Source organism: Lissotriton vulgaris, chromosome 9 (assembly GCF_964263255.1).
Source record: "Lissotriton vulgaris chromosome 9, aLisVul1.2, whole genome shotgun sequence".
NCBI classification, from domain to species: Eukaryota; Metazoa; Chordata; class Amphibia; order Caudata; family Salamandridae; genus Lissotriton; species Lissotriton vulgaris.
In genome coordinates, this window is record NC_141697.1 from 1,151,654,555 (window position 1) to 1,151,726,643 (window position 72,089).

General features: G+C 46.2%; 1 protein-coding gene across 1 annotated transcript; it reads left to right on the forward strand.

The window, feature by feature from the left end:
• The first annotated feature begins 19,655 nt into the window (after positions 1–19,655).
• On the forward strand, positions 19,656–38,636 carry LOC147692943 (uncharacterized). The gene is made up of 3 exons (XM_086939561.1): positions 19,656–19,869; positions 25,657–26,565; positions 38,230–38,636. Exons 1-3 carry the CDS (start codon positions 19,656–19,658, stop codon positions 38,634–38,636), a joined length of 1,530 nt encoding a protein of 509 aa, XP_086795687.1.
• Positions 38,637–72,089: the final 33,453 nt, after the last annotated feature.

Genomic DNA, 72,089 nt, shown 5'->3' on the forward strand with positions numbered 1-72,089 from the left:
CTGGCGCAGGTATAATGTGGCGAAGGGGTTTGCAAAGTGCCACACCTAACTAGATGCGTCACTTTGTAAATATGGAGCAACATGGTGCGTTTTTACACCGCTGGTGCGTCACAGTAATGGACAAAAGTGAAGCAAGGACTCATAAATGTAAATGTTGTATTACTTGTATAGCGCCCAAATCACCCCAAATGGGGTATCTCAGGCGCTTGTACGAATACCAGTTTGGAAGAAGAAGAGTGTGCACTCCAAAAGAAATCAACAAGTACTTGTTTGGATTAATATCCGTTCTTTGCAATTGTCATACAAGACCAGAGCTACTTTGGATTGCAGTGCAACATCTTTATTATTTTATGATGGAACATGGACAGCCAACACGTGTTTCGCCCCCTATTGGCGATTTGTGCCGGGGCTTCCTCAAGGCTATTTTCACATATACAGCATATATTATTTCACACCTGGTTCCAAATTGACAAGTTCCAAAAACCAGAGTTTAAATACTCGGGGAGCAGAGTTCTTTTTTGAGCTGACGGGTGTGGTATACCCCTGTTCGTAGCTCTAGGGCTGGAGATAGATCTATGGGTTGAATCCCGAACAACTTCAATGACAATTGCAAAGAACGGATATTAATCCAAATAAGTACTTGTTGATTTCTTTTGGAGTACACACTCTTCTTCTTTCAAACTTGTTTTCCTTTATGAAGCTCAAGAGGTCCAGAGCTTCGAGTGTGTCTTCAACCAGTTACAAAAGGAGCTTATATAAGCGTTGTTCAAACTTGGGAATCTATGGACCTTTCTGCTTTGTTGATCACTTATACGAATACCGCTGTGGAACCTTTCCTGGCTTTTTCCCTGTGAGGCGCCCACTCCTGGGCACCCCCAAGGTGCAGCCAGGCATCCTAGCGCTGTTGGGGCCGTTGTGGAGATTAAGCAAGCTATTGCCCAGAGTTGCAGAGTGGGACTCCATGATTAGAATAGGCACAGAGGCAAGAATGATCAGGTCCGAGGAAATTAAGCCCAAGACCCGCCAAGGCGGGAATTGAACTGGTCCCTGGCCAGACCTCTGCATCAGGGTCTGCCGCTCTAACGAATGAGCCACACTTCTCCATAAATCCATACTTCTCATAAATAAGCCCCTGTGTCCTAATTAACTTTTACAAAGATATTGCATATTGTGGATGCATTAATGGAAATCTTCACACAGTGGCACACTATTTTTGTAATGATATTTAGGACACAATATTTGTGTCAGAAGGAATTTCTGTACATAAGATTTTTACAACACGCTATTATTTAATGGATACCCACTGCACTTTTTCTAGTACTGCACCTGATGTCTGCTCATCATAGTACGCTGGTACACTCTCCTCTTGGCACTCAGACTCACCAGTCTACTCCGTAATATCCACCAGGGGATCAGTCCATACACCTACATCTGAAGCTTTAAGGCACTACATAGTGTGACAATGCAAAAACTACAGTTGATGGACAGAATGCAGAACAATGTCATACATTCACCCCAGTACAGAGATGCTAGGCCCAAATCAATCGTTTTTTTGCACTCCACACCACCCCAGTTCGGACATGGCCATATGCAAATCAGTCTGACCCTGTGCCTCATGGGAACAGTCCAGCCCGAACTGCCAAGCCATGGCTTCCCTGGACCGGAAACAAGCTTCCGAGGACCGGTTTCTGGCATTCCAGCCATCTTCAGCCCGGCTTGCTTGAATCCAGTGGTGTGAGAGCATGGGACTCACGTCTGAGCATAACCATCCCACTCGGGGTGACAAATGCAAAAACTACAGTTGAAGGACAGTGGATTCAAGATAGCCTGGCTGATGAGGATTATGAATCCGAAACCGGTCCCAGGATGCTTGTTTCCGGTCCAGGGAAGACATGGCTTGGCAGTTCGGGCTGGACTGTTCCCATGAGGCACGGGGTCAGACTGATTTGCATATGGCCATGTCTGAACTGGGGTGGCTGAGTGAGCTAAAGAATGGTAATGGATTAAACCCAGATCAGTTGACTGGGGGTGAGTGTTTGATTTGCTCAAACGCTCCGTCCATCATCCCCTTTTGTTTCGCTTTGTTCGCCATAAGTTGTCAGGGTATGCTCAGGCGTGAGTCCCTTGCTCACTTGGCCACTGGATTCAAGATAGCCTGGCTGATGAGGATTAGGATTCCGAAACCGGTCCCAGGATGCTTGTTTCCGGTTCAGGGAAGACATGCCTTGGCAGTTCGGGCTGGACTGTTCCCATGAGGCACAGGGTCAGACTGATTTGCATATGGCCATGTCTGAACTGGGGTGGCTGAGTGAGCTAAATAATGGTGATGGATTAAACCCAGATCAGTTGACTGGGGGTGAGTGTTTGATTTGCTCAAACGCTCCGTCTATCATCCCCTTTTGTTTCACTACATAGTGTGAAACATCGACCTTAACAAAACACTAAAAACTATGCTCCAGGAAAGAGAACAGACTATCAATTCAGTAACCCCTATCTCCTGGCTCAGCTTAGACACTTCGACAAAGTCCAGCAGCAACATATACTGCACCTGCTGAACCAAGCAACTACCACAGAAACAATTAGAAGTGCGCCAAACACAGAAACAATTGGAAAGCAAACCTTTGGAACAGAAGGTCCAAAATGACCCCAACTCACGGACTTTACCTTTCAGCTGAGAGAGGTTAGGTGTAAGATCAAAGGCTCACACCTCTGATGGCAATCATTCTGTAGAGAAATGTCTAGGCTCTTCACCTTCGATAAGGGTATGGGTGGCAGGTCACATGATCTAATTCCCTTGTGTAAGACCGCAGGATTCTACGGCTGTTGTTAGTTTTGCAAATAAAAAAGGAAAAAGCACAAAAAATGGTAGGCCCACTGTTTGTGTGTGAGGGAGAGAGAAAGAGGGTGTGTGTTGTGTGTGTGGTTAGAAGAAGCCTATATATTTGGTCTGTATTGTTGTGCACAGGATACATCTAAAGACAACACATTTACTTTCAGCTGTAGAATGTTGCACACTTGCAATAGGATATCATTGATGGATTTGTAAGATATGGCTCTAAGAAGTGACTCTGATTAATTGTTTGCCTGTCTATCTCAATATTTTGAAGTTTAGGACCTTGTGGACCAGATCCACAAACATTGGTGTTTTTGCAAAAGGGCCGATTTGAAAAATCCTCTCATTTGCGAACACAAAAGGCTTTTTAATATGTACAAATCTCTATTTGCGCTTCAGTAACTTATTAGCAAATCGAAAATTGGGTTTGCAATTCGGTATTAGGAAGGGGTGTGTTTAGGGCATTTCTTCCTAATACTGAATCACAGTGATATGAGTGAATTTTTTGCAACCAAAATGTGGTTGCAAAACATTCGGTTTTTGAGCCAGATGTACAGTGCATTTTACCGGTCACAAGCGGCCCATCCCCACTTTAATCAAAACTAAGGTACTCTACACCACTGCAGTAAAATTGATTTTCAAATGTATCCATCCTATTTTGCGAGTTGGTAATCTATTACCAGAAGAGGGTTGGTGAGTCGCTATTAGAAATGGGCGTGCAAAGGGTGTCCCTTCCTAATAGCAGGTCAAACTACTCACCCTTTGCACGCCCATTTCTAATAGCGACTCACCAACCCTCTTCTGGTAATAGATTACCAACTCGCAAAATAGGATGGATACATTTGAAAATCAATTTTACTGCAGTGGTGTAGAGTACCTTAGTTTTGATTAAAGTGGGGATGGGCCGCTTGTGACCGGTAAAATGCACTGTACATCTGGCTCAAAAACCGAATGTTTTGCAACCACATTTTGGTTGCAAAAAATTCACTCATATCACTGTGATTCCCTATACGGTCGCTCCCTCGCTTCCTACCTCCGCTCAGAGTGCCTTCCCTGAAGCGCTTGAGCCACTCTCCAGTCCTGCACCTCCAGAAGCGCCTGACCCTGCTACCAGCGCATGGTATCGTAGCGCGCTGCATTAATATCATTCTATCACTCATTGTAGTCAGGTTTCATAGCGCGTCACTGTAGCGCCGCACCTCATCTGTTGCTCATAGCGCGATTGCCCCAAAACACTGTTGAGCCTGCTTTTGTGCCTGTAATCTGTGTAATCGCCATTGCTGTTGTTTATTTACACTGCCTCAGTTTCGTTTTCTACCCCGACCACCATCTTGCGCTATCGCTTCCCTTGGCCCGCCTCCCAGCCGCCCCTCCCACGCTCCGCCCCCTCCACCATCCATTTATGGCCAATGCCCCCACGCGCAGCGTCCACGCGCTACGGACACGCCGAAGGTGCGCCAAAGGTAAGCCCGTCTACGCCCGTCCGCGCCTGGACCGCGCCCAGCGCCAGACCCCCTGCCCCCCGCGCTGCCCAGCCCCCCCGTATTACCTATGATGCCGCCACCCTCCTAGCCCTTAACCCCGGTCGCGCCCCCAACTGCGTCCAAGCCGCTCCTGGTCACACCCATGGACCTTTCTCTTGCTACTCCTGCAAATTCGTCGGCACTGTCAACATCTCCGCTACGCCCACAGCACAGATCCCCGACCCCAATCACCTTCAATGCATCCTTCTCAACACCCGATCAGTCCACAGGCACGCCATTGACCTTTGGAATCTACTAGACACCATTTCTCCGGACATCGCCTTCCTGACGGAAACATGGATGAATGCTTCCTCCGCACCTGACATCACCATTGCCATCCCTGAAGACTATAAGATCACTCGCAAAGACCGTACCAGCCACACAGGAGGAGGAATCGCTATCGTCCATAAGAAATCAATCCGCATCTCAACCAGCTCTGACGCCAACCTCGCCAACTCCGAACACCTCCACTTCCAGATCCACATCGACCCCAAAACCACACTCAGAGGCACCCTCCTCTACAGACCACCAGGACCCCGCGCAAAATTCAGTGAAGACATCACGGACTTCATCACTCCACACGCGCTCCCCTCCAAAGACTACATCCTTTTGGGAGACCTCAACTTTCACCTTGAAAAGAGCTACGACCGCAACACCACCACCCTCTTGGACAACCTCGCCAACCTCGGACTTAAACAACTAGTCACTTCCCCCACCCACATCGCAGGTCACACACTCGACCCCATCTTTACATCCAGCAATCATGTCTCCTTCAGCCACACTACGGATCTCCTCTGGACTGACCACAGCTGCGTTCACTTCACCTACAACAAACCAAAACCCAACATCCAGCTCCAACCTACCCAGCAAAGAAACTGGAACAAAATCACCACGGACCAAATCTCCGCATCGCTCCTTCGAAACTCCCCAGCCCTCTCTTCTAACGCTAACGAAGCCGCCGCCAACCTCACCCTATGGCTATCCAACACCGCCGACACTTTAGCTCCTCTGAAAAAACGTCAAAGTAAACCTGGCAGCAAGAAGGCCTCATGGTTCAACGATGATCTCAAGAAGTCCAAGAAACTCTGCCGTTCCCTTGAAAAGGCCTGGAAAAAAGACCCAACCACCAGCACCAAGGACGCCTTCAAAAGCGCCACCCGCACTCACCACCAACTGATCCGAAAAGCCAAGAAAACAGCATTCAAAGATCGACTTGACAACAACGCCCACAACAGCAAGGAACTTTTCAACATCGTCAAGGAATTTTCCAATCCCTCGGCCAACTCCAACGACATCACCCCCTCTCAAACCCTCTGCGAATCCCTAGCCTCTTTTTTCCACAACAAGATTGCAGACATCCACAACAGCTTTGACAACCAACCCGGAAACCATCCCACCCCACCATCTGCTGACCATCCTCCCCCCGTGAACACCCTTAACGCCTGGAACCCAATCTCCACTGAGGACACCATCCGCCTGATGAATTCCATCCACTCAGGATCACCCACAGACCCATGCCCTCACTACATCTTCAACAAAGCAGACTCCGTCATAGCACCGCACCTCCGAGACGTCATCAACTGCTCCTTCAACTCCGCTACCTTCCCAGAAGACTGGAAACACGCTGAACTCACCGCCCTTCTGAAAAAACCAACAGCGGACCCCACCGAACTCAAAAATTACCGCCCCATCTCGCTTCTTCCATTCCCGGCCAAAGTCATCGAGAAAGCCGTCAACAACCAGCTCGCCGCCTTCCTCGAAGCCAACAAATCCCTCGACCCCTCACAATCTGGCTTCCGAGCAAAACACAGCACTGAGACCGCCCTCATCGCAGCAACAGACGACATTCGAACTCTACTGGACAATGGAGACACAGTCGCCCTCATCCTCCTCGACCTCTCTGCAGCATTCGATACAGTTTGCCACAGCACCCTTCTACAACGCCTCAATAACATCGGAATTCAAGGAAAAGCACTTGAATGGATCACCTCGTTCCTCACCGGAAGAACCCAGAGAGTCCGCCTTCCTCCATTCAAGTCCGAGGCCTCTGAAGTCATCTGCGGCGTACCCCAAGGATCCTCACTCAGTCCCACCCTCTTCAACGTATACATGAGCCCCCTCGCGGCCATCGCACGCCAACACAACCTCAACATCATCTCTTACGCGGACGACACTCAACTGATCCTTTCTCTCACCAATGACCCCAGCACCGCCAAATCTAACCTACACGAAGGAATGAAAGAAGTTGCCGAATGGATGAAACAAAGCCGTCTGAAACTGAACTCAGACAAAACAGAAGTCGTCATCTTAGGTACATCCCCCTCTGCTTGGGACGACTCCTGGTGGCCGGAAGCCCTCGGAAAAGCACCCATCCCGACAGACCACGCACGGAACCTTGGCGTCATCCTGGATTCTTCACTCTCAATGAACAGACAAGTCAGCGCCGTATCCTCCTCCTGCTTCAACATTCTTCGCATGCTCAGAAAAACATTTCGCTGGATCCCCTCCGAAACAAGGAAAACAGTCACCCACGCTCTGGTCACGAGTCGACTGGACTACGGAAACACCCTCTACGCAGGTACCACCGCTAAACTCCAGAAGAAACTCCAACGAATCCAAAACGCCTCAGCCAGGCTCATATTAGACATCCCACGCAACGAACACATCTCTGGTCACCTTAAAGACCTCCACTGGCTACCCGTCAATAAGAGAATCACTTTCCGACTGCTTACCCACGCACACAAATCACTCTACGACATCGGACCAGATTGCCTCAACTCTCGACTGTCCTTCTACACCCCCCCCCGCCAGCTACGTTCTTCCGGCAAAGCCCTCGCCACTGTACCTCGCATCAACAAGACCACCATGGGAGGCAGATCCTTTTCATACCTGGCTGCTAAGACTTGGAACTCACTCCCGCTTACCTTCGCCTCACCCAGAACCACCTAGCATTCAGAAAGCAGCTTAAAACGTGGATATTTGACAAATAATCCTCCTCCCCTTCCTAAGCGCCTTGAAACCCTCTGGGTATGTAGTGCGCTATACAAATTTTTTGACTTGACTTGACTTGACTACGAATGTTTTGCACCAATGAATGCGGTCGCAAAACATTCGCAGTTAACCACCAATTTAAAATTGGAGGTAAGCCATTCGCAAATGGGAAGGGGTCCCTAGGCCATCTTTTCGCATTGTGAATAGAAGCGCCAACATTTTTTCAGAGCAGGCAGTGTCCCATGGACCACTGCACACTCTGAAAAAATTATAAGAAAACTTTTCATTTTTATTTTTGAAAGGCATCCCTTTTTCCTACAATGAAAACGGGCTGTATTTTTTAAAAAAGTGCTTTATTTGAAAAGCTGTCACAGACGTGGTGGTCTGTTTACCCCAGCAGGCCACCATCCCTGGGCATGCCGGCCATTCTCAATGGGTCGCAAAATGAGACTGGTCCCTTTCAACCCATTTGGGAATCACAAACAGTGTCTCAGATCCTGTTGCACATCAAGTTTTGTGACTCACAAATTGCGAGTCAATAAAAATTACAATTTGCAGAACCAATTTTAAAAGTTTTGAAAGCCAAACTAGTCCCCTCTCTCAACTACTGTCACCTAGTTTTCCCTGGTGTACTGAACAAGTACCTCACGAATTTCCAAATCTCTGCTTACAAGAAAAATGTAACACTTCCCTGGTAGGCCAGGAGAGCCAGGGTGAAGCTGGAGCTGGGACTTGCTTGTCCAGACATCATATGCTAGTGGGACTTAATAAAATATTACATCAGACCCTTGCGTGCCACAGCATCCTCACTAAAACAACAAATCAAAACTATCTTTGAAGAGGCAGGCTCCCCATAGCAGGCACAGCTGGCAGTGTCCACAAGCCTTCTTGAAACCGAAGTTTGCAATCTGCATAACTGGGACATCCCGGTGACAGCCTGGAAAAAAATAGTGACCTCACAGGTCAAGAAATTGTCAGTTGAAAGGGACATGTAAAGTCTATGTCATAAATCAAACCTCTCTGCATTGGAAGCCTCTGATATCTTGGGCAAAGCTCAGCCATATTTAGAGCAAGCACTGACAGCCCAGGCACAGAAGAAACCTACATGAGACTGCTAGCACTGCCTATCATGGACCTCAATCCAACCTGGGCCCGGCAGGACAACTCCGTTGCCTGTCGCCTACGCAGCTACAAGTTTCTGTAAATTTCTTTATTTGTATAGTTAATAAAAAAAAACATTACAAAAGATAAGATGCCGTAGTATTAAACAAGCATTGGAAATGCAATAGGTCTCGCATTAGAAAAGTTGGAGCTATTGGTCTTGTAAATGACAAATATTTTATTTATTTGTTAGTTTTTAAAATAGCTAAATTGATATCTTTGTCATTTACAATGCCAATAGTTATAACTTTCGCGAATGTGACACCTATAGCATTTGGAATGCAACATGTTTTGTATTTACGTGACTTAGATGGCAGCTCTGGTCGTTAGGCCACATCTCTAGAGAGCAGGAGAGTGCAGCAGGGGAGAGAAGCACAGCAAGGGGTGTCGGAGGATAGGGGGGGCAGCTGGGGTTCTTGGTGCTGGCTTCACTGGCCCGGGACCGTGGGGGTCGGTCCTAGGCTAGCTTGTGGGTTGGTGATGGGCGGAGTAGGGGCAAGGGGCCTTGTGCTGCACGCAGGCAAGGACATCGCTGGGTGGCAAGTAATTGTGAAAGTTACCGTTTAAAGGGAAGGACGAGGCGGATATTACATGTGTAGCAACATCATATTGTTGGAGGTCACTGGTTGGTGAAGAGGCACGCAAGGTATACTGGAGGGATTAGGCATATATTTGTGAGTACGGAGCTGGTGGGGGCTCCCAGCAGAGGCGACCAGTAAATGGAGCGATTAAGGCATAGAATGTTATTAAGAGCGGTCCCAGTGAAATGTACGGGTGGTTGGGCTCGGGGTGATAGCAGGGTGCAAAAGAGAAACTGTGGTAGAAGGAAAGGGCGCCAAAGGGATTGGGGGGATGGGGCACCAACGCAGGCAGCCACAAAAGACCCGGAGTAAGGGGTAAGTGGTAGGAAAAAGGGGTCGGCAGAGTAAAGGAATTGGTAAGACAAGGAGAATAGGGAGGGCGCATCAGCTGCGGGGTGCGAAGGTTAGGGGCTCTGCTGGGAGGGAGGGGGGGCTCAGGGAGGGACGAAGGGGTGGGGGGGCAGGACAGGCAGCGATACGGAAGGAATGGAGGAAGCTCAGGCATAGAGGGGTCCAGCGGGCATAGAGGGGCCCAGCGAGGCTACCAAAGAGCAGAGGCATGCCTGGCATACACAGGCCGGCAGAGAGTGACTGACGAGAGCACAAGCAGTGGGCCGGAAAGTGAAGGGTGCGGGGCGTCGGAGAACCTCGAGGAGGGAAGGCAGATAAGGGGAGGGGGGAGGAGAAATGGAACGAGCGAGAATGACAGGAAGACTAGGCCTGTGCCAAGATTATGTGAGATGTCTGAAGGGCACGTTTAAAGGAATAAGGGGGCGTGCCCCAGGGTCATTCACTGGGATGTCAAACATTCAACTGGTAGCCACACCTCAAAACGGCAAAGACTTCAAGCCTGTCCGAGTCCAGACACCAGCAGCATGGTGATTCGGAAAGACGGGTTTGTTTGAGCCGGTCGTTGCAAAAGCACATTTCACATGAGGACTTTAAAATGAGCGGCCATGAAAGAGACCCGTGACCGACGGCCCTCGGAGACCCCCCCACGGGCCCCTCTTGAACGTCGATAGACTGCACGCTCTGCTGGGGTATGGCTGCCTGGCATGCAGCCATTCACAAGCGCCTTTCACGTGTACCAATGCCGTTTGTAGCACTAAAATCCAGACATACTGGTTTGGCTACTGCCGGAACAAAGTAAAAAATAAAGGCTTACGGTATACATGAGGATTGAGTGTTTCTTTAGATACAAGTCAGCCCCGCATTCTAAGAAATACTTCTTGGAAGACAAAAATACGGTAGCATTACACCCCGAGTAAAAAGTAAAGCCCCCTGTGCATATTTTAAAGAGCTGGTAACAAGACTTTGAGACAGCTGCTGTGTCAGACCAGACTTAAAACTGGCGATGGTCGAGAAATGAAACACGAAAAATAAAAAAATGCAGAATGTTTTGTTGAATAAACAAGGACGAATGAGGATTTTTTTTTAATCGGGGGGGGGTATTTCTAGTTAGGCATAGCAACAATTAATAAAAATAAAAAAAGCAAGGAATCAATTAACTTGTGACAACAGTTTTTCAAAATAGCAGCGCAAAAAAAAAGGATGCGAGGCCACAGGTTTTCGTAGCAGGGTTATTTGTGTTGCTTTAGTTTGTCGTCAACAGGAAACCTCCACCCACTGCTCGTGCATAGCACAGAATAGGGAGAGGCCATCCCACATTCCAGCAGCAGGGTGGAGGTGGAAGGCCTGCAGGGGTTAAAAGGGCAGCGCGGGCAGGGGAGGGGGCGGAGCGGGGAGAGGGAACAGATGAAGGGAAGCCAGATAAGGGGAGGGGGGAGGAGAAATGCGACATGGCGGGCAGGGGCAGCCGCTCTCGTACCAAACAAATTTCCAATTAAAAAGTCAAAGCCCTCTTAGCTTTACGTATTTTGTTTACTTTTAAAATATATGTTACGTAGATAATTTCCTATCGATATATTTTATTTTGTTTACTGTCTATCTTTGAATTTGTAACATAAGTGGTTTGCTTTACTTTCAAAAAGGTCAATAAACGTGTGTTGCTTTAGAAAAATTGTTACCGACATACAATAAATCTAAGACCAAGATGGCCGCCACATTTTCAAACTTCCATCAGCAGAAAACCTTTTAAGTATAATATTAACGTTCCAAGATGGCTGCACATCCTGGTCTTTCCTCGGTTTCTATTCCCAACGACATCTCAGTTTCCGTTTAGTGTTGTGTCGTTGTTCATCTCTAACTGTCAGTACTTGAGTCTTTAGGCGCTGCACTGGCAACAAGTGTGTCAAAATGTGACAAGCCTTCTGTATCCGCCGGTGCCAGACTGAGAAGGACACTGAAACAAAAGTGAAGACCATTTAAATTTAGAGATGGGAGGAGCGCCTCATAACCAAGCGTTTCCCTTCTGCGCGCATCCTTTCGCTGCGACTCTTTCCGTGTGTCATGCTGTGCCTTTTAAAAGGCAATAATTACATGGGAGGGCTCAGCTACTTACTGCGCCAGTTGCAGGTTATTTTGTATCATGTGCTGGACACAGATCTTAATGTATGCGGGGCAGACTCCCCCTTTCGATGCTAATGAAATGATTACCACCCAGCATATTGTATTTTTTGTTTCAATGCGGATTTGACCATGCCGGGTTTATTAGTATTTATCAAGTGAACAAGATGAAAAAAGTTTGAAAAGGAAAAGAGCGTTCAGTGGGGCACCGGCGGGATCAGAAAACAGTCTTGGGTAATAAAAATAGAAGCAAATAGTTAAATAGGGGCCTAAGAAATAATAGGGATGTTCTAGTACATAAAATAAACAAGGCAGGCGGCTGGGGGGAGGGGGGAGGAGAAATGCGACGCGACATGGCAGGCAGGGGAGGGGGCGGAGCGGGGGTGTGGGAGGAGTGCGGGAACAGACGGCGAGGGGAGGAGAGGAGGAGGAGAGTAGGGGAGGCACGGCCTAGCGGCCGTGCAATCAAGAAGTGAGGGGGCGGGAGAGTAGGCAAGGCAGGCGGCTGGGGGCATGTGCACGCGCTTTTAAGCTCAATGCGCATGCGCATTGAGCTTAAAAGTCACGGGCACTGCAAGGAATCGCCACGATTCCTTGCAAGTTGGACAAAGAGTGGATAAGGCCCCATAGTCTCGCTTGCTCGATGCGCATGCGCATCGACAGGCGAGACCTAAAAAGGGGAAGAAAGGCTAGTCTGGAAATACATACATAATTAGAAGTTAAAATTGTTACAAGTGCGAATCCTGGCTTCACCTGCTGTGCTGCTGCCCAAAGATGGCAAGTGAACGACGTTGCCTGCTGACTTCAGTTTGCAGGTCCTATGGCCTCAGACACTGCAGAGTAGTCTGTCTCAGATCTGTATTTTTCTGCTAACACAACACAAACTCTGGCCAGACTGGGGAAAGTAACTGATGCAATCCAGGCCGCCCTGACACAAACAATCAAAATCATTAACAACAACTAGCAGGCCACAAAGCCCAAACGGCAATGCTGGAAGGGACAGCTAAGTACCATATCAACCCGGCAGCAGTATTAAAACTAAAGTCAACTCTTATTGTTTTTTTTCCTTTTACGAGTTTTATGATGATACATTGCCAAATGTCTTTTAAAGGGGTTTACATGTAAAGATTTTAAGTAATTGATCATGAATAAATAAATATAGACTTGCAAATTGGGAGTAAAAAAAATCGCAATTTGCGAGTTGCAAATCCTGATGGTGGTACATCTGGCCTTTTACTCCTACTTCAAGTAGGTAGTAACCCATTGACAAATAGGAGAGGGTCCCCAATGAACCCCTTCCTCTTTGTTAAAACATTTTTTAGATCATGCAGTGGCCCCACGGACCACTGCTTACTCTTAAAAAATGAAAAGAAAACTATTCATATTTATTTTTGAAACACATCCCAGATTCCCATTTTCCTTTACGGAACACGAGCTCCATTTTTAAAAGATTGCTTTATTTAAAAGCAATCACAGACATGGTGGTCTGCTGACCACAGCAGGCCACCATCTCTGTGATTTTTAGGTTTTGCCTCGCCAAAGATGCGCTCTGCGCATCTTTTCGGCGCAGGCGAAAACCTGTTGAGAACTGTAGGGTGCTTTGGGTCGGCCCTCGTCGTTGATTGGCTGGCTCCGTAAACGGAGCCTTGCCATTGGACGAGGGGCCTGTCCGTCAATGCCGGACCAGACACGGGGGCGTTCCCGACATTCTTTGGCTTTTGCCGACGTCACGCGACGCCGGGAACGCCCCCGAGTCTGGTCCGGCATTGCCGGCACCCGCCTTCCGTCGTCAGCGTCTTCCTTCGTGCTCCGTCTCTCCTCCCCCTTTCCCGCCCCCTCCCGCTTGTTTCCTCATGGCCGCCTTCCTGCTCCAAGGCCGTCGTCGGCGTCTCTCCGCCCCCTCCCGCTTTTCTTGTTATTGCCTTATGTCTTCCCGCCCCCCTCCGCGCCTGTCCGTGTGTGTCTGTTCCTGCTCCCCCCCCCCACCCGATTGCTCGTTGACTCTTGGGACAGTCCGTTTCAGATCTCCCGGCAGCATGGGCCTACTGGAACGTGTCCGCAAGGAATGGTTCATCCTCGGCATCGTTTTGGTGATTGGAGCCGCCAAGCTGCAGCCCGCTATCGGCGAGAAAGGGGGTGAGTGCTGCCTTCGTCCGGGCATATGGTGAGGGCTGAGGGGACCCCTGAACTCCCGCCAAGACCGTCACTAACATGCCTGTGCTACGTGCCCCCCTGTGCCAGTTATTCATGCGCCCCCCTTCCCGGTGATAAAGCTGTTGAGCTGTCAGAAAGTAGGCAGGGGAGAGGCTGCAAGAAGGAAGCGATTCAGCTCTGACACTGCGAGCTTTTCATCCCTTCTGTGCCGGCGCTGATCCCTTGCCCCACTGCCCGGTGTGTCCAGCTGTCCGTCCACCCACACCACAAGCGCCCGCGCTCTCACCTCTGCGCCCCGATGGTGTCCCTCCTGTGCTGCGGGCCGAAGATGGCGGCCTGCGGGATCGTGCTCAGTATTTGGGGGGTCATCATGCTGGTGAGTGGGGGAGGATGGGGGTACGAGCTGGGGGGGGGGGTGGCGTTGGAATGACCTTTCCTCCGTGTCTCTGGAAGGGGGCGTGTGGAGGCTGTTGGATGTGTTGTTTCGGGGATGGTTTGGGTTAGGGGCCACAGGGGTAGACCAGCGACAGAGCTGTTGAATTGCATCATTGGGGAGCACTGCAGAGGGAGCTGTACCTTGTCAACCCTGAAAAGAAGGCTTCTTGAAGCTGAGGGATGTGCTGTACAGGAGCTTGGGGTGAAAGGCATATGAGGTGAGGTCAGCGCGCAGATGCAGGGTGAAAGGCATATGAGGTGAGGTCAGCGCGCAGATGCAGGGTTCTGCGGTTTCCACCTTTAAGTGGCACAGCAAGACCTTAATATGCTGGCTGGGCAGGGCACTAGTCTGTCATTTTCAGTCCGGTGTAGCCCATGACGAATTTAGGGCTGTAAGCCATTGAAAGCAAAGCAACAACTCCAGTAGAAGAGACAATCTGGCATGGAACTGGAAAACTTGAGAGCCCTGGTGATAACGCCCTTTAAGTCCTGAGGAATGAGAGCCCTGAAGTAAGTGCTTCAAATAAGTCTGGAATTAGAAGTAAGGAAACGCGAGGGAGTGGACTGTTTCCTGTTGTATGGATGGAGCTGTGACATGACCTCCGTGGGGCGACCTGTGGGTGAGTGGAAGGCCAGTGGTGAGTTGTGGAGGAGGGGAAGACGTGTGAGAGGTCCGTGGAATCGACGGGAGGGGAGTTGTGGATTAGATACAGTGGATAGTGGAACAGAGACGAAGTTGTGGACCGCTGTATATAGAGGGACCTTTGAATGACCTCTGTGGACTGAAGACCTAACTTGGGGCAGGGTTAGAAACCTGGGTCTCGGGTGATGGCATGTGGGTGAGCATTAACAGTTGGCTCCTTCTTGTGGCTTTAATATGAGCTAGACATCTGATGTCCCTACTTCTGATAGTACGTCGGGTTCCCTCATACGAATGAATGGAGTTGGTGTCCTATGATTGTCTGTAAGGTCTGATTAGTATTGGGCATGTGATCACAGGAGGGTGTGGCTTCCAGTTACTGTTTCTGCCAAACTGCATGTGTTTACCAAGGAATGGGGGCCTCTAGGTGCTGCTCATCTAAATGCTCTTCAGTGTGGGTTCATGCCTGGTGTCCTGTGATTTTAACTTCAAATAATAGACTAAAGTTTCTTATGTAAACTTCGATTCCAAGTATTTTTTTTTCGTAATCCAGACGGTAGCCTTTTAAATAACTTACAGGCAAGCAATGAAACATCGAGCCCCTCCAGTTTTAAATGTATGATGTGGGAGGAGCTGGATGTCTGCATGCATTACTTTTGTACACGCTGAACCCCGTGGATGTGGCCAATAGTTTGGATGTCTGGTCCTGGCTGGAACTTCTGCTCTTGTACAACTTTTTCACTTCCTCTTTGACTAGTGCCTGATCTCGGATTCCTCCTCTGCACTTCCCTTCTGAGTTCTGGAAATTATGACTGCTACTGTAACAAGGTGGCGTTCTGGTGTACTTCATTCTTAGTTTTCTGTGATCTCTAGAGGTGACCCCAAGGGTAACTTCTTTATGTGCTGGGCATGTATAGATGGGATCCCAAGCAGCTTGCAGCAATTGGTACCTCTTCCTCAGATAGCCTTTGAAGCTAATATTCTGAGCTGTAGGCGAGTTCTGCCCCTTTTCTGCTAGCAGTCTTTTGAGGTAGCTTTCTAGCCTCTGGAAGTTAGTTTTCTCCCTGAGGTTGATTCATTGTCACTATGTGGGTTTCAGCGCCTTCATTGCAGGCCATCTTTAGAGATGACCTCCAGCTGTATGGGTGGAATATCCTCCTCCTACTCTGGCTGCAGTCTCTGGAGGTGAACTAAGCTACGGGTACCACGGCACCACCTTCTTCTAACAGTCTCTAATCATGACTCCTGCGGGCTAGGTGGTTGTGATTCTTCTGCAGCTGGTCTCGAGATTACCTTCTGATTTGTTTGTTTCAATTCCTATGCTGCACGCAGAGTCTGTAGGTGACCTCTAAGCTCTCTGTAGTTCATCTCTATATGCCATCTCCCTGGGTGGCCTGCTAAGCTCGTAGTTCATGTTGTCATTTACCCGCACTTTCTGAAGATGCCCCTTTGCAGTCAGTGTGTTCAGGCTTTCCTGTATCTGCAGCTCAAAGTTTTAAGTGGCATGAAAAAAAAGTTGGAGGTTGGGGGGCGGGGGGTTGTATCACCCAACCAGTATTTTGGTTTTTGCTGTGCTTTCTGTTCTTGCATCCAGCTATATAAACCAACAGCTGACATGTGGGCCCCTGTTGCCTGCTTGTGCCTCTGTGTGCCCCTGTTGCCTGCTTGTGCCTCCGTCTGCCCCTGTTGCCTGCTTGTGCCTCCGTCTGCCCCTGTTGCCTGCTTGTGCTGTGTTGGTGTGTGTGGAGGGCTCTGTGTGGCTGTGTGTGTAGGAAGCTTTGTGTGGCTGTGTGTGTGGAGGGCTCTGTGTGGCTGTGTGTGTGGGGGGCTCTGTGTGGCTCTGTGTGTGGGGGCTGTGTGTGCGGGGCTCTGTGTGGGGGTGTGTGTGGGGCGGCTCTGTGTGTGTTTGTGTGTGTCATTTGCGATAGATAAAGCTAGTGGCATTGTAAATGACAATGCCATTTATTTATGTTAAAAAAACATAAATAAAAATAATGTCAAGAGCAATGCCAATAGCTCTAACTTTAACAAAGGCAAAACCATTGCATTGTAAATGTTTGTTGCAATTTCCAATGGGTCACAAGCTGAGACCTACCTTGTTTATATTTATGAGGTAGGTCTATTTGCGACCCACTGGGAACTGCAAAGTGTGTAAACCACACATTTGTACATGAGTGTTTGCGATTACCAAATATCAAGTCTCAATGATGTGCATTTTGGTAATCGCAAATAATTACCTACATAGATCTGGCCCAATGTGCGCAGAACTTATTTCAATTACTCAGTTACTCACAAGGATTAAAGTACAACTTGGCTATATCTGCAAAGTTAGGTGAATAAATTGAAAACATTTTCGTTTTTTTAATTCTTAGGATCATTTGGTTGGGGTTCAGAACATGTTATGGGTCCCAATAGTTAGTCGAGATGCACATAGTTAAAAATCAGCAAAATCATGTGCCCAACCACATGAAAGATTTTTTCACCTGATTCTGAGATGGACAGCGGTCACCTGCTGTGAGATGCGGTTGGTGACCAAGACTTCACTCTGCTCCCATTTGCCAACCTCTCAGGCTACCATCTACAGCTCTAGTTGGCTTTTACCCTTCAGCGATCTTACTTTTGTCTTTATTAACCTCGTATTGCAACCTACTTATGTTTTGACCTTACATATGACGTCTACATTCACTTACATATTCACTTGTTTATTTGCTTGTCCTAAATATTCATGTTTCATTGTGAGTTCCTTCATAATGAGGTCTAATGCCCTTGGGCCAAATTCGCACTATAGAAAAACGCTAAATAAAACAATTAAATAGCAGGTGCTGTTGTTTACCATTGGTGTATCAGAGGCTCAGGTACTGTTGCTCTCCAATTGGATAAAAATGTACTCCCTCTGCACACACGACTCTCAATTGAGTTTAGGTAAAATTGCTAGTCCTTCATCAGGGATAGAGGAAAGCAGGGTAGCTGGTTGTTGTGAGGTGGCATGATGGTGCTCAGGAGTGAGGGCTTTTAGAGCAATCCTTCAGGGCTCCAAGAGGTGTTACCAGGTTTGGATCTAGTGTATGGATGGGATGGGTGCTGAAAGCTGAGCGGACCGCAAGTGACATGTAAGGTTTGAAGAAACAAGGCTTGTGGCTCTGTGCGTCTTGCGCATGGTACCCACACCTCCCTGGATTGGTGATTTGCACTCAATCTCACCGTGAACGTTACTGGGGCATTGTGTTGTGTGAGGAGCACAATTTGTGCAAAACAATAGGATGCAGAGGGAGAGGACAATTTTTAATACCGGCAAGCGTAATTTATAAATCGAATACATGTTGTAAGAGGTGCTACCCATAATGCACCACACATATGATTTTCGCCAAACCCTGTGGTGTAAAGATGGGCCTTTCTGCCCTGTAACTGTGAGTTTAGGTTCTCGGGTGTAGAGTAGTACACATCCCTTAATGCCTTGCAAATCTGATTTTAAATCATCCCTGGGTGGAACGAGGAATGGTTGTGTAAGCCTAACTTTGTGGGTTGGGAATCAATCACACTGCATTACTTTGGAAGCGTCACGCGGGCCTAGCAGAAATGGATGAGTGGGGGTGGCATGGGACAGGACCAGGGGGTGAATTGACCCGTGATGACATGAACGCGTAATATTCGCTTTCCTGCTGCGCTCAGAAGAGTTCGACATACTTTTTAGAGGTACTACATTGGCTTGGTGTTGCATGCTAACCCACTCTCTTCAGGGAGGGGGGTACTCGGGGTACCAAGATAAAGCAGGTGAGCAGTGCATGACTAAAAGGGGACACAAGCGGCTTCCGAGACAGCACTGTTGATTCCTCTGAAACAGAAGCAACAAGCTGGAGTGAAATGCGGAAAATCAACCTACGTTTGCTACATCTGGGACCATGTTTGATTTGTCACGCTCTATGGATTCGCTCGCGCTACCACTGACACCTGAACGTAGCTCAAACCCTCCATAGCAAAAGCATTTAGGTAAATCTTTATAGAGGTACTAAGCAAGATTTACCAAGAAAGTAAGGCCTAGGCGCAGCAGGTTGGGAAGAGTAGTTTGCTGCACGCGCGGTTGCTGGTGCAAGGGGGAAGTGTGGGGGGCGCATGAAGCCACATGAAACAAATAGCAGGTGCATGCGCGCTCCCCCACGTTTATTTATGGGATGGCTTGAACACGTCCTAACCATCTGGGACATTTTATAACATCTCTATGCCACTGAAGGCACCACTTCCCCGATTTAAAGCTTGACCATACTGCCTGCGGACCACCATCATGAAACAAGGTGTGGCGAGTAGACTGCAACGTGCACGCGGCAGATGATGAAGCTTTTTAAAGGTCTGAAAAATCAGTTTGCTTGTATAATGTGTTACACAAGATTGCCGTGCACCTACAGAGCACGCGCTCTGCATGTGCTATGTGCATGTTTGCATACAACGTTGTTTGGCCAGTCTCAATCGAGTAGAAAGTGCTGTATAGTTCAGTTTAGACTGCAGGTGAGATCCCGCAGGGCTCAGGTCTCGAGCTGGAATGTGCTGACGCAGGACCCTCGGTGTCTCTTTCAGATGCTAATGTGTTTGGAAGGCGCTGCACCCCCACAGCAGGGGGTCTTGTCCCATAACAAAGCGCTGCATTTCGGCTCCTCTCCTGGCAGGGGTCACAGGAGACAGCCAGGCTTCCTCCCGCCTTGGCACCAACACACCTGGGGAAGATGATCACATTAGCATAGCTATAGAATCTGGGGAGCAACCCCGCCCCCCATCGAGTCCCCCCTGGCCCCCTCCCATCCTCCCCCAGAAACAGGCTTTAAGAAGCTGAGAGGGCTTGGGTCTCACAATCCTACAATCCTGAGCGAAAGCAGAGCAAGATGGCGGGCCTTCTGACTCTGGCAGGTGCGACCAGCGAGGAGAGGGGGCCCCGCAGGGACCCCGGGGCCAGCGCAGAGCCCGAGGTATGGCAGATCTTTATTCCGGTGCTGTCCCTCTCGCCCACCGTGCTGGGCCTCCAGAGACACCAGGGAGCACCTCGGCCAAGGAGCGCCCCGGAGAGCCGGCCTTTGGGAGCCAGAGGATGGCACAGAGGTGAGAACTGATGACCGTGCACTAGAGGGCAGCCCCGATCACCACTGACGGCTCGGCAGGCCGAGAGGTGGCGGGGCAGGGGTAGGGAAGGCGGGGATTAAACCAGGGCAGTGGCCATGGAGATCGAAAATCAACCCCACTTTAAAAAAAATGTATTTCAGGATTTTGCCAACTTATGTCAGCAGTTCTCAATGGATATAAGGCCCACTCACATCCGTGCAATGCAGAGCCCTCTTGTACACGCGCAGAGGATCGGGTTTATTATCCACCAACCATGGTCTCTCTATTGCAAACACGGGCGCGGCTATAAAGAGTGCAGCAGGTGCAGTTGCACCGGGGCCCTGTGAGTTAGAGAGGGCCACTTTTAGTATTAAAAAAAGCAAAGAGGAGATCGGCGTCGGGCAATTACTTTAGTTGCATAATTGTCGAGTTGCAGTCTAACGCTCAGAACGCCCAACCAGGCCGTCGCCAGGCACAACGGGGCTTATTTACAAACCCCTTGCGCCGCTGTTACGTCACTTTTTCCAATGTTAAAAGTGGCGCAGCAGCGGTGCAAGTGGCTTGTATATAAGCCCCAACGTGATTAGCTCCGTGCTAGACTCTATGGGGCAGCTCTGAGCTTGCAAACTGAAATAACGGCGAAGGCTCCCGCCTTACGGCTAACACATTCGGTGCGCTGGGATCCCGAGCCCTTGTGCATGCCCGGCCCGGGGAGAACTCCCCATTACTGGAAATACCTTTGCACGTTTCAGGACATGACACCCTAAATATGTGTGCGTCAGGGCCAGCAAGTCATTAGCAGCATCCGATTGCTCAATGTTATACTTACTAAACCTTTACACGGGGTACATATAAATATATTTGCATCAAATCTGCAGCCGTTTCTGTGCCAGACCAATGCGTAATGGAGCTGTAAAGCGGTGCAGGATTGGGGGGGGGGGGGGGGGGGGCATGGCCTTCAGCGTAACTCCACCACCATATTTAGTCAAAGGCTCTTAAATATATGTAAGACCCGGAAGTATATGGGGCCCGTAAACATATTCTACGGAAGGTGCTTGGGGTAGTGCTCATCATTTTGCGTTACGCGGCCACTAACCGCATTTTTTATTTGGAAACATGAGCTCCCGTCCCAAGTTCAGGCGTAGCTCGGGGGGGGGTGGTGGGGGGGCTGTTGCTAAGAGTTATTTTTCCGCGTTCTGCTGAAATTAGAGATTTGTTTCTGTTTTCTATCCAGATGTTGTTTGCACCTTAAATTCATTTTCTTCTCCTTCCATCTTTTCTTTATTCCACCTTTCCCTCTTCGCACTCTTCTTCCCACTGTGACAGCGTTGCTCACTTTGCCTCCCCAGACCCATTTATGACGCTGTTTGATTTCACTCGATACCGATACCGTCATCTCCCGTATAGGTTTATTTAATGCTCTTTCAATACCCATAGTCTCAATTCATCACAACTCATTGTTGACGTGTCGGAGGAGCCTATTCACAAAGGCAGTTTGGAGTAAGTTTCGTAGTACTGAGTGGTACTAATACTTTTACATGCCTTTGTCGATTGTCCGCAAAACATATCAAATAGGAATATTTGGGAACATTCATATACAGTAGGTACACATGGGAAAAGACTCTGCCCATTTTTAGGTCGAGCCTACGAGACTGCAGACATCTTGGATATTCGGAAAGCTTCCCTGGGAATGCATTCCGCCCGTTGCTTACCATGGTTATTTTGGTTTGTAGCTCTTTTTAACTTCAAATTGAGGAAACATATGTGACAATCATGCTGGCTACTGGGTTAATTCTAAAGTATGGTGGAAATGAATATTTTAATACCATTCAAATAAATCAATACAATAGATGATGGCATTTCAACACATTATAGCTTGTGCACTGTATGCTTTTATCAGTAAAACTAAATGTCAGTGCAAATATAATGGTCATTTCAATTGAAGATGTGCTGTCTGTAATAGCCGTGAGTTACCACACCATGCATACTCCACATTACCCCACTCTACTTTGAACCACTTCATGCCACTGCCTTCTACTCTGCACCACTGCACTCTTCGCCACTCTGCTATGCACTCTACTCTGTACAACTCCACTCTAATCTACTCTACACTTCTACACTCTACGCCACTTCACTCTACTTTGAAACAATCCACTGTGCACCACTGCAATCTGAGCTTCACCCCTCTACTATACGCCACTCTATTCTACTCTGTACTACTCTACTCCATGGCATGCCACTACCCTCTACTCTAACCACTACATTTAATGTCAATTTACTTTACCACTTTACTCAAAATCTTTGCAACATATGCCACTGAAATTTTTGCAAATCTACTGTGCACTACTCCCGCTCTTCTCTACTCTGCAACGTTGAAGTCTACTCCACTGCAGTCTGTTCTGCATGACTCTTCTATACGTTACTCTATGCCAATGCATTGTACGTCACTACACTCTGCTAGTCTGCATCACTCTACTCTAGTCTACCCTGCATCACTCTAATCCAAGCCACTCTAATCTATTCAGCACAACTGTACTATACAATACTGCTGCTTCATCCTACTCTGAAACAATCTACTCTATTCCACTCTACATTACTGCACTCTACGCCACTCTACTATGACCCACTCTACTGTAAGCCACAGCTCTCTACTCTAGGCCACTGCAGTCTATGCCAATGTACTCTTAAGTCACTCTACCCTGCAAGACTGCACTCTCTGCTTATAAACTCTATGATTCTCTGCACCACAGCACTCTATGCCACTGCACTCTACTCTGCACTACTCATCTCTTCACCAGTGTACTCTTCTACACCACTAAACTCTATGCCACTTTAACTCCACTCTGCACCACTGCACTATGTCCCTGCATCCTATGCTACTCTACTCTATACCTGCACTCTGTCTTGCACCACTCCACCATACCATGCATAACTTCACCTACGCAATGCTACAACACTCCACGGCACTACTCCACCATGTGCCACTCTATACCATTGCACTATACATCACTGCAATCTATGCTGTGCCGCTCCAGTCTACTCTGCACCGATCTACCTGCGATACTCTACTCTGTATCATTCTACCCTGCGCCACTGCACTCTACAAGAGGGGATTGGATGTTTCAGGCCGATGCACAATGACATATAACAGTACATACGGGTGTTCCCCTGTAGAACTACTCTCTATATTGAAATGCTGTTCTGAATCAGCTCCTTGTTTCCCTGCCCTTTATATTTTCTTCCATGCATCTTGCTTTATCATTTTTGCTGCATTCACTTCCGTTTTTTCCCTAATCATTTGCTTTCGTCACTCTGGTGTCCTTCGTCCACTGAGTGTTTGTAACCCCTGTTTCACACACTCCTTTCCAACTTTCACTTCAATACAATCTCTTGCTACCTTCTTCCACTCAACTCCATACTTTACCTGTTGCCCTGTTCCTATTCCTTGTTTTTCGCTATCTACCCCGGTTACCCTCCTCCACCTGCGCCTCGTCTCCGTTCCATTTAGTCTTTCATTCCGTTTCGTTCACCTAGCTCTTGCTCTATCCCTACTACTACAAAATGAGCATGCAGGGGAATCCATCAGGGTAAAGGGTCCATACTAGTCAGTGAGCTTAAGAATAAGCTTGTTGATAACGATACCGGGGGCAACATATGTTCCAGGTTATAGTAATCGAGTGGGGTACTCCTGTGCATGCCTGCAGTAGTTACGACGCTCAGATCTGCTTGATTAGAGTTAGCAAACCAGGAGATGACCCCCCCTCCCCTAGTTCTGTCCTTGAACAGTAGGGATACAGGCCCATCAGGTGTATGCTTATTTCATTGGAGGTGAGTGTGCATGTCTTACCCCCAACAAGCATATCATTGGACATACCTGGATAGGCAGGTTATGCACACTGTAAGACACGTTTAGTGGCGCAGCCAGATATACTACAGTGCACCAACCAAGACAGGCACACACAGAGAGGCTGATGCATACTTAAAACTTCCTTTTAATCTGTGAGTGACTGTAGCTCTCCCCGATTGAGAAGGTATTTGCCTGCCTATGTCTGTGTCATCAGCGCCTGTTTGGCTGGAATCTAAGTGTGCATCAGCCTAACAGACGCTTATGGCATGGACATAGGTAGGCACCTTCTCAAGCATGGATGGAGGGATAGACTTGACACGAAGCACGTTCACAGTCAGACAATTACATATGAGAATCACCCACACTTACCAACCACATGCATACCTGCATACTTAGAATGCCCTAGTCTGATACATAAACTTTCGATTATGATAACACATAAACAAAGGTAGTCATGCAATAAAGGCCAGACTACTAAATGGTTTATCACAAACTCAGAAACAGACTGTAGATAAGTCTCAAAAGCATATTATAAAAAAAATGACCAGAATAAATCTGAGCCTCCTAATGAAATTCAGTCTAAACAATAGGAAGTACACCAACAGCTTTGTGTTTGCAGAATTCAATCCCCCTGCCTAGTCATTAGTATTTCTAATATAATCTAACTAGTACTACTCTCTACTAGTTTCAGGACACCCTAATCAAACTATGGGATGCAAACAACAGGTGTCAGCACAATGGATTGTTTTGTAAAAGTATTGCAAGTCTAAAGAGTATAGCATGAAGCACATAGTGAGAGGAATAACATAAGAGGTCTGCACAACGTGAAAACATAAGGGTCTCCCTCTCCAGCTAACAAGCAATACCTATTAGCACACAAAGTATCCAAGGTAGCCAGCTTCATCTTCTCTAGTACATTTCCATTTTCCCCTGTAGAATATTGGCTCCTCCTTCAGCTAGGTACAGTCAGGGGACTTTGAACATCCCTTCTTCACCATGATGACTTGTCTCCCACTCTTTGCTAACACGTCTCCTTCTTGCCAAAAGTTTCTCCTGTAACTTACTATCCCTACAAACAAACCAGGCCTTTCACTAACTAATGAAGCCTTGTATCTGCACTTGCAGAGGAGAGAAATATGCAAGCAAACATTTCTTATGTGAAATTTAAACATTGAATCTCAGGAACTTGATGCCTGTAATTATGCTAAGTTAGAAAAGCAGTTAAAATGCACTTGACATTTCACTATAGGTGCACATGCATTCACAATTAGTACATATATAGAACATCATGTGGAATAAAATCATGACTACCTATAACTGTTATATTCTTAAAACATTCATATAGCTATAAACGAGAGCTACACAGTTAATAAAATCTTCAACATTACTACCCACACAATGAATGAAGCTATTAAAATTTTATCATTGAACATTTCAAAAATACATTTGAAATTCCATTTGTTTAATAGAATGTTAGCCCAGAGAAAATAAAAGAAGTTCCAATCTGCACAAACCAACGTAAAAGGTGACGTGTAAATGTGGAACCAAAATTAAGCTGCTCTAAAACTCTAGGCGCTCTTGCGCGCACACACACACACACACCTCGACTGAGGTATACACCGAGCGTACCAATGAAGTAGACACTTCCTAAACTGTCACACAAAATGCATCACTATTAAATGATCTTCCCCCCTATGGAACTTTGAGAGCACATTTCTGCAAATATCAGAGTAGATATATCATCTAATGATGTGGTGGTTGCACTGGTCCCCACTTCCAGAGGGAATCTCTAAATTAGATGTGGAGAAGGGAGGAAAGAATTTCAGAATGTACGGCTGGTACTATAATATCATTAGCACATTTTTCTAAATGGAAATTCAATGTGATTCAATACTGAACAAACACAAATCTATTTCATATTATTATATGCTTTTTTTTAGATTCATCTGATGATCTGGAGATATGGTTCAAGGATTACTGCTGCTGCGGCCTTCCAGTGTGGTACTGTCCAGGGGACCACCGGTGCGACTGCCCTGAAGAGTTAGACTCGGCCGCGTCTGAATTTCAATCAGCACCACATCGGTACAGTTCTCAGCTTCGAAGAGTCCGGCACGACTCATCCCACTCTTTTGGTGGGCAGCAAGTGATGTCTGACCACATCAGAGAGGCCCTAGGTCGCTGGAGGCAGGATGTTGACCACTGCTGCGAGGAGTGCTGCTGCTGCAAGGGACTGGAGTACTGCTGCAAGTTCTACTGTGAGTGTGGTGTCCTGAGATGGTACTGTGACCTTCACCGCTATGAAGGGTTAGACCTTTTAGAGAGGGGGATGTGGAGCTGCCTCACGGACTCGCCTAGGAGTCAAAGCACTCCGCTGAGCCTCCGGACTGATGTATGCAACCAGAATGACATCTCCAGCCCAAATGACTTATTGAACAGTCCAACTGGTCTACTGTGCAGAGAGGGTGATCAAATGTGTATCCAGAGTGCCTCAATATGCAGACAGAGATCTGCAGTGAACAACAACTGTTCTCCACAGCAAGAGTTCAGGAGGTCACCATGCAACCAATGCAAGCCATCCTGCAAACCTCGTCAATCACATTACAACCAAAGTCAGTCACCAAATAACTCATTGTATAGCTACAATAAGCCACCACACAACCGTGAATCATCATGCAAAGGGTACGAGTCACCACGGAGCCAAAGGGAGTCACCAACTGGTCACAGTGAGTCGCCACACAATCACGTGATGCCTCAGTGCAACTGCAGTAAGCCACATTACAGTCCAGTTCAATCACAGTCCAACCAGTCACTGTGCCTCGACAGAGAGTCATCTTCTGGCGATAGCCCTGGTGATCCACGTTTTGGTCAAGGGGGCACCACCCAGCCTTGGAAAGCTGCACTCCTGTCATGAACATTGTGTTAAAGGACATCAAATTTAGTAATTTGGTAGAAAACTAAATTGTTAGCCTGGAAACTGAGGCGGTGGAGCATGTGTCAAAGGACATGTGGGGTTGGGTTCTGTTAAATGTCTGCTTTAGATTCAGGGAGGAGGTATATGTTTCTGTGTTGTGATTTTTGAAGGGCAGGCAAAGAACTCGCGGTGGTCATCAGTCTTAGGGCGATTGGAACCTCCAAATCAATCTACGTGAATCTGCAGCTCCCTCACACCTCAGTCACTTGTACACATCTTTGCATCTGGCTAGTAGTATGGATTTAAATAAATGTTAGAATGATTCTCTCCTCGCTGTTTAATACTTCCAGGGAAACCCACCTTTCCAATGATGGACCTGCTTAGCTACCTCCTCATTGACAACATTCAAACCATTTACAGTGCTGGGTTTACCGATTTGTAGAAACTAACTCTCCTTTCACCACTCAGTTTAAACTGCAAAAAAATTGACGAGTCTCTTCTTAGGATGTGTCTGCTGCTTATGATAACTTCAGTACCCAACCAAAAGGGTCTTATCCTATTTCCTGCCTGGTGTCTGGTACGCACCTTCAAATCACAAATACATCCACATGTATGAGAACTTCACTTTACTGTTTCACTTCTTTGTATCCAGTTTTATCTACACATGGATGTGCGGTGGCCAGATGAGTAGTTATCAATAGTGCCGGAGGTGCAGTGTCACCTGGGCCGGGGAGTGTGAGAGGCCCGCTTTAGCTTAATTAGTAGCTATTTTTAATGTGTAATTAGGGGGATTGGGAGCAACATTCCATTTTTTCATAAGAGGGCGTGCAGTTTCTGGTACACATCTGGTGGTGGTAAGTAGACACTGAAATCAATACAACGTGTGCTTGAATGGAACTCACAAGGGAATGTGCACTACATGTGGGGATGTGGTTGTGAATGTAAACTAAAGAATCTTTTCCACTTTGTTTGGTGTTTATTTTTCCTGCACTGATGCTATGACAGCTTATCACCATTAATAAAAGTATTATACTGTGCATGAGGTCCCAGGCCCACTTGGTTTTTATTTGTCAACTGAATGCATCTATGCAGTTATTTGGAAATAGACGACTCAGTTTCTTTGCTTCCTTAGACTCGAGCTCTTTGCAGCGCTGTTTGCTTTCATTTGATTCTGGCCTCGATTATCTGTTGTGTAGTAGAAAAAAACCTGTCAACTACATTTTCCAAAAAGTAAATAAAGTACTGTGGGGGTTATTTACAAGCTCTCTGTGCCACCAGAACGTCACATTGTTTGATGTTCTGGTGGCTCACAGGCCATAGCCATATCTACAAGGCCACTTAATGATATCCTGGGTGATTTTTCATGGCCTTGTAGATATGGAGCAAGGCAACCAGTGCATGTCTCTGCCTTACCTTTCTCTGCATCAAAGAGGTGTTCCATGGGTGTTGCTGTGGGTGTTCCCACGTAACACCCATGGACTTAGATGCTGCCCCAGATTTACAATATCTCATAAACCTGGGGCAGTGGCAAAACCATGCATCTCTCTAGAACAGGTGTCACGGGGAGAACTGTTTACATTTCTCCTTGTTTTTTCCTCTCCATGTGTGGCATTTGGTAACCCTTCCTTCACAAAAACAACCGGATTTCAACACAGGCACCCTTGCACTACGGTGCAAGAGTGCCTGTGTTGGTGCATGATCGACATGTTTGCGCCTGCGCTGTGAAAGAGGACAAGAATGTTCCATATCTTATAGATATTTTGCATTCCTGCCCTTTTCTTTTGAAGCATTGCAGCACTGCCTGGAGCTAACATATTGTGAATGAGGCTCTGGGTTTCTCACCAAGCATTAAGCTATACACTCATATTTTATTTGATCTCTTTGCGTGTTGCCTGTGTCTATATTTTTTTCAGCTGTAGGTTGCAGACTGCATCACATAAGTTTTGTTTTAAGGAAACGAACATTAGCTTAGATCACATTTTTTATACTATATAGTATAATATTACAAAACGGTTATCATTGGAATGTTTTGCATCAAAAAAATGTCCTTATCAGGAGTCTTTCAATTCACTGAAGGCTCCAGTAGGAACTACACTTGTCCTATTAGGATTTATTTAAAAAGAAAAAAAGTCCAATGAGACACTGGAAGGATGTTTACCTACTTTTGTCTGACTGTCTTTTATGGGATTGAGCTCACAGAGTTAGTACATACATTTTATGACAACAGGAATAATAAAGAGTAAAAAATAACGTGCCATTGATTCATAATATGCCACCGAAATAGGAAGGCTTTTTATTTAATTCTAAGGCTATCGCCTTTGCACAATCAAAGCAGCATTCCATGACGTTTTACATCTCCTCTGCTAGCACTAAACAAGGCCGACCACAAGCATCTGACCACCCTCCCTCAAACTTTGGCCACATCAACAAAAAAACTAGAAATCTTATTTAGGGTCTCATTATAGTTCACCATAATTTTGGGACGCAATACCACAACATGTGGTAAAAACGAGTACGATTGGTTGTTGAATTTCTTTCCCATTCTTGTGTTTGGACCTTAGAAAGTGGACAGCGTAGTCATTTTGCTCAGTGCTTAGCTTCTAAAAACGCAGACAGTGCTCATTATATTTTCCCTACTAAATATCACATATTTTAACCAGGAATTTGGGTGAGAGAAGGTGTGGTATTGCTGTACAATAAAAACTCATGCAAACAACTAAATCATACCTTCTTTTTTCAGTTTTCACTTAGCTGCCCCATAAATGTTCTGCCCTGTGGTAAAATATGCGATGTGGTTTTCCAATGAAAAGCAGTAGGCTAAATCTTCATACTTTTGGGGTACATACTCTTAATGTGGTTTGGGTTAGAAGAAATTTCAGAGAAAACCAGTCCATGATAGCCTATGGAAGAACAGTGAGTTATCAGCTTTCAGGTGAGTACTCGACTGGTGAGGTTAAGGTTCTGGGCATAGTCTCAGAGGTCTCCCAGGGTCGGAAAGGTACACCCTAAGTGGCACTGGGGCAGCTGCGTGCAGAGAGAGTAGGCCCAATGGAATACAATAGAGGGTAGGGGGCCTTCGATTGGTGACTGCAAGCAAGCAGGCCACGCGGCTGTGGGAGCCGAGCTCCTGGTCACTTACTCAGGGCAAGTGGGGAAGTAGAGTAGGGTAGTTATTGCACTTCTAGCGGCACTAGGGCGGCTGGGTGCAGGGTGCTTTTGAGCAGTTGGGCGCTCAATATTATCCAATGGGAAAGGTAAAAAGGGAACAAAGGCTGCAGACTCGAGGACGGTGATTCTTCAGGTGCAACCACCACCTTGAGAGGTAAGTTGGGATATTTCAGCAGAGGTAGGTACCCCAAAGGAAGGCACAGGGGACCGTGGGGCGCCGGGTGCAGGGGTGTCTTGGTGCCGGAAAAGCTTACCCTCAGCTGGTCGCGGTTGGTGAGGTCCCTGGTTCTGAGGCTGCAGGCTCATCTGGGTCGTCAAGTAGGGTCTTTGGGCACTGGACTTTGGTTCCCAGTCACCGGGGGACGTCCTCCTGGTCTTGGATCACTCGGGCCGGGCTTGGCAGGTTGGCTACAACCCACCTCAAGTGGTCAACCTCTGCTGCCTAGACCTTAAGCCAGAGGTCTTCCTACGTTTTGATGCAGACACTCCCTTTTCATACATGTTTAGGTATCAAGAACCCCTTCTGACAAAAATTTCTTGAACCTGGTAGCCCTCATCATCAACAACCATAAACACCCCCATTTTCCGCAGCAAATTTTTACACTATGGATATAATATTAAACAGTATTTAGCAAACCAAAGGTCACTGAGCATGGGGGTGTAGTCAAATGTGTAGCTTAAAACAAAGGGCATCAAGTTGTCTTGCTGTGCTGCCCTATGCCAATCTGAAATGGTGGGAATGCGCCGTATTTATGAAATACGGTGCATTCCTGTCCTTTCCCCTTGCACTGGCAGACAAATTGCTGCTTAGCATCGGCATAGGCAGGATTGTTTTTGTACAGGAAGGGGCACCTTCCTTCACAAAAGCAATCCAGGGAGGCATTTCCCTCTTTCTATGTGAGGTGCAGAATGCAGCACACATGGAAACAGGAAACAACGAGGAGTAAGGAAAACATTTCTCCTCGTTAGCCCTTCGCTGGGAAGGCGTCCGTTTTTGGAGCTGCCCCAGGTTTACGTGATTTTGTTAATATGGGACAACATTTTTTTGCATAACTGTCCCCTCAACACCTCTTTAGGTGTACTATGGGCTGTATAAATGCAATTAAAATTAAAAGCAAGCACTTCACAGCTCAGCTGTTAACTCTTTGCACTACCACTCAATAAACCAAATCTTTGTCATCACAAAGCTTGGGAGTGATTTGATCAATGAAAGCTATAACCAGCACCAAATCACCCTTTAAACCTGCAGATTAACTGATATGCACATTTGCATTTCACTCAGGCAAGCAGGCGCACCCTGGCAAGAAAACGTTTCACAGCACAAGAGACTCAATTGAGGAAACTTCGACTCATAACGATCTAAATTAGCCGTCCCAAGACTGCCGTCATATTTCCAAAATGAAAGCTACACTACACGTTTATTCTCTTTCGATTTACATCGCAGCCTCACAGGACCAAACCATCGACTACGCCAAAGATGGTGGCATGCAAGCTGACGCGCAAAATACATTGTTCTACAGGCAAACCTTGATAGGATTAACCAGCCTGACAAAATGGCGGCATATATAACCTTTTACGTGCTTTCTGTAGGAAATCGGCCTTGCTAGTGAGAATACCATGTGTAGCCTGCTTCCTAGTCTCACACAGTGACAGACCTTGTTTTCTTGCCCACAGCAACGTCTTCAGTATTTTTCTCATAGCCCGGGAGAAAGGACCTTGCTGCTCGTCTCCAGGCACACCGCACAAAACTTACTACACATACTAGCCCCCTGCAATGCCAGACTACTGTTCCTTCTTGTTCCGTTAGTTGTATTCCACACTTCCAAAACACCTTACAATTTATGAGTTCCCCGCTGATCCTTTACTTTTATACGTTCCCAACTTTGAAGTGCTTGCCACAGACTCCACGTCATTTACGTCCTTGAACATCCCATCCTCGTCGCCGGTATAGTGCTGAAGTACAATGGTCCTGGAACAGGATACCACAGAAGGGCCATCACTCTGTCAAGTGCCAATTTGGAATGAGATGTAGTAATGTTTTGCAAGAGAAATCCAGTAGCAAAACATTCATATTTTGCTGACCACACAAGGGACCTCTCCCCCTTTGAATGTTAACAAAAACATCTATTAAGAGTAAACAGTGTTCCTCTGGCACTGCCTGCTCTTAATAAACGTTACTTAAACGTACATATTATTTGTCAACCCTTTAAAGAAAACAGGTTGCATTTAACAAAAACTGCTTTATTTAAAAGCAGTCACAGACATCGTTGTCTGATGACCTCAGCAGACCACCATCCCTGTGACGGCTGTCAATCATAGACTATAGTGGGCCACAATTTGTGACCTACCACATTGAAATTCATGAGAATTGAATTGGTATTTTGTGATCCGTCATCTTAGTACATGAGTAGGTTCGCAAAACACCACACTGGCGGCAAAAATACTGGTCGCAATTTGGGAACTGTATTTTGCTCCCGGTGTGTTTTTTACTTCAAGCTCTGGTTGTTTCTCATTGCCCCTTCTCAGATTCGGTTCCCAGAGCATGGACTGGGATCGTATTGGGCCCAAAAAGTATGAAGTAATTTCTACTGATCTCATCATTATATTAATTTGTACATATAAAACTTTGAAAATTCAGTAAATTTTCTGGGTCACAGAATGTTGTAATGTGTGACAGTAACATCTATAATTTACAGCGCCTTGATCTGAAGAAGTTTGAAATAAAAATTGGCTGGCAAAAGAAAATTATTACAAAACTAAAACGCCTGCCAATTAATTGTTTGCACTTTTATGCACCTCATGTTGCGTTATTGTATGAGAGGTCAATTGACTGACCTCTCATACTACAACAAGACAGGTCTGAATCGCAAAAAATAGACCTGTTGCCTTTTTTTTCAACTTTCTGAGAATTGCTGAGTAATATATTTTTTCCTCCAGAAACAAACGATTTTGTGATAGAAATCATATGAATAGTAAATTATATTGAACATGAATTGGAACATTCAGGTGAAGACAATAAGACTACTGGCTCATGGTTTTGTTAGAAAGCCATGCATTGCGCATACGGCCATTCCCAGCTTCCAGGGTCTCATCTCTGTAGGACAGTTTCACACCCTCATTTTATCATGATCCGATGAATGAAAAACAGCTTGTATGTTTATTTGTTTATGTTTTTGTTTGTCATGAAAACATTGTAAACAAGGGTTCCAGGGTCGAGGAACAAAATAAAGCCGTTTATGAAGGGTGTTTGTGTCTGTTTTGTATGCAGGAGAAATGGGTTGGTTGGCGGGAGCCAGAGGGCGCATAGAGGGCGGTTTTCAAGGAGGAAAGATATGCTGTGTTGGTGGGAGGAGGCGGCGGACAGCAAGGGGGAGGGGGGTGAATGGGTTGGCAACAGGGTAGAGCACAGCTTTCCAAACTTTTCATGTTGGTGACACACCTTTTTGTGAAAAAAAATCAGGGACACAGTAACACGAGGAAGCGCAGCGAGTGAGCCAGAACCACCTATGGTGGGTTTGGGCCGCACACACAACCCCACACACACCACCCCACAGACACACCACCCCACACACACACACACACCCACCCCACACGCACACACAACCCCCCCACACACACAACCCCCCCATACCCCACCCCCCCACATACACACGCATCCCACACACACACACCACACACACACACACACACACCCACACCATAGCACTCGGATTACTATATTCCCTATGGTCGTTATGCTCCAGGTGAAATATATTCCCCTTTTAGGGCTGCCAGAGTCTACCAATATGTGGGAGGTTGAAACGTGTTGAAATTCTCCTACTGGACTTGTTCAGAAGGAATTTCTCCGTTATTTTCATTACTGAAAAAGTCCACAGAATGTTAGCACAAACTCCTGTGCCAAGGTAAAGCAACAACCAATACTTGCAGACTGCCGCCTGAATTAAAGAGATAAAGATATCACCCTGCATATAACCAGAGAAAATGGAGCACTGACGCCTCAAGATCTGAACATCTCGATGTAACCAGATTTTACATTGGTAATCCAGGAGGCTATATTTGCACCTGTCAAAAAGAAACTACAATAGCAGGTAAAATATGCTAAGCCTAGCGTCGCTGCAGTGGAGAAAGCTTTTCGCTGCTCTTTTTTGGCACTGTTCGATCTTGATTGAGCTGCCCCCCCCCCCCCCCACTCCCCCCCCGTTGTGTGTGGCATCCCGGGCCCACTCACAGCCGCACACAAGCACTTCACAGGTCTTTAAAGAACTAGTGCGTGTTAATTGGTGTTAATTGGGCTCTGTTCTGTCACACCTTCTAAAAGCCGGCAGACGTCAGACGCATTGCGCGGCACACCTACATATGGGGCGCAACACAGTAATGTGTCGCGCCACACAGTTTGGAAAGCTGTGGGGTAGAGGGATGCGGTGGGGTAGAGACGGGGGAGGACAATTAGTGTAAATAATTTGATAGGATTACATGATTCTGCTTGTCTCTGAACTGATGTTTAAGGAGGTCAATCTTTCTGATCTGTTTCTCGACAACCTCCCGGTTTTACTGCCACTAAGTAACTGAAGTCAGGCTGGCTCAGTTCGAGGTCCCATTGGAACCTCAGTCAAGCCCACAACCAGCTGAGCTTTCATATGGCGTCTGCTTGCCATCCTCGCTCTAATTTAATGCACAAAGCATTACAATGTGAGGTCAAAATGAGAGACAAATAGATACTCATTTAGTGGCTGATTTGTTCAAAGTGAAAGCAAAAACCCTTGATTAATCGCAGCTTTTGCCTTAACCACATTGTGTGATCTTAGGCAAATATTTTATTTTACTGCTCATCTGTTTTATTCAGTATCACATATGATGGCACATTCAAAGACGAGGGTTCAACAGACGAGCTGTACAAAAACCTTACTGTGTTTTGATTTAATAAACTTTAATGTTACTTCTGTCTATGACAATCTGGGCCATACACAGTTGACATGAAAACTGTCCTGTCTTTTAGTTCACTAATTGCACTGTCAGCAGATTGGGGGCAGGAATGATCTTTAGTTAATGTTCTAAAACGTACTTTTAATAAGCACTACTCAGCGCAGTGCTTTAATGTGATGTAATAAAGATAAACCTTTCACATGTAAAGAAATACACTTTTTTAATGTTGAAGAGATTTTAGCATATTTTACCTGATGTTTGTTGTATGATTTACATGGCACATATTTTCAGGGCTCAGCTCGTGCACAGGCTCTAGGCTCTGTTAATCTGTTAGCTTGCCCACCTCTACCTAAGCATGAGAGGGTGGAGTCAAAGGGCTAGTGAAAAATGCATGCAGCCCCTACATTGACAAGGCCCTTACCACCAAGATGACTTAGTGAGCTAGGTGCTCATTGCTGGCATCTGTTGTGTGGTCTGCAGGTCAAAAGTGAAAGTGTTGGCATAGCCAACTCACCTTTACACACCTTTGCAATGGGCCCGATTCACAGAATGAATTTAAGACTCAATCCTAAACTTACTACTATTTTGGTATTCACAGAATGCACTTACTACTTTTGGTATTCACAGAAGTTAGGATTTTGTCTTAAGACAAACTTAAGACAAACTTAAGACAGACTTAAGACAAACTTAAGACAGACTTAAGACAAACTTAAGATAGACTTAAGACAGACTTAAGACAGACTTAAGACAAAATCCTAACTTCTGTGAATACCAAAAGTAGTAAATTCCTTCTGTGAATACCAAAAGTAGTAAGTTCATTCTGTGAATGCCAAAATAGTAATACGTTTAGGATTGAGTCTTAAGTTCATTCTGTGAATCGGGCCCCATGTCAACAAACTGAGTACTATTAAATTAGGGAATGGAAGATCTAGTTAGCTGTTAACAGTCAAAAACAGCAAACTACGGCATTCTGCATTATAATAAAAAAACATTATCAACTGCAGAGAATAGAGAAGAACAAACAAAAATAATTTTACTGGAGAAGTGAAAAGGTCGAGTGCAAGGCATTTGGTATTCCCATGCCTCTGCCCTCCCTGATGTTGATCAGCATGGATTCTTGATCAGGATCTGGCTGGACTCGGATTCGTTTTCGTTGCTGCTAGTTGTCCATATTTCCCTTCGAAAGCAGGTTGTTGATCTTGTTCCATTCCTATTCTATGTCTTCCTTCCCCCTCTCCCTTCCTTTTCTCGCCCCCTCACCTCTACTTTAGCAACTGAATAGGTGATTCAGATACGAGGAGATCTGACCTGTGAATGAATACAAAAGCTACCGCCCACCCACACTGAAAACTCCTCAAGCGCTCTCTCAGCAAGGGCTACTCTCTCTGCACTCGCAGAGCCAGCGGAGGGCTTTTAGGCCAGGGGGCTTCGAAGCCTTGTGTTTGCAATGTGTGAAGCCAGACACTGCAGGTTTAACCCAGACAGCACATGTTGAAAACATGTTTAATTTCATTGGGTTTCCGCATCTGTTTCAGACTCCTGCATGGATGCTGTAAAGTCATGGCCTGAGATCCCATTAAGATAATTTGGTGGTAAATGTGTCTTATGCTTTGTAAATAATCTGCTAATTGTACACTTTATTGCCGGTGGTGCAATTTCAGGCATTCATCCTTCCGACCTCAATTACACCTGCATGCCATTGACAAAATATACAGCGCCTTCTTTGAACTTAGAGCCATCAAAGGTAGTTTCTGTTTCGTACAGTATAAAGGGTATTGTTGTTGTTATCGGCTTGCCGTCCTTAAAACTCATTCGGAGGGACAGACCGGGAGTGATGCAAGCCAGGAACCTTGAGTGGGAAAGGCAACAAAAAAAATGTACAGTTTTTACATGCAGCCTAGTCAACATAAATTTCTGCCTTTCATTTAAATCAATTTGCAAATAAAGAGCAGGTTCTCTTTGAGGCTGAAATAAAGGCTTTGGGTGACTAGTCAGATTATATATAGGGCCTGCCAGCTCATGACTTTGCTGAAAGAGTGACTTAATAGTGGCAGATGATACATTGTGTCGGGTTTGTATATTATTCTGGGACACCCAATTTAGCAAAACTTGTTTTGACATACCTTAGCCAGGGTATATCTAAGCTATTATCCAGTTTCATACAGTCTGTCAATATTGTACTACAGACCGCTACCTCAGGATTCTTTCAGGGTTTAATCTATCCGCAGCCAAAATACTCGCCTTTTTTCTCTGGTATTTTTCTGGTGTAATTTCTTTCCCTGTGTCCTAGTCCCTAGACCCTTCTTCCATAGGGTGGTCTCGTCAGGGAGGATTGGGAACATGATCTTGGGTTATGAATACTTGAGGCATCAGCATTGGTAGGCATTCTTAAAGGCCACTAATGCAAAGTGAGTGGGAATGGAGTGCTGCCCGCTGATCTTTGAATTAAAAGCTGCAATGTCTGAAAACATTTTTCCATAACAACATTGTCCCTTCATAGCACAGTTCACTTCAGTCTTTGCCTTCAGTCATATACTTCTGACTATGGCGATTTCCCTGTGCATTATATCATACTCTTTAATCAGATCATTGTCTTAATACATGTAGTATATTGAAAAGCATTACTTCCCAGTGTCTTTGTCATGGGGATGAAGGAGTATAAATGCTTAGGATCTTCCTTCAGCGGTTGCAATTCATTCTCCTTTATAGAACTTGATTTTCTTCCCCCTCATCTCATCATCATACTCAAAGGCACCTGGGTTACCATGTGTCTCAGAGACCATGAGAGCATGCAGTTGTTTCTGTTGTTTCTGTTGCTCCTGTGCCCCATTGATCACACCTAAAGCAAGCTTCAATAATATGCTAATGAAGAGAAAGATGCCAGCCTGAACAGCTTTCTTTCCTTGCAGCTCTCCTTTTGTACCTGTCTGCAGCACGGGCGCACCACCAGGACGCCAAAGGTGTGCCAAAGGCAAGCCTGTGTGCTCGCGTCCATGCCTGGACTGCGCACAGTGCCATGAATCCTGGCCCATTCATTATCACACAGGTACTCGAACCACAGAGCTCCAAGCCCGGGACTCATCATGTGACTACAACTGCTGCATCGCCTCACCATGCACCACAGAGGGTCCATTCACCTGCATCCACTGCCGGTTGTACACAATCAATGACCCGCCCAACTACATCACACCCACTGCAGACGGCACAGTCTGGTTCCACTCAACTGCCTCTTGTTCAAAGCCAGACCATTCTGGAAACATGCCAGCAAGGTCTGGGACACCATCCAGACCCACGCTCCAGACATCACCTTCATCACCGAGACATACCTCACTCCAGCATCAGCTCCCAACGTCGCCATCCCAACCCCTGCCAGCTACAAAATAAAACACTGAGACTGCACCAACAAACAAGGCAGAGGCATCCCCATCGTACACAAGGAATCCATCACCTGATCCATCACCATCGACATTCACACACCCATCATGAAACACATTAACTTCCTGCTCCAAAGCTGATGCCAGAACCACCATCAGAGGCACCCTCGGCTACAGAACACTTGGACCACGAACTGGCATCAGCCACTCCATTGCAGAGCTAATCACCCCCCTCGCCATCCAATTCAAACACTACATCCTCCTAGTGGACCTCACCTTCCGCCTAGATGACCCTACTGACACGAACACCACCAACCTCCTGGAAAGACTTGACAACATTGGCTTCAAGCAGATCTTTACTGACCCCACACACAGAGCAGGACACACGCTGGACTCCGGCTTTACCTCCAGCGACAGAATTAATACAACCACACATCAGAAGTCACCTGGACTTACCACACTGCCGTACACTTCACCCTCATTGGCCACAAGTAGTCCATCCATATCTGAGACAGAGCCCACCTCTGCAGCTGGACCACAGTAATCAAGCAGCAATGGACTGGCGTCCTCAGCACCACCCAGCCCAACATTACAGCAAGCCTGGAACAAACTGTAGAAAACTTTAATGCTTGGATCACCAACACTGCCAATCAAGCCACCCCATACAAACCTCCCAAGATGCATAGATCCACCAAGCGAGCCAGCTGGTACACTCCAGAACTCAGCGCAGTGAAACACAAATTCAAACAACGAGGAAGAAGATGGAGAATCAGCAAGAACTCCATCAACCAGGCCAAGTACAAAACCATCCTCAACAACTACCACTACCAGCTCAAAGCTATGAAAAAGGATGCCCTCAGACAACACATCGAAACCAGTTCCAAATGAACCAAGGAACTCTTCACAATCCTCAGAGAATTATTCAGCCCCAGAGAGACAGAAAACGCAATACTGCCATACCAAGAACTCTGCGGCTCCCTCGCCGACCACTTCCAAAACAAGATAGTGACCATCTACACGAACTTCATACCCCAACACTCTGACACCCTCTGCAACCCATCGGCACAACCACCAACCACACAATCACCTCTTGGGAACTACTCAGCACACCAGTAACAACCACCCTGATGAAATCCATCCACTCAGGGCCACACACTGACCCCTGCCCCCACCGTTTGTTCAACCTTGGAAGCAACAAAATCAGCCACTTACTCACCACCATCATCAACACCTCCATAGGCACAACTTCTTTACTTTATGCATGGAAACACATGGAGGTCTGACCCCTTCCTATGAAACCATCAGCTGACACTAAAGACCTTCAGAACTACCACCCAATCTCCCTCCTCCCGTTCCCCATCAAAGTCCTGGAAAAGGCCATCAATATCCAACTCACAGAACGCCTGGAAAGCAATGATGTACTGGACCCATCCCAATCAGGCTTCAGGGCCAATCTCAGCACCAACACAGCCCTCATCACAGCAACAGACAACATCTGAGCCCCACTAGACAGAGGCAAAACCACCGCCCTCTTCTTCCTTGACCTGTCCACTGCCTTCGACATGGTGTCAGACCACACGCTTAACCAAAGACTTTGCCAATTCGGAATCGCAAGTGACACACTCGGATGAATAGTGTCCTTCCTCAGACCAGGCACCCAGAGAGTCTGCCTTCACCTCGCACCCCAAGCCTACTATCTGTAGAGTACCCTAGGGCTCATTTCTCAGCCCTGCCCACTTAAGCGTCTACATAGCCCCTCTCACAGACATCATCAGGTCTCCAACATTAGCATCCCTAATCCAGAAGATGCCCAAGCTCGTTGTGATAATCTGGCTAAATATTTTCATCAAAATATTCATTTAATATCCCAATCCTTTCCTCCCCACCAGAGTGGTCCCACAGTTTTCAGCATCAAAAGCCCCTGAGTTCCCATTGCTAGATGAGGCGATTCTAAACACACTCATTTCTAGGGTCACCTCTGGTTCACCTATGGATCCAGCCCCTCCACAACGCCTCTCTCTAGTTATAGAAGTCATCTGTCCAGCAATTTTGAAGGTCTTAAACACCTTCATCACCATGGTAAGGGTACCCTTAATCTGGAAATGTGCCCAGGTCAGAGCTGTTTAAAAAAAAAAAAAAACTTAGATTCTTCTAACCTGGCCAATTTCAGACCCATCTCCCTTCTCCCCTGGCTGAGTAAGTTGGGTGAGAAGCACATTAACTCCACTCTAGTCCAATACATGGAATCGCCCAAAGTATGGGACAGAGACTGCCTTATTGGCAGTAACGGAAGAAGCCAGGAGATTGGTAGATCAGGGCGGCTCAGCAGCAACTATTTTGCTGGATCTCAGTGTCACTTTCGACACTGTTGACCGTACTATTCTGCTTGAGCGCCTAAAGAATCTGGGAGTGAGGCACTTGGCTCTGGCCTTGTTCAATTCCTTTTTGGAGGTCCGTTTCTTCCAGGTCATTGAGGATACAGCATCATCTAATCCTTGGCCTCTTAGCTGTGTGGTTCCTCAGGGTTCTTCCCTGAGCCCCACGTTATTTAACACCTATATGGCCCCATTAGCTGAGATAGTACTTCCATTCGGCATCCAAATTATCACCTACGCAGATGAGACCCGACTGGTGGTTTCATTAAACCACCCGGAAGGTTCATCTTGCGCGCTGGGCAATTGCCTAGAGGCGGTAGCCGAATGGATGGAACTATCTCTCCTTAAGCTAAATGGGGATAAGACAGAGCTAATGTTCCTGGGCAAATCTTCTCCACCCCCCTGCGATACTATCCTGGCCGATCTGTCTTGGCAATTTGCCTGTCCCTAAGCAGCAGATCAAGAGTCATGGCATATGGCTTGATAGCTCTCTTTGCTTCAGCCATCAAGCTACCAAGCTCTCAGACACCTGTTTTGGCCTGAGGAGGATGCTACGGAAAATATTGCCTTTACTTCCTTTTCAGGCGCGCAAGATAATGGTGCTAGCCCTTATCCTCTGGCGACTAGATTATGGGAGCGCCCTATATCTGGGCGCCCCCTTGGCTAAAATCAAAAAACTCCAAGTAATCCAGAATTGCGCAGCCAGCCTACTCCTCCAGATCCCTCAAAGGCAGTCTGCGCGTTCTGCATTGAATACACTTCACTGGCTCCCCGTCCAATCCAAAATAAGTTTCAAGGCGATATGTCTGGCACATGGAGCTATCCGGAAAATTGGTTCCGCCGTTATCCATCCTATGGTGGTTCCCTACTCACCCTCCAGGAGTCTTCGCTCCAGCAACACTTTCCTTGCTACTACTAGGATAGTACGCCGATCCAGATAGGGCGGTCGCTCCTTCTCACTGAATGCTTCCAATCTTTGGAACTCTCTTCCCCTTACTCTCCCTAGGGAACCTAATCTGCATAATTTTCAGTAAACTGCATAAAACTCACCTCTTTAGCGCTACATAACAATCCTGCTGCACATCTGCCTGTCTGCTCATAATCACTACGGGGCCTCAGGGTAGTTACGCGCTATGGAAACCTTATTTCATTCATTCATTCATTCAGCATCATCTCCTACGCCAAAGACAACCAACTCATCCTCTCACTCACAGCGAATCCCACCTAGACTAAGGCCAACTTCAACAACTGTATGAGAAACCTAGTCAGATGGATGAAAGTCAATTGCCTCAAGCTGAACACACACAAGATGGAATTCCTCATCTTCAGCAGACGCACCACCCTCTGGAATGACTTCTGGTGGCCACTGGAGCTCGGACCAACCCCCACACCAAAAGACCATGCTTGCAACCTCGACCTCATACTGGACACCAAACTCACCTTGAGATGCCAGGTCAACTCTGTCGCATCAGCCTGTACAAAGCACAAACTGCATGCTCCGAAAAAATCTTTAGATGGTTCCCCACCAGCACCAGAAAAACAGTGACAGAGACCTCCTCACCAGCCGACTTGACAGCGGCAACAATCTCTATGCTGGCAAAAACTCCAAACTATTGCAAAGACTCCAGATGTTCCAGAACTCAGCAGCCAGGCTGATCCTCAACCTACCCAAGAGAATGCACATCGCCCAACATCTCAGGGACCTCCACTGGCTCCCTATCCACAAGCGATGCCAATCCAAACTTCTGACCGTCATATACAAGGCCCCATTAGCTGAGATAGTACTTCCGTTTGGCATCTAAATTATCACCTACGCAGATGATACCCAACTGGTGGTTTCATTAAACCACCCGGAAGGATCATCTTGCGCGCTGGGCAATTGTCTAGAGGCGGTAGCCGAATGGATGGAACTATCTCTCCTTAAGCTAAATGGGGATAAGATAGAGCTAATGTTCCTGGGCAAATCTTCTCCACCCCCTGCAATACTATCCTGGTCAATCTGTCTTGGCAATTTGCCTGTCCCTAAGCAGCAGAGTCTTGACATATGGCTTGATAGCACTCCTTGCTTCAGCCATCAAGCTACCAAGCTCTCAGCCACCTGTTTTGGCCTGATGAGGATGCTACGGAAAATACTGCCTTTACTTCCTTTTCAGGCACGCAGGATAATGGTGCTAGCCCTTATCCTCTCGCGACTAGATTATGGGAGCGCCCTATATCTGGGCGCCCCCTTGGCTAAAATGTAAAAACTCCAAGTAATCTAGAATTGTGCAGCCCGCCTACTCCTCCAGATCCCTCAAAGGCAGTGTGCGCGTTTTGCACTGAATACACTTCACTGGCTCCCCGTCCAATCCAGAATACGTTTCAAGGCAATATGTCTGGCACATGGAGCTATCCGGAAAATTGGTTCCGCCGTTATCCATCCTATGGTGGTTCCCTACTCACCATCCAGGAGTCTTCGCTCCAGCAACACTTTCCTTGCTACTACTAGGATAGTACGCCGATCCAGATAGGGCGGTCGCTCCTTCTCACTGAATGCTTCCAATCTTTGGAACTCTCTTCCCCTTACTCTCCCTAGGGAACCTAATCTGCATAATTTTCAGTAAACTGCATAAAACTCACCTCTTTAGCGCTACATAAAAATCCTGCTGCACATCTGCCTGTCTGCTCATAATCACTACGGGGCCTCAGGGTAATTACGCGCTATGGAAACCTTATTTCATTCATTCATTCATTCAGCATCATCTCCTACGCCAAAGACAACCAACTCATCCTCTCACTCACAGCGAATCCCACCTAGACTAAGGCCAACTTCAACAACTGTATGAGAAACCTAGTCAGATGGATGAAAGTCAATTGCCTCAAGCTGAACACACACAAGATGGAATTCCTCATCTTCAGCAGACGCACCACCCTCTGGAATGACTTCTGGTGGCCACTGGAGCTCGGACCAACCCCCACACCAAAAGACCATGCTTGCAACCTCGACCTCATACTGGACACCAAACTTACCTTGAGATGCCAGGTCAACTCTGTCGCATCAGCCTGTACAAAGCACAAACTGCATGCTCCGAAAAATCTTTAGATGGTTCCCCACCAGCAAAACAGTGACAGAGACCTCCTCACCAGCCGACTTGACAGCGGCAACAATCTCTATGCTGGCAAAAACTCCAAACTATTGCAAATACTCCAGATGTTCCATAACTCAGCAGCCAGGCTGATCCTCAACCTACCCAAGAGAATGCACATCGCCCAACATCTCAGGGACCTCCACTGGCTCCCTATCCACAAGAGATGCCAATCCAAACTTCTGACCTACATATACAAGGCCCCATTAGCTGAGATAGTACTTCCGTTCGGCATCTAAATTATCACCTACGCAGATGATACCCAACTGGTGGTTTCATTAAACCACCCAGAAGGTTCATCTTGCGCACTGGGCAATTGTCTAGAGGCGGTAGCCGAATGGATGGAACTATCTCTCCTTAAGCTAAATGGGGATAAGATAGAGCTAATGTTCCTGGGTAATCTAGAATTGGGCAGCCCGCCTACTCCTCCAGATCCCTCAAAGGCAGTGTGCGTGTTCTGCACTGAATACACTTCACTGGCTCCCCGTCCAATCCAGAATACGTTTCAAGGCAATATGTCTGGCCCATGGAGTTATCCAGAAAATTGGTCCCACCGTTATCCATCCACAACATCAGACCACACTACATGAACCACCGCCTGACCTTCCACTAACCCACCAGGAACAGGTGCCCAGCACACCCAGCTCTTGGACAGACTGCACCACGCATCCACCGCAACCACATCAGAGGACGCTCGTTTTGTCACCTCGCTGGCAAAACATGGTACTCCCTCGCTCTCCACCTACGCACTGCACCTTCGCCCATCCACTTCAGGAGAGAACTCAAGAACTGGCTCTTCGACCAAAATGCTCAGCACCTGGATACTCCCTGGGGTGATAAGCAGCGCTTTACAAACATTAGCTGATTGATTGATTGGCTGACCTCTGGAGAGGTCAAGTGGATTTCCTGCTTAAACTCTTGCTCAGTTCACCCTTCAGTTACATTTTCAACTTGGATCTCCATGCATATGTGAGGCAACATCATATTTAGAGCTCTCGTTTCTCAGGTCTAACGAGAGCAGTTCATCCAGTCCATGATTTTCTTTCCATTCTGGTATGTGTATTACTGTTTATCTCGTTATGAATTCAGGAAAACAAAGAGAGCTCTGCCGTTTTACAGGTTGCTTGTTATTCTAGTACAGAAAAACAAATTGTGAGTCACAGAATAATGAAGACAGACGGCATCCTAAACTTCCTCATTCCTATTCTGAGCATCTATTTTTGCTCTTGCTAGAAGGCCAAGTGTGTTTTTGCTCCAGGCTCTTGCTTGGATAGCAAATGAGTTCAATGTTCAATGCACCTTTGCGTGCATGTGTGAGGCAGCATCAGATTTGGAGCTGTCAGGTTTCTCAGGTCTGCATGGGAGTAGTTTATCCAGTCCAGGTTTCTCCTCTTCATTTTGGTCCTTGAAGTACTGTTTGTTGTATTATAAATTCAGGGCTACTATGGTGAGAGTACAAAGAAATTCCTTAAATGAATATGCCACTCAACATTGAACGTTGAGAGCTTGAGAGTTCTGTCTATTTACAGATTGCTTGTTATTGTACAACAGAAACAAGTTGGGTGCCATGGGTGAAGTTTGGAGTCTGAGGAGAAATCTGCCTATCAGATGAGGCAGTGCACTGGCAGGATGTTTGGCTAGAAAGAAGCAATGGGAACTTTCAGGTTTAGATAATGGTAACCTATCCAGTCCTTTGGAATGCAGTGCCCTGGGAAATTCAAGAATGAGAAAATGGCCAGAAGAGCACTGCTGATGACTCACTGAATTTTGTCATCAACCAAGAATCGAACTTTTTCATCGTCTTCCAGGGAGTCGGACGAGATCTATAATAGGGAAAGCTACACCCTGCCGTTCCAAATACTGCTATGATTTTATCACCCACCAAGGACTCACACATGTCTCTCTACCACTGTGAACTGCCTTTACATACCACTATCCTATAGCATACTCAAAACACTCTTGCTATGATTTATTCACCCTCTCAGGACTCATCTTTTTTAACTCAGATATCTCATCAGCAGTGGCGCTTTGGAGTTCCAGTAAACAAACTATAACTCAATAATAGCTCGAGAAAGCAGTCTACCACTCCTGTTTTGTTAGAATTATTGCCAGCGTGCAGGTAACTGGCCTCTAATAGGATGTGAACATTGACACACCTAACAGGGTATTCTGTGAATGTCACTGGTTACTGTCTGATTACCTTCTTAATTCTTCCTCTCTTTTGCTCCTAATTCATTTTGGCACCATCTTCCTCCCAACTTTGGAGGACAGTTAGACACATATCAAGCTTTTGATGGGAATGATGATAATCTCATGCTTGCTCCACCAAATATATCAAGACCAGAATTGGTAGGTTAATAATTGAGTCACTCCTGGCCAAGATGAACATCAGATCAGATCATACAAAACAAAGGGCATATTATCAAGACTCGGCGATAAAATTAGCGCCGCTTTATCGACAGGAAGCTGCCGATAAAGTGGCGATAATGGGCTTCATAATATGCTCTATGGAATTCCAATCGAAGCTCATGTTAGATGTGAAGGACATTTAACATGAGCTTCGATTGGAATTCCATAGAGCATATTATCAAGCCCATTATCGCCACTTTATCGGCCGTTTTCTGCCGATCAAGCGGCGATAATTTTATCGCCAAGTCTTGATAATATGCCCCTAAGAGTCATAAAACTTGCCTTGGATGAGTTACATTGAAAAGTGTGTTTATTCATCTTTTCCTCATTTTTCTTGACAGATATATGTATTTATGTGGCAGTCTTGTACATAATGCAGAGAAGAGCGCAGAACATCACACACAGCTACACAGTAATTGCCTTTTAGCTACCTCTTCCAAATCACACCCTTCGAAACACTCATGCATGCTGCAGCCTTCATCAGGGAGAAATATGATATTCAAATATCAAATAACATTAACAGTTCAGAATGTAACCAGCAATCATTAAGAACAACACTTCACATCGCAAGTGTCTCACACACAAGATGCCATAGCATAATCCATAACATAAAAGATACCTTTATGGTAAGGTGCTAAAAACCTTCTTGGAGTGTTTTAAAATAATCTTTGCCTTCCTTTAATGGAAATCAATGTGTTTAATATGTGCTACATGTGTGTTTATAGTGCGAATATTTACATAGGTGTGTGTCAGTGGGATGTATGTGTGTGCTTGTATGTTCCCGTGTTAGTGTATGGGCTGTTGCCTGTGTAACTGTTATATAGTGTCTCTATTATGTATTAAATTACATTGCATTGCATTGAACATCGGATGTCCTGCTGCCTTCCTTGAGCAGAATTTCTTTTTTATAATTCTGTGTCGATTGCCCGGAGGCGATGGTTCTTGCCGAAGGCTTTGTCTTGATTCACTCATTAAACCATTTTATGCAGCTTACTGTGGTGCTTAGTTTGTAACCTTGACACAGATTTGAAAACTCCCCATAATGCATCCTTAGACCTGAGCGCTATTTGAGGAGAAAGCATCTTGCCCATTTTTTGGAGCATTGAGATTTCAAGCGCTGACTTTGCTGATGTGAAAGCCTTCCTTCCCTTCCACTGTTTGTGGGGTATCGAAGGAAGGGGGCATGCTGCCCCCCTCGCATGTCTCTTTCCTGCATCAACATGGAGTGGAGCTTCTGAAGTCTAGTTCTTTGCCAAATGTTTGGGGGAACAAGTCAGCCTAGCTTTATAAACTTCACTTCTGTGGGAAAAGCCTTCTTTTCACCAAACCGCAAATTTGTATCCAGGACAGATCATAAACCTCTTGTTTTTTGTCTTTGGTTGTAGACCGTCTTCTACATAGAGAGCTCATCAGTAAAGTTCCAAATTGCAAGAATATAGGGGCATATTACCAACAACTAACAATATTTATCGCTAAATGGGCTTAGCGAGGTTTTTTTTATTGCCAAGCATCGCAGAGATAATGTGCTATTAGCAACGTTTATTGCTAAAGCGATAAAATATCCGGCGATAGAAGGCGAAATGCATGAATATTGCTGAGAATACAGCGATATTCACGCATTAACGCCAATAGGGTCTTAGCCATAATATCCACCTCCTGTTGGATATAATGGCTAAGAACTGGTCTGAGTAGGCGTTAGCTTTTGGAGATATTCGCGCTTAGCGCGAATATTTCCATTTCTACGCCTGCGTTGATAATAGGCGATAACGATGTTAGCGACTGTTTTTAGTCGCTACCAGGTTGGGTACTCCCACTTTGCATGTCATTAGCAATAAATATCGTTGACATGCAAAGCGGGCCCCAAACCGCTCGCTATTGCCTCAAAGCTGTCGCTAACATCAGTTAGAAACAGCTTGCTGAGGGGCGTGGCTTGGATGCCGCGCAAGATGGCCGGCTAGGTACGGAGCTCCGCCGCATCGATCACCTCACGGCGTGTCTTTCCCGATGTAAACGGGGCCGCTACTGAGCGCCGTCGCCGGATTTGGCTGGCGGAACATTAACGGAATCAGCGGAGCAGCTTTTCACCGCCTGTGGAGCCGTTTTCGCCCCTCTCCGCGATGAATTCCCTGCCCCTCACGGAGCCGCCATTTTGAAGCTCTTCCGAACCTCGGAGCCTCTGCTGACAGGAGCTGTCAACACACGACGTGTCACTGGACACCAACGACCTTTCAAACGCCGACTTCATTTCAGGGGTGAGAATTATTTATATTGTGCAAGACTCTTTTACTGCATTTTTTCTCTCCTCTTCCACATTAGAGGAAACGTCCAAATACGCAGTTTTACGGCGCTTCACCCCTGACAGCTTGGTTTTTCACACCCTACCATGCTCAATGCTCTGAAATACTTTTTATCCTAAATTTCTTCCTCATGGCGCTATGACAACAACGTTCTCTGAGACTTTCTGCTCATTTTTCCTGCGCCTCAACTACTTCAGGATGCCCCTCCATATGCTCCCATTTTAGTCATCCTCCTTTTTGTACTCGCTATCTATTCACTCTAATTCCCTGCCGCCTTTTCAAATTAGTTACGTCTTGGTGCTTCACCCTCTCTTTGGAGATACTGCTGGAACATTTCACACGCACCATTAGTTGTCTCTCAGGGAATTGAGACTACATTGTGGCACGTTCATTTCTTTCTATGGTCAGATTACGCAAACCTCAGTTTGTCTTTACACCATCGGGGATTACTTCAGGAGCTTCTTCATCTGGTACAAATAGAGCCACTGCATCTGCGAAAATGACATCTCCAAAATCATCATTGGCTCATACCAACACCAGTAAGTCTTCCCCACCTGCTCCGGCGGGCAAACGCCTTAAGCAAAATTCTCCTACACCAGAAGACAATCCTTCAAATTCTTCCACTGACCAAATTCTAGAGGAACTGCGCGCGCTGCGCCCATTTATTGAAAAAACGAGTACAGATATGCAGCTTTTAAAGGATAAATGGGAAAATATGGATGCCCGTCTTTCTACTGTTGGACAGCACCTTCCTGACGTTCAGTCCAATACACAACGTATAGACTCTTTAGAAAAAACGGTCCTCTCACTCCAAAAGCATACAGAGGATTTGGAAAATCGAAATAGGAGGAATAACCTCCGTATTTACAATTTGCCGGAAAATCTTGAGGGGGATAATCCAGTATCTTTCTTCACCACTTTCTTGCCGAAACTTCTGGACCTACCACCTTCCACCTCCATTAGTATACAAAGAGCCCATAGACTAGGCGCCAGAACGGGCTCCTCCTCAAAACCTCGTGGAGTCATCATTTTATTTCTGAAATACACAGATCTTTTATTGATTCTCTCAGCTGCGAGGAGTAAAAAACAAGTGTCTTGGCAAGGTCAACGTGTATATCTATCTCAGGATGTCTCTAACGTCACTGCCTCCAGACGTAAAGAATTTCTGGCTATGCGTCCTTCTCTGCGCTCCCTGGGAGCAAGATATGGCTTGTTTCATCCTTGTACTCTCAGAGTCACCTATCGAGACAAGACTTGGTCATTTCAGGAACCTGGAGAATTACGGAACTTTCTTCTTCTACACAGTGAGGAAGGGATGGACGCCTCCTCTTCTGCTTCGACCAGTGGCTGAAATTGGACTTTTATTGTCTACATGTTTGTTCTCCTAATTGCTTTTCTTTGACTTCATGTATTCTCCTTACTTCTCATCTCAGTTCTTACACTCTCTTTTCGTATATCTTTTCTCCTTTATCTTTTTCTGGCATCTCTTAGATATCCCTCTACTTTCTTTTTCTACTTTCTGGACTTCTGCTTTTACATTTACATGTTCTGTATGTTAACATTTTTTCCTTTTCTCCTCCTCAGACGGATATGTATCGGATACTCCTCTCAACACCTTGTCCCATTCCATGTTCCTTTTGTGCGGTCTCGATGTGGTTCTCCTCCTGATCCTGGTCCGTACGTCTTGTAAAGCATCACCACCTCCCTACCTTCCCTATGTGTATTTTTTCTCTTTCAGGTATGTTTAATACAGTCATCCTTTTGGATTTGTACTGTCTTCTATGCATTCTCCCTTTTCTTCCTTCTTCCTTTCCCACTGACCTTCTTTCCTTTTTCCCGCCCCTCTCCTCCTCCCTTTTCCTTTTTCTTCTTCCTTTTCCACCTGTTCTTCCTTCTTCCTTTTTGAAGAGTTTTATGGTTAATATTTTTCTACAGTTTGAATTATTACATGTACAGTATGCTTTTGCAATTCTCGGTTTAGATCAGTTTAATAAGCTTTCACCTTCAAAGTTGTTTCATGGAATGTGAAAGGATTTAATCACCCTATCAAAAGGCAAAGAGTACTATCCCACCTTTCCTCTTACAATCCAGATATCGTCCTTATTCAAGAAACTCACCTATCTGACATTGAATCTTTAAAGCTAAAGCGCTTATGGGTTGGAACCGTTTTATTTTCTCCTGCTTCTCAAAAAAAGAATGGGGTAGCCATTTTGATTCATAAGCGACTCCAGTGTAAAGTAGTTCTCGAAGAAAAGGATGATGAGGGGCGCTGGGTTTTAGCTAAACTAATAATTAACAATATCCCACTTACGATATTCAATGTTTACGGTCCCACATGTTTTGACTCCTCTTTTTGGCCCTCCATTACAGCAAAATGTATTCAATATAAAGATGATGCTTTTATATTAGGTGGAGATTGTAACCAGACCATTGACCCATTTTTAGACCGTAGATCCTCTGTTCGTTTTTCTCCTCATAAACCACATAAGCAATTCCTTGACACTATTACCCAAACTCATCTTGTAGACTCATGGAGGCTCACTCACCCAGACGTTATGGATTTCTCTTTTTTCTCTCCTCCTCATGCTTCTTTCTCCCGCTTAGACTATATCTTTCTCTCTTCATCTCTTTCTCAACACCTTATATCTTCTTCTATTGAACCGATTGTTATCTCTGATCATGCCCCTATTATTACTGATTTTGATCTTCTTCCTCCCACTCCTAAATTTTCTCGCTGGCGCTTCAACCCCTCTCTTCTTACTGATCCTCTTTTTTCCTCCTCTTTTCGTTCTTTTGCTTCTGAATTTTTTCATCTTAATTCTACACCTGATACCCCTCCTCATATTCTTTGGGATTCCTTCAAGGCCACAGCCCGAGGTTTTATTATTGATTTTGTCTCTAAAAAGAAGAAAAAATTCCTTCAAAAAAGTAAAGTCACCCTTGCACATATTAAATCGCTGGAACATCAATTCTATACTTCCTCTGCTAAGATTATGTCTCCAGAATTACTTAAGGCTAAGATTGCCTTCAACAAACTTACCACAGACTCTGCTTCCTCTTTTCTCCTCCGGAGCAGCGCGCGATATTATGGAGGTCGAAATAAATCAGGTAAATTGTTAGCTAATTATTTAAAATCCCGTAAAGAACGTACTAATATTGATTCTATTTATTCCCCCTCTAATGTGCTTCTTCATACCGATACAGAAATTTTGGAACAATTCCACTCTTTTTATGAGACCTTATATACTCCGGAAAACCCTCCCACCCCAGAGCTTATTCAATCTTACTTTGACAACATACCTCGACCAGATATTTCCCACCTTAATATTTCGGCCGTTGATTCTGATCTTACTATTTCGGAACTATCCTCTGCTCTATCCTCCCTCACTAAAGGGAAAACTCCAGGACCTGACGGCTTCCCAGTTGAATTTTACCTACACTTTTCAGACCTCCTTTTACCCAACCTCCTATCTCTCTTTCAGTCTTTTTGTTCTACTGGATCAGCCCAAGGCTCCTTTCAAGACGCTACCATATGCCTTATCCCTAAAGATGGTAGAGACCCTAAGTTCTGTAAAAATTATCGACCTATATCTCTAGTTAATGTTGACTATAAACTCTTTGCGAAACTATTAGCTCTTCGCCTTGACCCGCTCCTACCACATCTTATAGGGAAGGAACAATGCGGCTTTGTTAAAGGCCGTTTAACATCGGACAATTCTAGACTCTTCCTTAATGTTTTAAGTAAAGCCCCTTCACTATCAATTCCCCTTGCAGCCATTTCCGTAGATGCTGAGAAAGCCTTTGACCGGGTCGACTGGTCTTTTCTCATGGCCTCCTTAAAATGGCACGGCTTTAATCCCAAATTTATATCTTATATTTCTTTGATATATTCTGCACCCAAGGCCTCCTTTCTCGTCAATGGTCACCTCACTTCCCCATTCACGCTTCAACGTGGAGTTCGTCAGGGCTGTCCTTTGTCACCCCTCTTATTTATTTTGGCGCTTGAACCCTTCCTTACTTCCATACGAAATAATCCATCCATCTCTGGCTTCCCGTACGGTAAACGTCATCTTAAATTGTCCGCATATGCTGACGATATTCTTTTATTTATTTCTGACCCGCCTACCTCAGTCCCCGCTTTATTAGACGAATTTCAGAAATTCTCCTTGGTCTCCGGTTACAAAATAAACTCTGACAAAACAGAGATCCTTCCTTTAACCAAATTTTGTCTCCCCCACTTTTTCACGGCCACTGGCTTTGCTTGGAATTCTACAAAAATTAAATATCTCGGTGTTCTTTTTTCTAGCTCTATTTCTTCCTCTATTCAACTCAACATGAATGCAGTCATATCTAGAATAGACTCATTACTCACCTCTTGGAATCCACTATTTCTTTCATGGTAGGGCCGCCTTGACTCCATCAGAATGATGATTGCCCCTATTCTGATTTACTTGTTATCCATGCTCCCACTTCGTATTCCAACTTCATATTTTCGTCGCATTGATTCTGTGTTGTCCAAATTTCTTTGGAAGCAGAAAAAAGCCCGCATATCGCTTTTCAACTTACGTAAATCTAAACTTAATGGTGGTACCAACTTTCCAGACTTTCGCCTCTATCATAAGTCCTTTTCCCTCCGACAGGCTTCCCGCTGGTTATCTCAGGAACCCTCCCCTTTTTCTCCCCTCTGGCTTTCTGTTGAACAGGAATTACTGCTTCCGTACTCTTTCCAAGAAGTAATTCGTTTTACCTCTAAGGCCCCATGCCTTAATCCCCTTTTATTCAAGCATACTTCTTCTCTTCTACGCCCTTTAGTTTCACCTACCTCAGTGACGCAGGAATCCTTCCTTCTATTGCCTATATGGTACAACTCACTTCTATTAATTCACAACAGACCTATTGCATGGCCCTCATGGAGAGCGAAGGGTATCATTTGGATACGTCATCTTTTTGATGGATCATCCCCTTGCTCATTTCCTACATTTCGCTCTCAATTCCACTGCCCTCCTTCTTTTGCAAAGAAATTCCCTATCCTTATGGAAACCATTCTAGATCGCTATTACTCTCTCCCCTCTGAAGACCTATCTGCCTCATCTTCTTCTCTACTCACTGTCCTTTCTACAACTCCTAAAGCTTCCATCATTTACCGGTACTTCTCAGCCCCCAATCCAGATCGTCTCAAATCAAAATTAGAATTGTCCTGGGAAACAGACTTACACTCTTCGTGGCCGACTTCTCTTTGGGACAAAATATGGGCCCGATCCTTGAAGACTTCCCGCACTGCTTCTCTCACTCAATCCCTATTTTTCTTTTACCACAGACTATACCTTTCTCCTCTTTCTATCTCTCGCTTTCAGCCAGATGCTGTATCTAATTGTTGGACCTGTAATGCCCCTTCTGCAGATCTTTTGCACCTCTTCTTTTTCTGTCCTTCAACTCGTATTTTCTGGTCTCAGATATTCTCTCGCCTCTCTCGCATTTTCAGCGTCTCTATTCAATTCTCCATCTCTTTGGTATTTCTTGGTAGCCTTTCAGAAGATTTAGATCTCCCCCCACATTCTCGCGGTCTTTTTGACCTTATGCTGGCTCTGGCATTACAACATATCGTCTCTAATTGGAAATCTTTGAACAAATTGTCTCTCAATTGTTGGTGGAATCTTGTATGTCATTCACACAGACTTGATGTTGCCTTTGCTTCCTCCTGCAAACCCTCCCGTAATGTTGAACTTTACTGGCTACCTCTTACCCTATACCTCGATCAATCCGCCAAAAAGAGTTACTCTCCACTCTCTTCAGATAATTTCAAGCCCCCCTGAACATATGTACTCTTGCCTGCAATTTTTCATGATGTTTTTCAGTCTCAATATTGTAATTATTTAGTTTATATTGATCTCCTTTACTGCATTTTTCTTTTATTCATTCATGCAATTACTAATATGATGGTTTTTTACTGTACTTTTTGATTGACATTTCATATATTTCCTATTTTTGCTTACCCATCTTCTATGATAATACCAGGTTTTGTGTTTTCCTCTCTCCCCCCTCCCCCCCCCTCCTCCCATCCCCATAATTCAAAATGCTTTGTTTTTCATTGTGATATTGGCTGCTTCTATTTACTTTATCCCGTCGTATACCATTTTTTCTCATATTTGCTGATGTCACCTTATTGTAATACCTATTCTTCTCTAATAAAGCTTTCAAACTCAAAAAAGAAACAGCTTGCTACTAGGGCGATATAATTATCTACGCTTAGTGGCCGAAAACGGCCGCTAAAGCGGCGATCATCTAATATCGCCAGGCTTGGTAATATGCCCCATTGTTCGGTGGTTAAATTGGCACCACGGAAAAATAATCGTAATACATATTTCTTGTCTCGTTTACCTCGCCCTGAACAGGAAAATAAAGTTTATCAGATGTATCAGAGGTCAATGTAGGGGTACTTGCAAAGGAACTTGAGGGCCAAATTTGTGGGTGTTTAGTGGAGGAGAAACAGAAAAGACTTGTGCAATTTATTTCCTTTGTGAAAATTGGCCATCAGTTTGCAGTAAAGAGGTACCTTTGTTTTATTTTCACCATGTTGCTCATGAGTTAAACATAAAAGTTGATATGTAGAAGAGAAATGGAAAGTGGGGTCAATCAAGAAGTGTTATAATATTTTGGAAAACAATCATCTAGGCCAGATGGGTAAAGCTGCCTTGAGAAGCATGTAAAGGACATACCTTTGGTGGTCTGTTATTGATTTGAAGGAGACAGGTTCACACGTGCGAAAATGTCATGACTAATGATAGAGGACTGACATTTTAACCTATGTCCTTGTCATCTGTTTTGTGGACATAGAAGGCATTGGAGAAGATTGCATTCAATATTTGAGAATCATTTAATCTATTATGAGTCTAATTGTACTATGCGATCACAGTAGTTGATTATCATTTTAAGCTGAAGGTCAAGCTTGTGAAAACATCCATCATGGAAACTCAATTTTTTTGGTAGAAAAATTCAGCAGAGAAGGATGCTTGAAAGATCAGTAATCAATGTTCAGTTAGTTTCCTGTAGGATGAAAGCTTTTCTGAAGGAATAGAACATTTAACACATTAGAGATGCACTGCATGACCTCAAGTGCAATGGGCTTGTGGAATATTTCCAAATTTATTGAAGGGAGGTTTTCAGATTCATTTGTAGGTGCCAGGTCCTGGATGAATGCTCTACAAAAGAGATGTTTTTTGATGTATAGAATTAGGCCTCACTCTGCCTTTACATCTGTGATAGTCTCCATTTTAGTTAGCCTATGTCTGCTTCATGCATCTAGTATAATGGGGTGACCCAGTGCCCCTCAGAACCTGGGTGTAAAAAAATGTGAGAAATGTTGGGACCGTCGGGTATATTTTTGATTCATTTCTTTTGTCTTCTATTTTCCCTTTTCATTGATTATTACTGAACGGTTTGAGTACTGTTGATTTTGGCTATTATAATTCATTATAATCCATTCTATACACGACAGAACCAACATTTCCCACATATTTATGTCTGCTTCATGGCCTGCATTCAGTATGTTATCTGTAATAGAAAGTGGGAAGTTCCTAACTATGCATGAAAATGATGAGCTCATCATGGCTGCCAACTGTCTAAGCTGACACATTTTGTTGCTTTCATCATTAACCACATGGCCCCTTACTTAAATTTAAACGTGTGGATATATCTGACGTACTTTTTGCCATGCTTATTTAATTTGATAAGAGATATAGGAGCAAACCCCTATCGCTGCCACAGCGTCACTGTTTACAATGTTGTATTGACAATAGGGGCATTGCCTTATTTACAAGGCAGAGTTAAGCCACTTATCGTGGCTTAACGCTACCTTGTAAATAAGGCCCCCTTTCACGTTATGATTAGGTTTTCCGTTTAAACGGTTTTTTACATACAAATGCAGACGGAAAACAAGTTTTCCTTTATCTGTATTTATATATAAAAACGGGAAAATACTAGTACAAACCTGTGACCAATAAAATACATTTATATAACCCGGTCCCCTCTGCCTCCTACAGCCATTGAGGTCATGTTTTTGTAGTTATTAACTGTCACAGTCCAGAAATAGCAGCTTCTGTTTGTCAGGAATGCAGTGCACTGGCAGAGGTGCTTGAATGCCCCATTACTGCAATATCCGGAGTCGGCAGGTTAGGCCTGCGGGCATTGGAGAGCTGTATGCGAGTCTAAGTACTGGAACGGTACCGGGGTGATATATCAGTGTGAGGACTGAGGTGCCCCAGCAGAGCTGTGTATTCCGGCCCGATCCTGGGTCAGAGCATGTCCTCGGGGGTCAGTGAGTTGTCCATTATGCAGCAAGAGTGGAATGCCTTTGCCCAAAACCCATCTCCCCGTCCTTCAACACCTCTTTCAATGACCCTCTTCGCAGCTCACTCACATCCCCCAGGGAGGAGGCCTTCTCCGGAGCACCAGTGAATAATGAAGAAAGGGAGGGCACCCAGACACCAACAATGGAAGGACAGGATAACACCCCTGTACTTCGCATGCACTTCCTCCTCCCAAAACTGCGGCGCCCCTATTCCCTCCTGTGAACCCCGCCAACAGCTGTGGCAACACCTTCCCACACTCCAAAACTTAACCCTAGCGTGAGGGTTGAAAGGGGGAAACGAAGGCTGTCGGAACGTTTTTAAACAAGCATTTACAATGCAACGGCTTCGCCTTTGCAAAAGTTTGAGCTATTGGCATTGTAAATGACAAACTTTTCATTTATGTGTTGGTTTTGAAAACAGATAAATAAATGGCATTGTCATTTACAATGGCAATAGTGTAATCTCTCGCAAATGCGAGACCTATTACATTTTCAATGCAATAGGTCACGTATTTACGCAAGTTTGTGCTATTGACATTGCAAATAATTCGTTTTATTTATGTTTCAAAAACCAAAACATAAATAAAAGGTCTCACACTGCTGTCTCTCTCACACTGCTGACTCTGCCTTGAAAACACCCACTGCTGTCTTTCTCACACACACTGCTGTTTCTTGCACACTGCTGTCTTTCTTACACACACTGCTGTCTCTAATACACACTGTCTCTCACACTGCAGGTGTGAGTTGTTTCCAGATCATCCCGGCTCTCACATGCACCGCCTCCGGGGATTGATAAACATGCAGGGACGCGCCTGCTTCGTGGGAGAGCAGACCAGCGGGATGTGCTAGCGCTGAGAAGCCATGTGACGAAGGATGCGCTTACCATGTAATCAAAGGTCGAAGTGCATTAAAAAGTACAGGAAGTGTGGGGGTGGGAGTGGGTGCAGGGTCAAAGGCGTGGGTAAAAACACAAACTAGTGGGACCCTGGTGCAAAAAAAGGACAGTCTCAGCACCGGTGCCACTGAACCTGCCGCACATTAATAGCTTCGCTCCTGAACACAGGACTTGTGATGCTGGTATAAAACACATAGAAGGAAGGGGAGGCGAAAGCAGGCCGTGGGATTGTATTTACGACAAATGGGGCCGTGATGGGTTTGCAGGGATGTGTCAGTGTCATCAACAACAAACAACCAGAACCCGGGGACTTTGAGATGGCTTCTTGGATTTGCGCCACTGAACCAATCCCTTGGATTCATAAAACGATCAGATGGGTGGAGATTCAGTAAATATAGCTAAGAAAAAACAAAGTTCTGTAGGGTAGGACTGCCTTATCTGGTCTACTCACTGGAGCCTTGTGGCCTTTGTCTTTGAGTGACGGGACAAAACATGTAAAATAATCATTCTAATATAGACGGGTGAGCCATTTTGACACGGAAACCAGAGTAAAATTCCCAAATTAAACCTTGTTTGCTATAGTACAATTTTAGGTTAATGTGAAAGAAGCACTGAAAAACTTCACTAGAGTAAGGTAATAAAAGTCTAATAAAGATTCCAACCCCCCAGACATGCTAATGTTGCAATCTGTCCTACCTCTGCGGCTTCTCTGTAGAGCTGCTGTGCTCAGGAGCTTCCAGCCCTTTTGCAGAATCTCTCGAGGTAACCCTGTGATTCTCGGCACGTGCATGCACAACTTTCACGGCGCAGGCGACATGGCCGTACCCCGGGCCCTCCAGCTGCCCACCTGCGTGGGTCTGAGTGGTCACCCCACACATTGCGCGAGCCGCCTCTCACTCCAGCTCCCTGGGCGACTACCTCGCGTGCGTGCTCATCTCTTCAACTGAGTTTCTGCAGAGCCACCAACAGCTGAAACACCGTGCTTCAAAAGCAAGAGGCATGTAGCAAATGGAAGTTTACTACGTACAGGTAGGTCTGCAATTAGAGGAAAACCCATAGAATTCCAAAAAACGTGCACTAGAACAGTAAAAAAAAACTGCAACCAGACACGCTGATGGAGTGGCTGGCAGATGAGACCTAGAGCTAGAAAGTGATGTGGTGTATTGAACGTGCATAGCAGGCAAATGGGAGGACAGAGGCATGAGACAGAGGTGAAGCGAGAAGGGGATAGGACAGCAGGCGGTGAGGCGGGGACAGGTAGAGAGTCACTGGGGAGAAGGCGAGTTAAGAGGATGGAACAACGGGGGCAGAGAGCCAGGGAGAGGGTGGAGAAGGAGAAAAAGAGGGCTGGTTAGTTTCCCATTGATGAAGTGCCTCCACCAGCCAGGGCTGGTGGGGTTCTGGTACACAACCTAAAATGTCGCTGCAAAGGTGAGCAGTACCCATTGAGACAGAGTGTTAGTCCGAACAACACAAAGCTAAACAGCTCATTGTCATGCTTAAAATGGCAATAGGCCATCCAAAACTGCCACAATATGAGGTACACAAACACTACCACCCCTAGCCCCTCAGGTAAGCCTCAGAGAGGTCACTTATGGAAACCTAACAGATCAGAAAGTAGCCCTGGTCGGGGGAGGAAAGGGTAAATGGATGAGGACAGGCAAGGTCTGTGGTGAGGACTGGTGAGAGACGAAGGTGGTCAGCGAGGGATTTCTTGTGTTTCATTCATCCACTGCAGTGCAGGCCTCTCTTGAGCTTCAGCTAAGTGCAGCATAAAAATAAGTAAGGTAGCACCCCTCTCACAGGCGGAGCAAAGAACAGCCTCTCACTTCCCATATCTCAGTCTCTCATTTTTTGCAGAAAGGCTGCTACTTTCCCATTGAAAAGCCTTTCACCCCCAACAAAGAGGCCTCATTTCCCACAAAGGCAACATATGTCACACTAGAGAAGTCTATCAATCCACAGTAACCTCACTGGACTCAGAAGCCTCTTGCTACCTAGTCCTAAACATTACCTTAATCTCTTTTTCTTTTTATGTCACATTTCGTTTTTATTATCAGAAACTAAAACCTTAATGCATCCAGTGTTTTATTATAGGAAGTTTTCTTAGCATTTTATTATTTGTCATTTGCGTAAACCCTGATATATACATATCCAATGGGTGCACAGCTCTGCCAGGATACAAGAACCAGGATCTGCGTGCCACCTGTGCACATAGTGTATCAATGCACGTCAACCCTCGCTTGCCCATGCCCTGTGCCTATACAGTTCTGATAGGGTACTTAACAAACTGTTTAAACACTGCACACAGTGCTAGTGTGCTTCAACACTCACCTGCGCATACCTAGTGCATGCACAGCCCTGCCCCATAACACAACCATGACCTGCACATAACATGCACACACAGCTCTGGTGTCAGGGATACTGTACTGGGCCCTGAACCGGAAGTAGGCTGCCGATGCGGAGACAGTATGATACGAGGGACAGAAAATTCAGCTTGGAGCTCTCAGGAACCCAAAAGGGAAGCCCCCACTCCACACCACCTCTCCCCGGACCAGTAATGATGAGGCAGCAAGGGGAGGGGTGATCCTGACCAGAAACAAAGGCTGGTGATAGGAGACAACAGGAGGACAGCGGGGGACACTGACGCTGCAAAGATTTCTTCACTCGGTCGATGGCCTCTCCTCATAATATGTAAATAGTGGCATCCCGCCTCCCCACACTCCCAAGCTGAAACCTTTCCTGCACGGGTCACATCATACTTCGCTGGACCTCTCGTCTTTTTTGCAGGCAGCTATTCTATTAGCTCATAGTTACCACGTCCTTCATGACGCACTTTTCTCAAAACCGTACACAAATAAACCAACACGAAAAAGACGAGTGCAGATAGGGAAAACGCATACCTAGTGCATGCACAGTCCTGCCCCATAACACAACCATGACCTGCACATAACATGCACACACAGCTCTGGTGTCAGGGATACTCTCCTGGGCCCTGAACCGGAAGTAGGCTGCTGATGCGGAGTCAGTATGATACGAGGGGCAGAAACTTCAGCTTGGAGCTCTCAGGAACCCAAAGGGGAAGCCTCCACTCCACACCGCCTGTCCCCAGACCAGTAATGATGAGGCAGCAAGGGGAGGGGTGATCCTGACCAGAAACAAAGGCTGGTGATAGGAGACGACAGGAGGACAGCGGGGGAGACTGACGCTGCAAAGCTTTCTTCACTCGGGCGATGGCCTCTCCTCATAATATGTAAATAGTGGCATCCCGCCTCCCCACACTCCCACGCTGAAACCTTTTCTGCACGGGTCACATCACACTTCGCTGGACCTCTCGTCTTTTTTGCAGGCAGCTAATCTATAAGCTCATAGTTACCACGTCCTTCATGACGCACTTTTCTCAAAACAGTACACAAATAAACCAACACCAAAAAGACGAGCGCAGCTAGGGAAAACAAGCAACAGGGGGGCGGGGGGTGAGAAAACAAGCAACAGGGGGGCGGGGGGGTGAGAAAAACGCGACCCCAGCAATGAGAACGAGGCAACAATGATAAAACCGCATGCACCAAAAAAAAGACGGCACTGCAGAGCAGCTTCGCAAGTAAGCTACTGCCCGGGCGCCATCTTCGGAGAAATGACCAAAACAAACCTTTTAAAAAAAAAAACACCTCCGCAATTACGTTCTAAAAGGGGCGGGGAGTGAAAAAATCGCCGGAACGCCCACGATTCTGCTCCGACAATGATGGACAGATCTCTCTTCCAATGGCTAGCCTCCATTTATGGAGCTAGCCAATGGAAGAGAGAGGCGGGACAAAGCCCCATACTGGTAAACATAAGATTTTGCCTGCGCGATCACTGCTGCGCAGTGCTACGCCAGGCGAAACCAAAAAATGTACGCTGTTTGGGAATTCTCACAGGAGAAAGAACACAAAAATGAAGGGGAGAGACCTGGCTTTGCACTCAAAATCAGACTCCAACTAGGAACATACCGGTCATTTATTGTTTTAAGAGCCTGCAAAGGACGGAACGTGATACTAAATACAACTAAATAAAATAAATGGTTCATTAACACAGCTGTAGAACACATTTAGAATAATTTCCGTTTCCTGAAGTGTGTACAGATAAAGGATAAAACTACCGACTTTTAGTAAGTAGTACCAAAGTACTTCACAGGTCTTTGAAAGACCATTTACTTGTTAATGAGGCTTTGTTGTTCTTTCACCCATCCAGTATTAGAAAGAAGCCGCCCAGAGTGGCCAAGAGGCTGACGGTCGGACCCCAGAACTGCCTAATTGCAGCATATGCACCCATTTCAAAACAAAAGAAGGTGCCCTCGGGGAAGGGGGTGGGGGGCTGGAGTCACTGGCATATGGAATCGAATGCCAGTACCCTGTAGGGCGGCAATGCCTATGACATTAAAGACGGTCTAGCACTGAGGGGGCACTTGCAGCCTCTGTTATCTGAAGAGCGCATTTGTTGTTCAGGTAGCAGTAGCCCAACAGGGGAGGGTGGAAAGGTCACTGGTGCCAGAGACAAGCAGGGAACGATCCCTACTGTGCCATTGGAGGTTGCATAACTGAGGAGGAGGAGGAGGAGGAAGGCAGCAGCTCGCCACAGGCCATGGGCCGTCAGTGAGTGTGTCTGAGTATTAACATAACACCTGCCTGTGCCTCGGTCTGTGCCCTCCCCACTGTGGCTACGAACAGTAGCCTCACTCGCCTATTACCGGTTTTAAAATTCAAACAAATACATAACTAAGTAAAGCAAGAGAGAGTAGTCGCCAAGTGGCCAGATTGGTTATATTTACACTCAAACACATTAGGGCCACCGTACAGAGTTTTCCAGTGAATCGATACATTTCTTTTCATGTTGTTAGCTATTCAAGCAAACACGCTCATTGATTTCTGAATAATGAGTGTAAAAGCGTTAAGTTGTATTCCCTATGAGTGTTTGCTTTTTTCCAGTATGTTGTTACTTTTTTTCAGGCAGCATATTACTGTAGCCTAGGGCATAGTTTGCATTGAATTGCTTCCAGGTGTTTATAGAGGGGCACAATTGGGTTGCAGCTGAAGGCAGTGTGAGTTTCTCTCAGTGGGGCAGTATGGTGTTCAGTGGGGAAAAAGGATGTGGCACTCTGCAGATGACAGACACTGCAAGGCTCCGAGACAAATGGCTTGTGATAACACTTTGCAAATGGCAAAGTCTTCAGATGAATGTATAGTGTTGACCAATAACAACCGAGTGCATGTGTGCATTGTCATTTTAAATGAATGTGGAAAAATACTAGCTGTAGAGCCGTCTTTTGGTTGTGGCAAAAATAATTGTGGATAAATACAGAATAAATGCCCAAAAAATAAATATGGATAAATACAGACGGAAATGGCAAAAAATAAATACCATAAAACGGGGAGCCCTAGTTATGATTAGCATGAAAAGGTTGGGCAGTGGGTGTTGCTGTGGGTTTCACTGCAACACCCATTGATTTTGACCCTGACCCCTATTAACGAGGGCAGCGTAAATAGGGGGCAGTGCCAAAGTTAAGACCAGGGAAAACCTGCTCTTAAGTTGGCGAAACTAGGAGAAATGCACTATTTTTCCTCGTTTTTGTTTTTTCCATGTCTGCTGCCTTGTTCAGCCACATGGAAAAAGCAAAATGCCTTGGATTGTTCATGTGCAGGAAGGTCCCCCTTCCTGTACATAAACAATCTTTTTAAAAATGCCATTTTGTGACTACCATGGGTGCTGCATTAAGCACAGGGCCGGACTGGGAACCAAAACCAGCCATGGCAAAGTGCTCGGGGCACCCCCCCCCCTCCCGGGGTTGTGGGTGCCGCCGAGCTCTTTGCCAGGGCCGGTTTTCAGCTGATATTTTACACAGGGCCCTGTAATACAAGCATTTGCAATGCAATAGGTCTCATATTAGGAAAGTTTGAGCTATTGGTATTGTAAATGACACATTTTTTATTTATGTGTTGTTTTTTAAAATAGCGAAATTAATACCTTTATCATTTACAATGCCAATAGTTATAACTTTCACAAATGTGACACCTATAGCATTTGTAATGCAATATGTGTTGTATTTACGTGACTTAGATGTATTGATATTACAAATAACAATGGCTTTTGTTTTTTTAAAATAATTAATACTTAATAAAAGTTATTGTAATTTATAATGGCAATAGCTTAAACTTTTGTAAATAACTTTCATGAAGATTATGGGCCAGATGTAGGTAGCCCAATACCGGTTGGTAACGGCCGAAATTACTGAATTTCAGCTGTTACCAACCGGTGTTGGGCTATTGAGATGTAGGTGGCTACATTTCAGATTCAGTAATTTACCGAATCAGTAATTTAAGGAATCAGTAAATTCCTAAGGGTGGGCATAGTTTGTGAAGTAGCGCTACGCGAAGCTACGCGAAGTGCACTTCGCACTACGTGAACTTCACGTAGCACTACGTGAGCTGCGTAGTAGCATGTTCGCACAGTGCAAGATGCCTTTTCAATAATTGCACAGTGCGGACAAGCATCCGGCACTGTGCAATCATTGAAAACAGCATCTTGCACAGTGTGAGCTGTAGTTTTCTGCTGCTCGAGTAGATTTTTACTGGAGCGGCAGGTTTCTCAACGCGAACTGGTAGTTTCTCATCACGAGCAGTCACGAGCATGCCGAACCACTCGCAATGAGAAACCTGACCTCCCCTCGTTGAGAATCTCTCTGGGATGTCATTTTGCTTGCTTGCGGTCGCGAACATGACGTTGAGGACCGCGAACAAGCAAAAAATGACCGCTACACTGCACTACGCGTGTTCGCACTGTGCTACGTGCAGCTCGCGTAGTGCGAAGTTGCGCAAACTTTGCAAACTACGCGAGCAGAGCGTAGTGCTTCGCCCAGGGTTATAAATTACTGATTCCTTAAAATACCGAATGAGTAAATTACCGAATCTGAAATGTAGCGAGCACTCAAATGAGTGCATTGCACAGTTAAGGATTCGGTATTTACCACCAAATAAAGGTTGGTGGCAAATATTGAAAACCTTAAAAAATAGCAATTTTGTGCTTTTCAACTGTGCCATGTGGCAGACATACATGCCCTTAGGGCATGTATGTGTGCCACATGTGCACCCATGCACTATTCAGGGGTGCAACAGGGTGCACCCCTGAACTCCATCCACTCCGGATCTCCAACCGACCCCTGCCCTCACCACGTCTTCAACAAGGCCGACGCTGTCACCACACCCCACCTGCAGGACATCATCAACACCTCCTTCGACACCGCCACCTTCCCTGAGAGCTGGAAGCACGCCGAACTCAGCGCTCTACTAAAGAAACCAATGGCGGACCCCACCGAACTCAAGAACTACCGCCCCATCTCGCTCCTCCCGTTTCCAGCCAAAGTCATCGAGAAGACCGTCAACAAGCAACTGGCAGCCTTCCTCGAGACGACTGGATCCCTCGACCCATCTTAGTCAGGCTTCCGGGCCAACCACAGCACCGAGACCGCCCTCATCGCTGCCACTGACGACATCCGAACCCTGCTGGACAACGGAGAAACAGCGGCCCTCATCCTCCTGGACCTCTCCGCGGCATTCGACACTGTCTGCCACCGCACCCTAGTGCAGCGCCTCAGCAACGTCGGAATCAAGGAGAAGGCACTGGAATGGATCATCTCCTTCCTCGCCGGAAGGACACAGAGAGTCCGCCTCCCCCCGTTCAGATCAGAAGCCACGGAAGTCATCTGCGGCGTCCCTCAGGGCTCCTCGCTCAGCCCCACCCTCTTCAATGTCTACATGAGCCCCCTTGCGGCATTCGCACGCCAACACAACCTGAACATCATCTCCTACGCCGATGACACCCAGCTGATCCTCTCCCTGACCAACGACCCCGCCACCGCCAGAGCCAACCTACACGAAGGGATGAAAGACGTGGCCGAGTGGATGATGACCAGCCGCCTGAATCTGAACACAGACAAGACGGAAGTCCTCATCCTGGGCTCCTCACCCTCCGCCTGGGACGACTCCTGGTGGCCCCCCGCCCTGGGCAACGCACCCAAACCGACAGACCACGCACGCAACCTGGGCTTCATCCTGGACTCCTCCCTCTTAAGCATGGGCGGAAAATCCGTTACACTCGCAGATTTTGTGGATTTTCGGTAAATTCGCAATCCGCAAACTCCCGCAAATTTACCGAGAATTCGCAAATCCGCGAGCGGCGGATTTTTCCGGGGGCAAAAGTTCAAAACTTGAAGTCTGGCCTGTTGTAACTATTTTAGGATGGTGCCGGCAAGCTGCCAGCGCCATCCTAAAATAGTTACTAAGTTAGCTTCAACAGGAAGCTCTAATAGATAAAATAAAGCAGGTGCTCGATTTTATCTATTAGAGCTTCCTGTTGAAGCTAACTTAGCAACTATTTTAGGATGGCGCTGGCAGCTTGCCGGCGCCATCCTAAAATATTTACCATGCCCTTCCTGTGACTTCTACAGCACACTCAAGGGACCCCTGCGCCCTTCGGGGCGATTGCATAGTAACACACACATGGTCGCTCGAACTAGTTGATGCTCAAATTCAGTGACTCATTCATTAGCCCAAAAACAATCATGAGCGTCTTCGAGGCTGGACAGGTGTGCCTCTTCCCAAATCTACCGTGGAAAGTCAGCTGTGATGCTGGGTAGAGGCCTTTGCATCCTTGACTTTCATGAGCGCAATCCCCGTGCTGTTCCTGTGACCAGGAGCTTCTTTCTCTTCATATTATTGTGTTCGCATGAGTTGCTGCAAGTTCGCACGCGTTTTGTACAATTTCGCAATTTGCGAAATTGTACAAAACCCTCGCGAACTTGCAGAAACCCGTGCGAACATAAAAAAAAAATCCGCAAATTCGCGAGAATTCGCGGATTTTGCGGATTGCGAGTTCGCAAATCCGCAAAATCCGCAAACGCGAGATCCGCAAAATTTGCCCATGCTTACTCCCTCTCCATGACCAGACAAGTCAACGCCGTCTCCTCGTCCTGTTTCAACATCCTGCGCATGCTACGTAAGATCTTCCGGTGGATCCCCACCGAGACCAGGAAGACGGTCACCCAGGCCCTCGTCACCAGCCGTCTGGACTACGGCAACGCCCTCTACGCCGGAACCACCGCCAAGCTCCAGAAGAGACTCCAGCGTATCCAGAACGCCTCGGCGAGACTCATCCTCGACGTCCCCAGACGAAGCCACATCTCCAGACACCTGAGAGACCTGCACTGGCTCCCGATCAACAAAAGAATCACCTTCCGGCTCCTCACCCACGCACACAAAGCCCTGCACAACCAAGGCCCGACTTACCTCAACAGCCGCCTCAACTTCTACGCTCCCAAACGCCATCTCCGCTCGACCAGTCACGCCCTCGCCGCCGGCCCCCGCATCCGCAGAGCTACAACAGGAGGAAGGTCCTTCTCCCACCTGGCCGCCAAGACTTGGAACTCCCTCCCGACCGACCTACGCCTGACCCAAGACCACCTCTCCTTCAGGAGGAAGCTCAAGACCGGGCTGTTCGAGCAGTGCGAACCCCCCCTTCCCCCTCCCCAAGCGCCTTGAGACCCTCTGGGTGAGTAGTGCGCGGTATAAATGCCTATGATTGATTGATTGATTGCCACCCTTGAAAATGGTTCCCCTATTACCGATTTGGTATTTACCGAATCAGTATTTACCGATTCGGTAAATACCGAATCGGTAATACCGATTATTGCAGATTCGGTAAAATTTACCAATTTTTTTTCTACATACCATTTACCGATTCTGAAATACGGAATCTGTAAACTTCTGTATTTTAGAATCGGTAAATGTAGATTACCTACATCTGACTCCTAGTTCAGTAAATTTTATTGTGACGAAAATCCAAGAACAGAAGTCAAATATTAAAAAAAATGTGTGACATTTGTAATAAAGCTTGAAACATTGAGAGAACATATTTGAACCAGTTGTTGTTGAATGGTTGCACAGATTGATGCTGTGGTGGCGCTGAGTGATGTTGTGGTGGCGACGAGTGATGCTGTGGCGTTCAGTGATGCTGTGGTAGCGCATAGTGATGTTGGGGTGCCCCTGAGTGATGCTGTGGTGGTGCTGAGTGATGCTGTGGTGATGCGATAGATAGATAGAGTGAGGGCGATAGATAGAGGGAGGGCGATAGATAGATAGAGGGAGGGCGATAGATAGATAGAGTGAGGACGATAGATAGATAGATAGATAGAGTGAGGGCGATAGATAGATAGATAGATAGATAGATAGATAGATAGATAGATAGATAGATAGATAGATAGATAGATAGATAGATAGATAGATAGATAGATAGATAGATAGATAGATAGATAGATAGATAGATAGATAGATAGATAGATAGATAGATAGATAGACAGACTGAGGGCAATAGATAGATAGATAGATAGAGAGATAGATAGATAGATAGATAGATAGATAGATAGATAGATAGATAGATAGATAGATAGATAGATAGATAGATAGATAGATAGATAGATAGATAGATAGATAGATAGATAGATAGATAGATAGATAGATAGATAGATAGACTGAGGGAAATAGATAGATAGAGTGAGGGCGATAGAGAGATATAGTGAGTGCGATAGATAGATAGATGGCTGTGTGTGTGGTTGTGGTTGTGTGTGTGGTTGTGTGTGGGGTTGTGGTTGTGTGTGTGGTTGTGTGTGTGTGGTTGTGTGTGTGATTGTTTGTGTATGGTTGTGTGAGTGTGGTTGTGTGTGTGGGGTTGTGTGTGGGGTTGTATGTGTTGTGTTTGGGGTTGTTTTTGTGTTTGTGGGTGTGAGTTGTGTTTGGGGTTGTGTGTGTGTTTGTGGGTGTGAGTTGTGTTTGGGGTTGTGTGTGTGGTTGTGGGGTTGTGTGTGTGGTTGAGTGTGGTTGTGTGTGTGCTTGTGGTTGTGTGCATGTAGTTGTGTGTGTGTGTGGGGGGGGTTGTGGGGGGGGTTGTGGGGGGGGGGTTGTGTGTGTGGGGTTGTGTGTGTGTATGGGGTTGTGTGTGTGTATGGGGTTGTGTGTGGGGGGGTTGTGTGTGTGTGTGTGGGGTTGTGTGGGGGTTATGTGTGTGTGGGGCTGTGTGTGGGGTTTGTGTGTGTGGGGGGTTGTTTGCGTGGAGGGGTTGTGTGTGGAGGGCTTGTGTGTGTGGAGGGGTTGTGTGTGGGGGTTGTGTGTGTTGAGGGGTTGTGTGTGGGGGGTTGTGTGTGGGGGGTTGTGTGTGGGGGGGTTGTGTGTGTGAGGGGGCAGTGTGTGAGGGGGCAGTGTGTGAGTGGTCTGTGTGAGGGGGCAGTGTGTGAGGGCACAGTTTAATGAGAATGTGTGAGGGTGTGGGGTGTGAGGGTGCAGTGTGTGTGACCTAAAGTAGTGTGAGCGCACATTGTGTGAGGGGGCAGTATGTGAGGGGGCAGTGTGTGAGGGGGCAGTGTGTGAGTGGGCAGTGTGTGAGGGAGAAGTGTGTGAGTGGTCAGTGTGAGGGGGCAGTGTGTAAGGGGGCAGTGTGTGAGGGGGCAGTGTGTGATGGCACAGTGTAATGAGAGTGTGTGAGGGTGTGAGGTGTGCGAAGTTGCGGGGTGTGAGGGTGCAGTTTGTGTGGCCTAAAGTAGTGTGAGTGAGCAATGTGAGAGTGTGCAGTGTGTAAGGGGTCACTGTGTGAGGGGGCAGTGTGTGAGAGGGTGCAGAGTGTTAGTGGGTGCATGGGTGCAGGGTGTGAGAGGGTGCGGGGTGTGAGAGGGTGCGGGGTGTGTGAGGGTGCAGTGTGTGTGGCCTAAAGTAGTGTGAGTGTGCTATGTGTGAGTGTGCAGTGAGTGCGCAGTCTGTGAGTGCACAGTCTGTGAGTGTGCAGTCTGTGTGTGCAGTGTGTGAGTGGGCAGTGTGTGAGTGGGCAGTGTGTGAGGGGGCAGTGTGTGAGGGGGAAGTGTGTGAGGGGGCAATGTGTGGGAGCTAATGTGTGATGGGGCAGTGTGTGAGGGGGCAGTGTGAGGGGGCAGTGTGTGAGGGGCAGTGTGTGAGGGGGCAATGTGTGAGTGGGTAGTGTGTGAGTGGTCTATGTGAGGGGGCAGTGTGTGAGGGCACAGTGTAATGAGAGTGTATGAGGGTGCGAGGTGTGCGAGAGTGCACGGTGTGAGGGTGCAGTGTGTGTGGCCTAAAGTAGTGTAAGTGCACAATATGTGAGGGGACAGTGTGTGTGAGGGGGCAGTGTGTGTGGACTACATTACTCTGAGTGAGCAATATGTGAATGCGCAGTCACCAATACTGTGCAGCATGGCTTTTTAAAAACGTTTTTAAAAACTTGAGCGACCTGCATTTAATTTTGTAGGTGCACACACCAAGAAAACATGTGCCTAAAGAAATACACAAGTGACTTTTTTTCTACTTTTGGATCCAAGTTGAATGCGAAAACGATTTTTTTTTAGCACAAATGGCGTGGGGTGCTTCTCTATCAATCTGTGCATTTTAATTATATTATGAGTGGCAACAACTGAAAATATGCATTTTATCTTTGCTAATTAACATTGTTTTACTGTTACTAAGTGGCAGCAGAGACAGTAGTGAGAAGGCTGCTTCTCCATGAAGAACTGGGACTGTAACTAGACCGTATAAAGGTTACGCTCCATTTTATATCCTGAGTGTAGACAGGAATATTGATTTTGACAGTTGCCATATAGGGTAAAAGGTTTGGGAAAAGAAAAATGGTTGGGGGCAACAATAAACCAGAGCAAGTTCGGTGAAAGCGCGTGTCAGGCAACGCCGAGAGAAGGCAGCAGCAGGGGCCCGTGGGAGGGGAGAACAAACATGGATGTTTTGGCAAACAGAAGAAAAACATTAAAACGCCAAACGTGGGGGGTTGGGGGAGCACCCAGACAAAACTGAGGGGGAGAAGCATACGAAGAGAGGGAGACTAGAGGGAGAAAAGAAAAGGTGAGAACAAGAGTAGGCGAGAGTGAAAGTGTGAGATGACGGGTGAAGGGTGAAGGCAGAGAGACATTTGAGAGGAAGCAAGGGTGAAGAGAGAGAAGAGCAAGGGCTGAGGGAGAGTAAAAGTCGAGAAAATTAGCTATGAAAAGTGGAGGAAGAAGAGAACAGGAGAAAGTAAAAGCCGAAGCAGAAAAAACAGAAGAGGGAAATATTAGACACCGATGAGAAAGAAACAAAGAGAGGAAGAAGACACAAAGAAGAAGATATAAGAAGACAAAGTGCGTGGATAAGAAAGAGTGGTAGCAGAATAGTCGAGTCACTTTACAAAAGCTGATGAGAACTAAGCCTGAGGCTCATCAGCAACAGCAACTGCCAAGAATATTTTCAGGTTAAAATAATTGTTTAGTGAGTGAGTGGTGAGGTGCAGCGTGCAGGCTTGGGGGAAATGGAAAGTGAAAGAGAGAATGAAAATTCACATGGGGGAGGTGCCGCCAGATCTCAGCGGCGCCAGGAAAACCCAGCTGGAAAGTCCTTGTGTTAAAGGCAAGAGAGAGCAAGAAAACACAGGCACGGAGAAAGCCAGCAACCCGCTCGGCCTGGGTCAGGAGAGTGCCCCTAAATCAACACCACCGGGACCATCTGTCAGCAAATCTGGGGAAGGGTTGTATTTTGAGGGGGAGGGGTGCAGTGGCAAAGACGCCTACTTTGGAGCCCGGTGTTTGGATTAAGAGGTAGAAAGAATGAAAGAAAGAAAGAGAAAGAGACAGAGACAGAGTAGAAAGCAAAGAGAGGTGAAATATTTGAAAAGTCAGAGGATGAGTAGGTATATAAAGATGTAACACTAATACAAGAAGCAGATTTTCTGTATAAGTGAAACTAATTCAAGTAATCAAAGCAGCCTCTGTGCGTTCGTATTCCCAGATGCAATTAACCGGAAAGCCAAGCCAGTAGGCAACAGGAAAGCCCGACTGCTGGAGTTTGCAACGAAGGTCTGAAAATGAATTGTTTTATCTCAATTATTGCATGAGTCAGGTGCGGGGGAGGAACCGTATGTTTCCTGGTGGTTAGGGCCACTGTTTCCGGGTGACACGAGAAGTACATATGTGCTCAGGGCTGCACGAAAGGTGGGCGGCTCATTTTTTTTCTGTCAGGCATAAAATGTGGAAGTTTGCGGGGCCCTGTGGCGTGTGAGTGACTGTGCAGTGACCACGTGGAGTGTGTGTGGCTGAGTGGGGTCACAAGACCTGGGTGCACGTGGAAAGTGTACAGCCCTGAGGTGGGGAGGGAGCACACAAACAATATGACCTCCTAACTTGTGCACATATAAACACATTCCGTTCTGTCGAATCTATTAATTATTCACCAAGTACTTGGGGAGAGGCTGGCAAAGCAATTTCCTCAAAGGTAAATTAATTCTGCTCAAATTATTCACAAATGTGCACACCCAAAACATACATTGCTTGTCTTACGATAGTTTACTTAGATTTATAAGTAATACAGCTCAAAGTGCTCGGTGCCTATTGCAAAAACTGCTCGTGTAATAAGTGAATGTGCTTAAACAAAGATATACAACGAAAGCTAATGAATTCCAACAGTTTCAGCCTTTCTAAATAT

Coding starts and splice junctions, on each gene's coding strand:
- LOC147692943 (XM_086939561.1), top strand. CDS start 19,656: ATGGCGGGCCTTCTGACTCTGGCAGGTGCGACCAGCGAGGAGAGGGGG. Junction 19,870..25,656: donor AGCCAGAGGATGGCACAGAG/GTGAGAACTGAT, acceptor GCTTTTTTTTAG/ATTCATCTGATGATCTGGAG. Junction 26,566..38,229: donor ATCTTCTGGCGATAGCCCTG/GTGATCCACGTT, acceptor CCTGCTCCAAAG/CTGATGCCAGAACCACCATC.